This window comes from Abramis brama, assembly GCF_963993115.1.
Source record: "Abramis brama genome assembly, chromosome: 1".
NCBI lineage: Eukaryota > Metazoa > Chordata > Actinopteri > Cypriniformes > Leuciscidae > Abramis > Abramis brama.
In genome coordinates, this window is record NC_139963.1 from 3,775,849 (window position 1) to 3,839,382 (window position 63,534).

At 38.4% G+C, this 63,534-nt stretch overlaps 2 protein-coding genes and 1 long non-coding RNA gene across 4 annotated transcripts; 2 read left to right on the forward strand and 1 right to left on the reverse strand.

The window, feature by feature from the left end:
• The first annotated feature begins 1,937 nt into the window (after window positions 1-1,937).
• LOC311083600 lies at window positions 1,938-5,591 on the forward strand. Its single transcript, XR_014606329.1, has 3 exons — window positions 1,938-2,799; window positions 2,946-3,243; window positions 3,439-5,591. It is a non-coding gene; the product is annotated as an uncharacterized lncRNA (long non-coding RNA).
• An 862-nt stretch (window positions 5,592-6,453) lies between these two features.
• On the reverse strand, window positions 6,454-8,208 carry LOC311098366 (lecithin retinol acyltransferase-like). The gene is made up of 3 exons (XM_084138531.1): window positions 8,011-8,208; window positions 6,925-7,163; window positions 6,454-6,763 (listed from the first exon to the last, which is right to left on the reverse strand). The coding sequence occupies exons 1-3, from the start codon at window positions 8,114-8,116 to the stop codon at window positions 6,677-6,679; spliced, it is 432 nt and encodes a 143-aa protein (XP_083994657.1). The 5' UTR covers window positions 8,117-8,208; the 3' UTR covers window positions 6,454-6,676.
• Window positions 8,209-30,611: 22,403 nt separating this feature from the next.
• On the forward strand, window positions 30,612-53,687 carry proza (protein Z, vitamin K-dependent plasma glycoprotein a). 2 transcript variants are annotated; one of them, XM_084127432.1, is made up of 10 exons: window positions 30,612-30,795; window positions 30,986-31,076; window positions 37,650-37,819; window positions 38,866-38,890; window positions 39,054-39,167; window positions 40,604-40,732; window positions 44,129-44,244; window positions 46,194-46,308; window positions 47,705-48,030; window positions 51,370-53,687. In XM_084127432.1, the coding sequence occupies exons 2-10, from the start codon at window positions 31,001-31,003 to the stop codon at window positions 51,574-51,576; spliced, it is 1,278 nt and encodes a 425-aa protein (XP_083983558.1). In that variant the 5' UTR covers window positions 30,612-30,795; window positions 30,986-31,000; the 3' UTR covers window positions 51,577-53,687. The 2 variants fall into 2 exon arrangements, with proteins under 2 accessions (XP_083983558.1, XP_083983559.1); XM_084127433.1 differs by having other exon boundaries at window positions 30,612-30,735.
• The last annotated feature ends 9,847 nt before the right edge of the window (window positions 53,688-63,534 follow it).

Sequence of the window (63,534 nt, forward strand, 5' to 3'; positions counted from 1 at the left end):
TTTGTGTGCATTCTGGACAGCCTCTGGATTTCGCCTGTGACGCGCGTAAATTTCGATTCAAACTTTTGATTTTACAAAAGTGTAAAATCAAAAGTTTGAAGCGAAATTTACGCGCGTCACAGGCGAAATCCAGAGGCGAAAGTTTAGAAACCTGTTGGCGGCCATCTTTTATCGAGCATTAGCATTAGCATTAATCGAGAGAGTCACTGCTCGTATATATGCTCTGGAGAGCAGAAACAGCTGCGTAGGGGACATCGTCGCTGTACTCGGGTCCACCAAACCCTCCGGAGGTTTTCAGGAGTTTCCCAATTTGCTCCAGGAGCTAGGTTTGGTGGACCTAACGGCGAGGACGCTGACGAGGACAGCGTAGGCCGTATAAGCCTCGGCCTCGAGTGGTCGCTGCATGACGAGCCCGCGCTGTACAGCCCGGCGCGAGGTTCACCCTCGCCCGCACCCACCTAATCTGTCATTTATTTTTGTTTAGAATATATATATAATAAATGGAGGCAGCCTCCAAAAGTGAAATCTGTCCTGTGATTTTTTTAAAAGTTTTTATACACTTAATTGTGTTTGTTGTCTTTACATTAGATTAATAAAGTTTCATATAATCTAGAATAGATATGGAATAAATAGCATTAAATACAAAATGAGTATCTCTCATATTGAAATCGAGTTTTAATGTGAAAGATTTGCTTTATTGTGCATTTTAGTCATATTACAAAATAATGTATTGAGGCCAAACATAAAATAACATTATAAACTGTCAGTTCACCACGTGACAGCAGCAAGCAGGCTCCTGATTGGTTAACGCGGCGCGAATTGACGCAGAAGTTCAGATTTTTCAACTCGGGCGGCAGACGCGAATTCGCGTCAAACGCGTGAATGCACAAAAAGCACTAATAAAATAGCGCAGGAATTTTTTACGCGCGCAACGCGTCTTTGCATTGACTTAACATTGAAATCACTCGCGCCTGATGCGCTATTCGCGTCCGGTGTGAACGCACCATTAGCTTTTTTCTTCGCGCGAGAATGACGTCAAGCTACTTTCCGTCATACACCACGCCTATCAAGTGACGTTATCACTACTTTCCGGCATACACCACGCCTATCAAGTAAGGGTACTGTTGGCAGTGGAAACGCTAGCCAATTCATGGTTTTCCGACCCGACCCGACCCGTACCGTACTGTACCGTACCGTACCGTACCACTCAGTGGAAACGAGGCATTAGATGGTTTTACATATGAGAGTACCTTTCCACCTATAAAGCTATCAGCATATGCAGATGATGTTTTAGTTTCAGGATGATATTGACAAGCTGGTTGATATTGTTAACGTATGCAAAAATCTCATCTGCAAAAGTAAATTGGGCCAAAAGTTCAGCATATAGAGTTGGAAAATGGAATGAAGGAGAACTGGTATTACCAGGTGAAATGGTTTGGTCACAAAGAGGTCTGAAATATCTTGGAATATTTTTGGGTGATGAAATAATAACGCAAAGAAACTGGGAAAATATTCTTGAAAATCTAGAAGGACGATTTGAAAGGTGGAAATGGCTTTTACCTAAAATGTATTTTAAGGGGAGAGCATTGATTATTAATAGTTTAGTAGCCTCCTCATTATGGCACCAATTAACAGTTTTAGAGCCTCCTGAAGGGGTTCTTGGAAAAATACAGGTCAAGATGATCATTTTCTTTTGGGATAGATTACATTGGTTACCACAAAATGTTCTTTCTGTACCTTCCAAAGGAAGAAGGTGGTGAAGGGGTTGTTGACCTTGTAAGCCGGAAAGTAGCTTTTAGGCTACAGTTTGTTCAAAAGTTTTTATACAGTCCTAGTGTCAACCAGCCTGTTGCCTTTTAAGTAAGGTTGGAGGGTGGGGTTTTAGAAGAAATATCTTTTGGACAGATAGTAGGAGTTTTAATCAGGGGCCGTATTCACAAAGAATTTTAAGGCTAAAAGTAGCTCCTAACTGGCGAATTTAGGAGCAACTCCTAAAAATAATGGGCGTGTCACTCCTAACTTTAGGACTCCTAATTTTATTCACTAAGAGTAATTCACGAAGCATTTTAGCCCTAAAAGTAGCACCTAAGTCTGGGACAGCTTAAAAGAAGTCAAGAGGACTCCTAACTCACTAAGACCTATTCACAAAGGATCTTAAAATGGCCGCGCGACGCAGTGTGTTGGAGACACTCAATGACACAGCGTTATTACAAAGATACCGCCTTAACCGTGAGGGAATACTGATTGTTGGGGATGCAATAACAGCGCCAACTAATCGCAACAACCCAATCAGTGCCGAATTGAAATGTTTGACAACACACATTGTGTAATGCCGATGATCTAGCGATATCCCAGCCATCGGTAAGCAGACTAATCCACCAAACCATCAATGCACTCTGTAGACCCCATTTTATTCGACAGTTCATAAGTTTTCCTTTGGACATTCGCCAACTCCAAAGAAACAAAGCCAGCTTTATGGATATTGCCGGTGTGCCCGGAGTGGTCGGTGCTATAGACGGGACACACATTAAACTAATTGCACCACGTCAGGATGAGGACGTGTTTGTGAATAGAAAGAAAACCCACTCCATCAATACCCAGATTGTGTTCGATGCAAACTTCACAATTATCGATGTTGTTGCAAAGTGGCCCGGATCCACTCATGACTCGAGGATATTGATGGAGAGTGGTCTGAGGCAACTGTTTGAGAGACGTCATGTGCCAGCTGGATGTTTCTTACACCTGGCTCCTTACACCTTACCTCCGTCCACAAGTGGGACCACAGTTAAATTACAATAGGTAAGTGCACATGTTGGCTATATTATTTAGGTGCCATAATTCAATAGCATGACCACAATGTCAAAGCTTATTACAAATTATAGTGGTGGCTCTTGGTGTTGTTGGTTAAATCAATAATGTTTACTGTTCCTTGGTGTATGTTTCAGAGCACACAAGAAGACATGCAGTGTGGTGGAAAGAGGGATTGGACAGCTAAAGCGACGTTTCCACGTTTTACATAGTGAAATCCGCCTTAGTCCAGAGAAGACGAGTAAAGTGATCACTGTGTGATCTGTGCCGGCAAAGGAACATACCACAGACAGGAGATGGTGATGAGTTTGATGATGATGATGATGATGATGATGATGATGATGATGATGATGACAATGAACACAACCAATTTGTTGAAGAAGTGGAACAATGTGGACTGGCATTCAGGGATCACTTTGTCCATACACACTTTGGGTAAATAATCACATATGCACAAATGAGTAAAGACAAATTTTTGCTCAATTTTTAGTGTTTTTATTCCCTTTGCATTTTTGCAATCTTTAGAGTGTAATATTCAGACTTTAATTGTATTAGCCTCTCTTTTGCATCAAGGACCATTTTCTGCCTTTTTAACACACGCATTTCCATTCTCATCTTCTTTTCTTCCAGGGGTGATGGCCTTGCACCAGCAGCAGGACTGAGGGGAGAGGCTGGTGATGGGATTGTGGAAGAGGGAGAGGTGCAGTAACATGAAACAATAATGATATTATATATTTAATATTATAGGCCTACCTGTTGCCATGCTTGCCCATTTAAAGGCTGCAATCTCAACCCTCGACTGCGACTGTAGCGCATACCACCGCCTCTCGCAGTGGTCCGGGGTCCGCGGCACAAGCGGGAATGCTGCATTGTTCTGCAAACAAATCCTCTCCCATGTCTCACGCTTAGTTTTGCTTGATATCCCAGTGCCAAATTTCCATTTTATTATGTTTTGTTTTTTTTTCAGCATCAACTGGGCCAGCAGCAGTAAGTGATCCTGCGTCCAGTTGGGCTTTCTTTTCCGTTTTGGCGAGTTCATATCCTTGCTTTAAGTAGTCTATTTAGGCTAATAGGATGTCAGTTAACCAAGCAAGTGTTAATGCAAGTGTCGTTTTTCATTGTTAGGCAAGTGGCGGTTTTCATTAGGGTATTAGGCTACCTTGATTTAATTTAATTTAATTTAATTCATGACTTTTCTCTCTCTCTCTCTGCCTTTTTAGAATTACACTTGACTGGGGCCTGCACAAACATGTCATTATATATGCATTTCGATGACATTACTATTATTATTTTGTGTAGGACACAGATATTTAGATGTCGTAATTCCATGATTTGGTGCATCTGTGTTACATCTAACAACCAATCACTGTGATCATTGCGAGGAAGCTCGTGCATGAGTAATGATGTCATCCATAGCAACGAAGACTCACTCTTAGTTTAGGAGTTGTCATTTTTCCTTACTAAGAGTAGGTCTGAAAGGCGTTGTGAATAACTTTTAAGAGAAAACTCCTAGCTAAAATCTTTAAGTGCGATTTAGGAGTACTCCTAGTGGTAAGATACAATTATTTGTGAATACGGCCCTTGAAGTCTATTTCTTCCTTTTATGAAAGCTTAAGAAAAGCATGGTGTATGGTACAGGTCAAAAGATCATTGTCAGTCCATATCAGTTTCTGTATTGGTTTTTGGGAGAGCCATTGATTAATGGTGCTCGACTCGATTTAAGTGGAGATACAACTTTGTGGTTGATGCCAATTTTAACAAAAGCCAAAGTTGTTAAAATGAAAGTCTTAATATAAGTTTCTGGTATCGCGTTGGACAATGCTGATGCACTCGCACAGAGACTTGAAATCAAATCAACAAGGACAGTCTATTTTTTATTAAAGAATTGCCGAGAAAATTTGAGTGAAGAAGACTGGAACTTTTTGTCAAGTCAAGCTCTTCCTGATAAAACGGATCATTTCCCTTGTATGGTGATATCTAAAAGTGTAATAGAAAATGAAAATGTTTTAATGACCCCAGAGAATTTGAGAGACAGAATGTTTGATACAATGGGGGGAAAGAGTTTATATAAAGTTTGTGTGAAGGTGATAAATAAAGAGAAATGAAAACGTATGGATATATGGAGAGATCATTTAAATTTTGATTTTGATGTCAAACCCTGTTGGGGCTCTTGTTACAAACCACCATTGACTGAAAATGTGGGTGATCTTTAATGGAGAATTTTACATGGAATTGTTGCGATAAATTATTTTATCTCATTGTTGAATCCGAATGTGAAAGATAGTTGTCCTTTTTGTGGTGAAAGAGAAACCATATTTCATTGTTTTATGCATTGTGAGAGACTTAGACCTTTATTTGGTTTATTGGAGATTTTATTTACTAATGTTAATGAAATGTTTACAATTATTGTGTTTATTTTTGGTTTTAAATATTGTAAAGGAAAAATGAAGAAAGGACGGTTGTTAAATTTGATCTTGGGTCAAGCCAAAATGCCAGTTTATATTAGTAGGAAATATGAAATTGCTGGCAGTAGTAAAAATCTTGAATTGTTGTTTAAGGGGCTCATAAAAGCAAGAATAAAACATGATTTTATTTTTTATTCTCATATGACAAAATTGGAAAACTTTGAAGATGTTTGGAGTGTGCAAAGAATGTTGTGCTGGATTGAAAATGACACATTGCACTTTGTTGAAGAATTTGAGTAGGCCTAATTCAATGTGATTTCTAGTAAATGTAGTGTTTTTTGGTTTTGTTTGTTTGTTTGAGGTTGTGTAGTTAATAAATGTGTGTTAAAAATCTCTCACGCCCAGCAAAGAAATCCCGAAACTACTGAGCCCTGCTTTAATTTACATTAATCAGATGCGTGGATGAAAATTGCTGTTATTGGATTTTCAGGTGAGATTCTCAATTCATTCAGTTAACGGACGCGCTGAGGTAAAGTGTTCAGACATCAGTCTCAGCAACGATTGTATTCAATTGTACAGTACAATCATAACATAGTACAGACATGATCTTAATTTCATAATGTCCTTAAACATAACAATATTGCTAGTCATAAACTGAGAATGTGTGCGTCCGGTGTGCGATTCAAGACACGCCACTACGCTTCTCATTCGGTTTGCGACCTCCTTTAGGCCCACCCTAAATGCTCTTATATTTTGAGATGCACGATGACGCCCATCCCAAGCCAGTAGTGATCAACATCCCACCCCTCCTGTGACCCTGTTTGTCTGTATGTGTATTTAGAGCCAGTGAGCAACGAACTTTCAGTATAATAATAATAATATTAAACTGCGTTAATGCCAGATAAAATAATTGTCGGTGTTAATTAATTAATGCTAATATATATATATATACTATCTAAAAGTGATAACTATCGAAAGAGATTGTTGTGTTTGGCTTTAGGGCAATTTGAAGGATTGCATCTGTAAAACAAACAAAAAAAAAACATGGACATTTGTATTGTTATCCCTTGATTTGTAAATGAATATAACAACCTGTAATGGTGTACATGTACTGTAGGTTAGGCAAAGGGAAAGTAACTTGTTTATTCCGCTCTGGAGCGGCATATGTCCATGGCGAGAGGTTCACATCTGCCTGATGAGACGTGCACTGAGCCGGCGTGTAAGGAAGTAGCCAATCGGTAGTTTAAAAGAAGTACATTTTTTATTAAGCCACTGGCTGCTTTAAAACACCTCTCAAAGTCACATCAAAAACCTGTTCTGAAGGTTACATATTTCTTGTTAAATTGAAGATAGTTTTGTGCAATCAAGACAAATCAACTTTATTATGATTGAGAAAAAAAACATCCACAAGAAAATTAAAATAGCATGTGAGTGCAGTGGAGGGCTAATGCAGATTGAAGAAATTATTTCAATCTCGGAAAGAAAGATGCACCCATGTTTTCTGACATTTCGTTGTTAAAGTTTGGTTCGGTTTTGAGAACAGTATCTGCCTGCAAAAGAGAAAAGACCAATATAAGGCAATTAGAAGCTGATGTTCCATGTGCAGGGTCCCTTATTATACAGTATTGTGATAATGTCAGGCCTGCATCCGGTTCTACAAAGAAGGATCTGTTTGTAATCAGAGTTATATAGAATAAGATTTTAAATTTACCTGTAGTGATATGGGTTTCCCGTAGCGAACAAAAGTGGCTAGGTGCTCACAGTTGTTGTTGAGTACTCCGTATTTTCCACCACCATCACGCAAAATCTGGTCAACAGCTGCTTTCATCTCCTTTTCAGATTGTGGTTTTAATCCCGTAATCTTATCCAATGTAATGTCGACTTTGCCACCAGGCTTGAGCAGACCTTGCTTCACAGTGGCTCCTGCTTTACTGTTTAGTCCACTGTCACCTAAAGGAAATATTTAACTGTCAAAGCCAAACTGTTTCCCCCATACCTAGATTGATCCAGTAAAAACCCAACTGGATAATTGTATGTAAAAAATAATAATGTGATATAACTTACAATTAAAAGTCATCTGACCATGTCTGGATAATAAACAAAATATACAACAGACAAGCACACGCTGCACAGTATATTGTATATGGGTTGGTTATCTAGATACCAGAATGTTTAAGAACTATTACACAACAGCCTGTGAAACACATGTTGAATTGTTTAAATGCATTTTAAATCCTTAATAAAATGCATGTTACTGCAATACACACTTCAGAATATGTACTCATGTTCAAAATATGTTGCTAGGTACTATCGTTTAATTCTTTATTATGCAGCTTTATACAGTGCAGTGGTGCAGTGCATTTACATCGTGTCTTTGTCTTACCATGAGGACATGGGTGAAAGTGCTTTGAGACAGGAATGTTTCGGTGATAAAAGAATACTGATCACCGTTGCAGTTAAAATAACAAGTTGACATTCGATAATTAACATGAATACAATTATGCATGTGATTCACATGTAAAACAATGCTTTTGAAAGCTCTATAGTGGCTGAAAATAAGATAAATTACCCTTTCCCCCCCATTCCGGGTCTGTCAAATATCGACTATAACTGTGTTTTTTAACCCTTTACTGCATAAAGCAGTAGCTGAAACATAGACGTTAACAGAAGTGCAGAATGAGTGTATCAGTGTTCTTGTAAAGTTTTTAAAAAGTATTTAAAAAGCACTTTTAGTAAGACAGAGGCTAGTCAGAGATAGGAAACCATGAATTGAAGTTTCTACAGAGGATCACTGTACCTGTAAACTCGAGAGCCGTATGTTGTCCGTCTTTCTTCCCAGTGTACACTGCATAGTGTTTGTACACACCACCACGACTGTATGCAATGAGGTCTCCAAAATTCATGGCCTAGAAAAAAGAAAAAAAAAAAACTTTTGGCAAATATACAGCACTGAACGAAATTCTATCAACTTATACTTCCATGTAGGATAAACAGATAATAGCAGGTTTATTCCAAACTGAAAATAAAGTCTTACATTACCATAGTTTTCACTGTGCTTGTACGAAAAACATAACATACCTTAGTTTTAAGTTTAAAAACTGACTTACTGTAGCAAGAGTGATCAATTGACAGGACACCACAGGAGAATTCCTCTGCTGCAACGTCTACGATGGTGTTGGATTTCAACTAGTCCTGCTGCTCTTATACACACTAATATACATATTCATAAGGGTATGAGGAAGTGCTGTCCCCTTTCCCTAGAACTGTAAAATTGCACAATCAAATTCTAACACGTGTTTACATCAAGCATAATTGGCTGTAGTTATTATAATGAGCTGCTCCTTCGCTTCCATTGGTCATATTTTCTTGGCTGTGGTTCAGTAGTCGAGTCTCCTTCATTTAAATAGCACTTGGAGGTGGATGGATTATCTCGGCAAAGGAGAAGTGCTCACTAACACAGATTTAGACAGATTTGTGAACAATATTTGAGAGAAATAGGCCTTTTGTGTATATAGAAAAAGTCTTAGATCTTTGAGTTCAGCTCATGAAAAATGGGGGCAAAAACAAAAGTGTTGCTTTATAATTTTGTTCAGTGTATGTACTCTTAGAACCATCTACAATTTATTACAATGTAAACACCAATTAGTAAACTTTCTCATAAATAGTCCACAGTAGATCATAAGGAATCCCTTGTCATAAACGTGAAATACTCGTTGCCAATTACTCTGAAACCATGAGTCATGAGTTAGAAAGGATGGACAATACCACTTTTAAATTTTTTATATCCAATACTTTCAAAGCCAGTCCTCATCATGTTTAACATTGTTAAACATGGTTTAACAATCATGTTAGGCCATATGGCCGTTCTTTTGCAGCTAAATGTGCTCTTCAAGCACTCTTCGTTTACTTTCTAAATGTTCTCTGGATATTTCTTGATTACACATTTTTAGTTTTTACATGTAGGCCTGCTTGTTAGGAATTCTAAAACTAAAATGATTCACTTTAGCTGGTGTTTTGACCTTAAACCAGGGTTCACCAATCTCGGTCCTGGAGGGCCGCTGTCCTGCAGAGTTTAGCTCCAACCAGCTCCAACACACCTGTTTGAAAGTTTCTAGTATGCCTAGTGAGATCTTGATTAGCTGGTTCAGGTGTGTTTAATTGGGGTTGGAGCTAAACTCTGCAGGACAGCGGCCCTCCAGGACCGAGATTGGTGAACCCTGCCTTAAACACACCATAAAAGTCCTCTCATAGTTTTAAAGGGTGTGGAGTATGTGACAAAACAATCATTTTTACTAAGAATTGAGATGCAATTAACAGTTTTACTTTTCAGTTGCCTGTTTTTGAGGAATGCAAAACTACCCGACACACCAAGAGGGAGGGATATATCCAGTCACCCATTGAGCATGTTCAACTTCGCACAGCCATTGAAGAGGAGTGGACCAACATTCCAGTTCGTGCGAATGAGGCGAATTGAGCTTCTGGCGCGATAAGCGTGAGTGATTTTATTTGGTGCTTTTTGTGCATTTGCACGTTTGACGCAAATTCACGTCTGACGCCCGAGTTGAAAAATCTGAACTTTGGCGTCTATTCGCGCCGCGTTAACCAATCAGGAGCCTGCTTGCTGCTGCCTGTCATGTGGTGAAGTTACGTGATAAACGGGGGCAGGCCCACTTTTCAGTTTATAATGTTATTTTATATGTTTGGCCTCAATAACTTATTCTATATGTTTGGCCTCAGTAAATTATTTTGTAATATGACTAAATGCCTGGTGTGGTTCTAATGCACAACAAAGCAAATCTTTTATCACATAAAAACGATTTCAATTTGAGACCTAGCTATTCATTTTGTATTGAATGCTATTTATTCCATATCTAAATCTAGATTATGTGAAACATTATTATTCTAATGTAAAGACAACCAACATACTTTAGTGTATAAGAACATAGTTTGTGTCTGGACGGTGTTGTGTGAGAAAAGAAATTCACAAGATAGGTTAATTACTTTTAGAGGCTGGCAAAAATAAATTACAGATTAGGTGGGTGAGGGCGATCGGTGACTTTCTCGATGAATGCTCGATTAACATCAGCCATCTTGCAAACAGACAACTGTCTAGCACTTGCCCCTCCCACAAGAAGCGGATTTCGCCTTGGACGCGCGTCAATTTTGCTTCAAACGCTTGCTTTATACGCGCGTCCTATTCGCTCTGGACGCGCGAATGAATTCAAAATGTTCAAGCGTCCAACTAGAAACGATAGACGAGAATTTGACGCTCTATTCGCGTTTGGTGTGAACGCAGCATAAGGCACACCTGTGCAATAATCATGCTGTCTAATCAGCATCTTGATATGCTACACTTGGAGGTGGATGGATTATCTCGGCAAAGGAGAAGTGCTCACTAACACAGATTTAGACAGATTTGTGAACAATATTTGAGAGAAATAGGCCTTTTGTGTACATAGAAAAAGTCTTAGATCTTTGAGTTCAGCTCATGAAAAATGGGCAAAAACAAAAGTGTTACTTTATAATTTTGTTCAGTGTATGTACTCTTAGAACCATCTACAATTTATTACAATGTAAACACTAGGGCTGGGTAAAAAATATTGATTTCTCGATTTTAATCGATTCTCATTTTTACGAACCGATATCGATTAATTAAATCCCAAGAGTCGATTAGTCATCCTGTTTTCAGTTGATGAATGAATGCAACATTGTAGCGCGCATCCCATCCAATAAATCACAATAATCTTTGTGCTTTGTTACTACTGATATGAAACAAAGTCTCAGATTTCAAATTATGTCAATTTTCTTATGAAATTCAAAAGCATAAATACCGTTGTGTCGCTGTGGCGTGAGATCGCTCTGACTCAGCTCAGCTCAAAAGAAGCATATGATCTTCTCTTCCGCATTAATAACACCAGTTACAGTGCGAAATAAACATGAATGAGCATCTGAAAGTGTGTTAAAAGGTAGAGTACAACTTATCGAAGTCCGTATCATGTGACATGGAGTCGCTCAATCAGTGTTTCAACCGTGGAAAGACGTCAGTAAATCAGCTTGTAAACAATGTCATGTAACGTCACATTTACCTCAGAAAAACCATATCCAGTGACCATAAACTCGTCAGTCAGCGAGAAGAATTAACTCTAGAGAGGAGCATTTTGCTTAATATATGCACCATATTACATATTCATTATCATTTTTAATATTCTTCAATTTTGAATGCATGTTATGAAAGCCACCATTTAAATGTTTATATTTCATATAACTTTATTATTATAAAAATAAGTGTAATTTAAGTGTTTATATACAAATCAGTTAATTTTTACCTTCAATATTATAGTAGGCTAATAAAGCCTATAGGCTACAACTGACTCCCATAGTTTACAGCATTAGTGAAGAGATTTTTTTTCCTTGAGAAGATTTGCCATGTATTGTACCTGATATCCAAAATAATCAATACTGAATCAAATTGAATCGAATCGGAATCGAAATCGAAATTGAAATCGAATCAAATCGAATTGCAAGCTTGTGAATTGAAATCGAATCGTGAAATTTGTGCCAATACCCAGCCCTAGTAAACACCAATTAGTAAACTTTCTCATAAATAGTCCACATTAGATCATAAGGTATCCCTTGTCATAAATGTGAAATACTCGTTGCCAACTACTCTGAAACCATGAGTCATGAGCTTGAAAGGATAGACAATACCACTTTTAAGGCCAGTCCTCAACATGTTTAACATTGTTAAACATGGTTTAACAATCATGTTAGTCCATATGGCCGTTCTTTTGCAGCTAAATGTGCTCTTCAAGCACTCTTCGTTTACTTTCTAAATGTTCTCTGGATATTTCTTGATTACACATTTTTAGTTTTTACATGTAGGCCTGCTTGTTAGGAATTCTAAAACTAAAATGATTCACTTTAGCTGGTGTTTTGACCTTAAACACACCATAAAAGTCCTCTCATAGTTTTAAAGGGTGTGGAGTATGTGACAAAACAATCATTTTTACAAAGAATTGAGATGTAATTATGGTGTAATGAGCAGTAGCGGAGATAGCGTGGATGCTTGGGTGAGGCCGCACAAGGTGTTCTTCTTGATAGCATTCTTTAAGCGCAAAATGTGAGAGAACACGTCTGCTTGCCTGCTGTTTTCTGTGCTGTGCACTCACAAAGCACGAAAAGAGCTGCGCACTGTTAGAAATTTCTTGTAATTTTACAGGAAATTCCTGGCTAATAGTTGCCGTAAATTTACTGTAAACAGTATACAGGACTGTTATTGTAATACTTAATACAACATCCCTACTGTAATTAATTACAATAATCATGTAAATTTACTGGTATTTGCCAGGAATTTCCTGTAATTTCACAGGATAGAATACTGTAAATATTACAGCAAAATGTTATATTTACGGCAACTCAGTAGCCAGGAATTTCCTGTAATTTCACAGGACAAATCAATATACTGTAAAACATTACAAGTATAAATATTACAAGTAAAAAGCTGTCATTTTCCGTATTGGCCAATAAAAACACAACAATGGTATATATATATATTTTTTTTATTAACAAACTGTGCAAAAATACATATTACAAAAGTATCCACTTTATCACACATAAACAAAATTTTACTTTTAAAGGGATACTGAAATAGGCTCATTTTACAACTCCACCAGAGTTAAACAGTTGAGTTTTACCGTTTTCGAATTCATTCAGCCGATCTCCGGGTCTTTAGAAGAATGTCAGAGTTTTTGGTCCCATTGACTTCCATAGTATATATTTTTTCCTACTATGGAAGTCAATGGGACCAAAAACTGTCTGGTTACTGACATTCTTCTAAAGACCCGGAGATCGGCTGAATGAATTCGAAAACGGTAAAACTCAACTGTTTAACTCTGGGGGAGTTGTAAAATGAGCCTATTTCCAAAAAAAGTGGAGTATCCCTTTAATGAAGAAGCTCACTTCCAGACGTCCAGGCAGCCTATCATCAGGGGGAATACGATGATATGGAACAAAGGTGTCCAGCCAGACTTGAACTGCATAGGGGAAGTTGTTCATGTTACTATCCCATCAACTCAAAGTCCAGTTTTCTTAGGAGGGTGCAAACAGGTGCGTTGAGCCTGTGTCTCTTCTCGGCTTTACTGCCCGTCTGGGAGTGGATTCCACAAAAAGCTCTGAAAACCGAGAGAGAGGAAAAAAGTTAAAGTTTTCATATCTGTTAAATAATGACAAATACTGTATAAAAAACATAAGTAACCTACTTGCTCATAAAATAAAATGACTTTGATGTATTTATTTAACATTAACAACTTTAACCATACAATTTAATTTAATGAATTAATGAAAGTTGTAATGTTAAACTGTTGTCCATCAGTCTCTTCTGTTTACACAAATTATGTCCTGCAGGGGAAAACCAACTCTACTATAGAACAGACACTTAACAGCAATAGCTGGGTCTCCATCCAACTTTTTAATGCACATTTTAACCATTTGAAAAAGAAATCCTGACTGGAAACAGTTAAAATTCACATAAAATATTCTAATGTGAACAAAAACTTCTATGTGGATTGACAAATTTGCATTTTTTGCAATTATATCAGGTGTTTCAAGTTGCCCTGTCAACCTTACGTTTTGATCCCACAGCTGTTCACGACTCCTAGGTGCGTGACCATTTATAATTCGTATAACAGAGTTGATTGAAATGCTCTCCAATTAGAGTTTTTTTTTGCCAAATTTTTACGAATGCGTTTTGATTGGATGGAAACCTATCTATTGACATCATTGCATAGAATATATCATAGAACCTAACAATACTGGTAATAAGGTAATAATTCATGGGACGTTACATATGAGAATGATGGATTCACTTTACAGTAAGGGGACATGAATTATCATGAATTCATGTATAAATTCATGCATGAATTATGCATTCATATCTCATGAATCATCAGGAACTAACACGAGTTCAACGTTTTTCATTCATGACTTCATGAGTGAACAACACCTTAATTAAAACATTAACTAAGATGGGTAAATCATCATGAATTATGATTTATTACGCATGATCATGATGTTTTCTTTGTTTTTCACACAAGCATCAAAAGACATTAAGTTTTATTTAGCAAGCATTTAACAACTGCCATCATAGATGAAAAAGTCAATTTACAGCCTATACAGGCAGTTTACCATATGGAATATATGGTTTTAAAGCGTTTTTACAGTTATAGCACCTTTTGCCTGAGTCTTCTTATAGTCTTGCCTGATCTCCACCACTTTTATTAGTAGTACTCAAAGTGTGCCCATATATATGTGTCAGATTTGTTGTAAATATGTAATTTTGATAAGGAGTTTAGACAATTATATTCAGTGGCGTAACGAGCCAACACCGGGCCCTTAAGTAGGATTATCAAGGCGGGCCCATTGATGATGCAATGTTCGCGAGTAGGCTACCATGAATAGGGCAGGATATGATCATACACAGCATGTAAGAGATGAGATGACTAACAAAATCAGGAGTAGCCTACGCTCACCAAAAACAAAACAAAAAAACAATGGGGACAGCGCACTATAAAACATTGTTAGGCCTAGGTCCAAATACATAAAAAAGATGCTCTCTTACATTATTGTGGGATTTTCCGGGCTTTCCTTTGTGCAACTGCAAAGTTGTCGATTAGATCAGGATTGTGCGCACAGGCATTCTCAATTGACCCTTCGCAGGGAGTTTGATTGACAGGCGATCTGACTAATCATAATCCGCCATTTTGTCCAACAAAGCAGTCAGGAGAGTTAGTAGATTAACATAGGAGGATTTAAATTTGAAAAACAAAGTGTACTGACGTCTTAGCACTTTAAAACAACATTCCTTTTATGTTCATTCATGTTTATTTTAATGCTATAAATTAAATAGAAGGAAGAAATGATCGGTTCACAAGCAGCTTTAACTGAGCCTCGAGTCTACAGCGATCTGTCAGACACATTAAAGAGTCACAAAACGGTATCTATTGTTTAAATGTCTCTAAAAAATCACTACATTTGAAAGGTGAGACTTTGTTTCATATCAAAAGTACTTGTCTGTCAGACAATTGTCCGCAGTCTTTTCTCTGATCCGCAATGTATTTTTCACTGCGTGAGAACTTGGTGTGGTGTGAGGAGTGGCGTCGCTCGTCAGAGATAGCAACAGTAACTAAAGTGGGCGGGTCTTTGCGAATGGTCATTGACAGTATGGACGGGGATTCGCCAGTCCCAATTCAAAACAAATTTCATCACAATCCATCATTGTTCGTTTCAAACATGTGAGAGCATCAAAATGATCCATGGGTGAAATTGATTGGATTTAATTTATTTTTTTGTCAGTTCCTATCATAATTTTAACATTTTGGCGTTATTGTTTAGCTATTTACCTATGTTTTCAAATTTCCTTTGTTTTTTTGTTGTTGTCTCGATCAGACTAACGGCTTTGAAGATAACCACAATTTTTTAAAGCTCTAAATGACACTTACAAAAACCATAAGGCGAAACCTGGCATGTTTGGTATTGTTGGACTCGGCAAGGATTCTTAGGAGGTCACTCCTGTGAAAAAAACACGGGCTTGAAACTTCTAAGGCTCCTTCAAGGCATTGTGCCAATGATGTATACTGAGTTTTTTTAGATACACCAATGTTCTCATAGACTATCATGGCACCCTGGACATAGACACTGCGTGCCAATTTTCAGTAGACTAACGGTTGGGTGCGCTTATAGCTATTTTCATCGTTTTTTTCACTGTTATAGCGCCACCAAGTGGCCAATTATCACGATTTTTTTCATGTCAACTCAGATTGAGCTTATGAACATGTGTCCCAAGTTTAGCGAAAATATCTTTCCGTTCACAAGTTATAACCATTTTATAGCGCCACCAAGTGGCCAATTGTCATGATTTTTTTTCACGTGACCTCAGAATGAGCTCATGAACATGTGTCCCAAGTTTTGCGAAAATATATCTTTCTGTTCACAAGTTATAACCATTTTATAGTGCCACCTAGTGGCCAATTGTTGCGATTTTTTCCAAGTGATCTCAGATTGAGCTCAGGAAGATGTATCCCAAGTTTAGCAAAAAAATCTCTCTCCGTTCACAATTTATAACCGTTTTAGTAAAAGTGGCCCTGGTGCCATCAAAGATTTTGGTTCCCCCTATCGACCGTTAATTGAAATTTTGAATTTTTTGGATGATTATTGATTGTCAGACTCCAGAGAATATTCTTGCAGTGGTTTGGTTCCGATCGGGCCAAAAACCTAGGAGAAGTTCGCAAAAATAGGTTTTTCAAAAAAATGCAATTTACTCGAAATTGGCGCCTAAAGGGCAAGCAAATCGGAGATAGCCATTTTGTCTGCCTTGAGCCAAGGATTCCAACGGTATAAGACACTTGATCCCGGGACAAACGGTCTTATGCTGCGTTCACACCAAACGCGAATCTGCGTCAAAATTCGCGCCTGCCTAGTTATACGCGTGACCACTTTGTGTGCATTCGCGCGTCAAGAGCGAAATTGACGCGCGTAAAAACAAAAAGTTTGAAGCGAAATTTACGCGCGCCACGCGCGTCAGAGGCGAAAGTTTCAAAAGTTTCGAACCCTGTTGGCGGCCATCTTTTTACAAGATGTCTGTTGCTGATCGGTCATTTATCGAGAGAGTCACCGCTCTGTATTTGCTCTGGAGAGCAGAACAGCGGCGTAGGGATCATCGTCGCCGTATTTGGGTCCATCAGACCCTTCGGAGGCGAACCCAGTTCGGCGAGTTTCATCATTTGCTCCAGGAGCTGCGCCTGGATGACGGCCGCTTTCAGCGGTACTTCCGCCTGTCCCGCGCCCAGTTCGATGACCTGCTGTCCCGCATCGGAGCGAGGATCACCCTCCAGGACACCAACTACAGGCGCTCTATCCCGGCTGCGGAGCGCCTGTCCATCTGTCTTCGGTTAGTAAATGTATATGATATTTTACAGTATATTCAATATGCTAACATATGCTATCAATGTTTTTTTTTTAACTGTGGTAACGATACCACTGTTGGCGCTCTTTCTAGTGATACTGAGTTAGCTATAACCTAGACATTAACCTAGAAATTATTCTCTTGGCAGACGTGATACTGTCATGTTTCTCTGTATAAACACAGTGATCTTTCTAGTAGTACTGAGTTAGCTATAACCTAGAGATTAACCTAGAAATTATTCTCTTGGCAGACGTGATACTGTCATGTTTCTCTGTATAAACAACAGTGATCTTTCTAGTAGTACTGAGTTAACTGCCATAACCTAGAGATTAACCTAGAAATTAAAATCTCTATCTGTAAGCAATATGTAGTGCTTGATTATTGGCATTTTAATATACCATAAACCATTTACTAGTATACCTGTTGATTGTATAGTTGAATTTGTAACTACAAGTGTACTTGTAATAATATTTATAAAAATGTTTTCTAGGTTTCTTGCCACTGGGGACTCATTCAGGATGAGATGAGACGTTCCTTCGGATGAGACGTTAAACCGAGGTCCTGACTCTCTGTGGTCATTAAAAATCCCATGGCATTTCTCGTAAAGAGTAGGGGTGTAACCCCGGTGTCATGGCCACACACCATTGGCCCTTACCAATCATGGCCTCCTAATAATCCCCTTACATTGAATTGGCTCTATCACTCTCTCTCTCCTCTCCACCTATAGCTGGTGTGTGGTGAGCGCACTGGCGCCGTTGTACTGTGGCTGCCGTTGCATCATCCAAGTGGATGCTGCACACTGGTGGTGGTTGAGGAGAGATCCCCTGATATGATTGTAAAGCGCTTTGGGTGTACAGTAGTACATATGAAAGCGCTATATAAATGCCCGATTCTATTCTATTCTATTCAGGACGATAGCGTGCAGCTACCGGGTTGGTGTCTCCACAGTGTGCCAGATCGTCGCCCAGGTAGTGACTGCCATCTGGGACTGCCTTGTGGAGGACTACATGGCTGTGCCCACCACCGAAGACTGGAGGTCCATCGCAGAGGGATTTCAGGAGCGGTGGAACTTCCCTCTGTGCGTTGGAGCGGTGGATGGGAAGCATGTGGTGCTGAAGGCACCCCCAAACTCAGGATCCCAGTTCCACAACTACAAGGGAACGTTCTCCATCGTTCTACTTGCAGTTGTGGATGCGAAGTATCGCTTCCGGGTGATCGATGTTGGGGGGTACGGCAGGACCAGTGATGGTGGGATTCTGGCGCACTCCGCCTTTGGACAGGCTCTCCAGGCTGGCACACTTCATCTGCCTCCTGACCAGCCTCTATCTGGTGCTGAAGACAGAGGACCCCAGCCCCATGTCTTCGTGGCTGATGAGGCGTTCCCGCTGCGGAGGAACCTCATGCGACCCTTCCCTGGACGCACGCTTCCTCCAGAGAGGCGTGTCTTCAATTACCGTCTCTCCAGAGCCAGGCTGGTGGTGGAGAACGCCTTTGGCATCCTCTCCTCACAGTGGAGGATGTACCGGCGGCTCATCGAGGTCCACCCTGAAGTTGCGGAGAAGTGTGTGAAGGCGACGTGTGTTCTCCACAATTTCATGAGGTGTTCGGAGGGGAGAGAGGCACCTGCTGTGAGGGTCGTGGGACAAGCTGGAGAGGAGCCACTGCCAGGTCTGGGTCGGGTTGCAGCAAACAACTCCTCCAGAGAGGCAGTCCGAGTGAGGGATGTCTTCATGGAACACTTCTCGGCGGAGGGAGCAGTAGCATGGCAGCCGACGGAGTAGTGTTTGAAGTCCTCCTCACGACTTCCCCACAACGGTTCTTTTAAGAGCCACCCACAAACCTATAAAGAGCATGCCTATCTTAAAAGAGTTTTACCTCCATTATTTATATATATATATATATATATATATATATATAAAATTTTATTTTTTTTAATTAAATGCAATATGTTGATTGTTGGTTTGTATGTTGTTTTGTTCTGCCTCCTCTCTGTTTGCAGGTCATGTCTGGTCTATCTGTCTCCTCTACTCCTGCTGGCCCAGTTCCAGGCTGTCAGGTCCCCCACAACATGCACATTTAATAATTTTAGACCCCGAGTCATTAACTTTTTCAAATGGTAGGTTTTCCATGTTAGTTTATAAGGTAAAGTGATAAAAACATATATTATTTGTAGTCCTATTAGTAATATAACATGATAAACAATCCCATATTTGGAGTTTTTGTTCATCTAATTCAGAAATGTATGACTGCAAGTGTTCAGTGTCACATTCATAGTTAACAATGTCATTCCTCCTTTGATGCATAATAATTCTATAGGTCTGTGCCATTTCTTTGTTCAGGTTATTACTGTAAAATCTGTTATTTATTTTTGTTTTGATGATAAATGGAGCCAGCCTCCAAAAGTATTTAACCTGTCCTGTGATTTCTTTGTTTTCCTCACACAACACTGTCCAGACACACTAAAGTATACACACTATTATAGTTATTATTGTTCTGTTATTGTTATTATTGTTCTGTTATTATAGTGTAGTAGACACACTACACTATAATATTATTTCATATAATTAAGATTTAGATATGGAATAAATAGCATTCAATACAAAATGAATATGTGTCATATATGTGATAAAACACTTGCTTTGTTGTGCATTAGAACCACACTAGGCATTTAGTCATATTTCAAAATAATTTATTCAGGCCAAACATAAAATAATTTGATTATAAATTTAAAATAACTAAATAACAAAATAAACTTTAAAAAATACAATATTGTACAAACTATTTACATACAGAGACAGAAATAAAAAGGACCTCGCTTGGAAGATGCAAGAGTGGAAAAGCCTCAGGGAACAAAGGAGAAGAGGAAGGAGGGCATTCTGCGTTTCCTGCAGAGCCTGCTGCCTCATTTTTGCATTTTTTTAAAGCCTACTATGGGCTGTGGGGGTCTAATTGTTCCAAATTTAGCACAACGGTGCTGTTTTCCATCGCCAATTTATACATTTGAAATTTGATCAGTTCTTTTGTTTGAGGCGGCATGCTCTGCAGAAAAGGCAGAAGGCTGAGGAGGAAGTGTTCATCCGCAGACAGCGGTGGTGGTGGTGGTGGTGGTGGCGGCGGTGGTGGTGGAGGTGGAGCTGGAGGACGCCTCAGGAGCTCGAGCAGCGTCTGCTCCACCTCCGACGTACCATCACGGGGCCGCCGGGTGCCTCTCCTCCTCTGTTGGCCTGTGAAATCAAAAATACAACACACAGTGCAATGAGAAGACAGAAAGATGATAAATTAAATAACAAAATTGTCTAGATATTGGGAGAATAATATCTGTGCCTGTGTGAGTGACATAGCCAGTGCTTAAATACAAGTGTGAAATTATTTTGAACTTGCTTTAACATATTTTACATAAAGTTATACTTCAGACATATAAACATCAGGAACATAAACATGCAAATGAACAGTAATTAAAAAGTATGTATGCAGATGATTGGTGGCATACATTGCAATAGAATTTAGTCTGCATTTACAAATACAATGATTATTAGTGAATGTTAAAGCTATGAGTGGATACTGTACTGATGTTTTCTGCACGTAACATGTTCACACACCTGTGGGTGCAGCAGCAGGGGGTGAAGCACCAGGGACTGGGGAGACAGGAGAAGCAGCAGGGGATCTCGGATCAGCCTCTTCATTATCAGTAGGCTCTGTCAAGACAATATTAAATGTTAATAGTCATAGAGAGATTACATTATACTATTCATCTGTAAACAATGACAGCATATGCCTTGTAAATTGGCTTAATTGGAAAACTCACCTGTTTCCGTATCCCCTACTTCCGCCTCTCCCTCTCCCTGGTCCCTGGGGTGGTTGTACTCCATGACCTGGGCCTCGACCCCCCCCATGTTACTGGTGGTCTCCCGTGGGGTGACGAAGGGGTCGAGGAATCCCAGGATCTGTGAGTAGTTCCACTTCTTCACCGACCCTGCTGCTGACCCACTCCTCTTATTATCCATCTCCTTCCTCTTCTCCTTCAGGTATGTGTCCCTGAGGCTCTTCCATTTTTTCCTGCACATGTCCTCTGAATAAACACATTATCTTGTTAGCGAAAAGTAGCTGTATATTGGGGAAAATAGTTGTAAAAAAACGACGGGAAGGCCGCAGGTCTGTATGTGACTCAAAAGTGAAATGTGTAACTTATTTACAACTTACCAGGTTGCCCAATCTCTTCACCGACACTCTTCCAAGCGAGGTCCTTTTTATTCCTGTCTCTATAGAAATAAGAAGTTGTGTCGTACAACTCTGGCCGACTGCTCACTGCCAAAATTAAACGCTCCTCCATTTTGAATGAATGACTCCGGGCGGGCCTGCCGCCACAGCATCAAGCAGGCTCCTGATTGGTTAACGCGGCGCGAATTGACGCAGAAGTTCAGATTTTTCAACTCGGGCGGCAGACGCGAATTCGCGTCAAACGCGTGAATGCACAAAAGCACAATTCGCGCTTAACGCGCGTTACGCGCCAAACGGTCAATTCGCGTCATTCGCGCGAACTAGACGCGCGAATGAGGCGAATTCGCGTCTACCGCGGCGCGCTAAACGCCTCATTCGCGCCGCATGATCTCCAGACGCGCGTAAACGCGTCTTACCATTGACTTAACATTGAAATCACTCGCGCCAAACGCAGATTCGCGTTTGGTGTGAACGCAGCATTAGAGTTATGAGCAATTTTGAACTTTTGGTTGCTGTAGCGCCACCTATGGGCCATTCGGGGTCATACTCTGATAGGTTGTCCACAAATTGAGGCCTACCACCTGGCCAGGTTTCATGTCTCTAGGCCTTACGGTTTGTCCTGCACGATGCGTTTTACGAATCCTTACAATTACAATAGGGTTTCAGCATTTCATGCTTGAACCCCTAATAAGAATGAAGGCTTTTTGCCAGTTATAGCGCCACCAATGGTCCGATCTCCATGAAACTCTGCATGCTTCCTCACCATGTTCTGACACATATGCTCATCAATTTTGGTGAAGTTCTGAGTTTTCATTTGGGATTTATAGGCTTTTTAGTGTATTTTGCCACGCCCCTTTTTTAAATGACCCTGTTACAGCCACCCAAATGCAAAAGTTCAACTTTTTTTCGATAATTATTGATCTAGAGAGTCCAGAGAATTGTCCTAGACTGGTTTGGTTCCGATCAGGCGAAAAACCAGGGACTAGTTCGCAAAAGTAGGTTTCAAGATTTCATGCTTGAACCCCTAATAATCAAATAGTCTATAGCCTAGGGCAATGGCCGTTTCTAGGCATAGGCAAACTAGGCGGTCGCCTAGGGCGCAAACAGCTGGGGGGCGCCAGTGAGAGCCCCCACCACACCAAGACATTTTTTTTCTCACCCAAGCGAGTGGAAGAAAAATCCTTCTTTTTTTACATTTCCGATAATGGAGCGTATATTTGCACTAAGTGCCTGTCTTTGTGGCAAAAAGACGCCCATCTCTAAATATCTACAGTGGCATAGGTCGTAGGGTGTGAGGTGCTTGAAAGTAGCTTTTGATGCATTCGACCCGAGTTCGAATCCGCCTTTTGCCGAACTCGCTCTTCTCCCTTTTCCCAACACATGAGATGTAAAATTTATAGCCTAACATAAAGGTCTCTAGCATTATATTTTGTCAACAAACTAAAATCGAAATTGTGATATGCCTTTGTGCCTTTATAAAACAGCACAAGACTTTAATTAAGTAGCCTATATAGGCATTCTGTTTGTGCTGCGTGATTTAAAGAAAAGTGCGCACTTTGCTCACGCGATCAGCATGGAGATCTGGTGTTTTTCTCCAAAATAAAAGCTCAAGGGTTTATTTCTTGCAAGTGAAGAAATTAGGACAAAAGTATTGTAATTTTCCTATACTATAGTGCAGTGGTCGGGAACCTATGGCTCGCGAGCCACATCTGGCTCTTTGGCAAAAATCATGTGGCTCGCGAGGTCTCTCACCCTTTACCAACAAACCATCGATGAAACAATTAAAACACATCAACAGAGATCGGCTCTCTGCAGAAAAAGCAGCCAATTACAATTCCCTTGTTGTAGTACAGCCTACTTAAGTTAATGAAAAGTTTATGATAATAATAATATTAAAGTTGTACCGGCAAAAGTGCGTGTTCAGTGCTGTTCGCGAGTGTCACGAGTCACCACAGCAATCAACTAACCGCTTACGTTTCTGTGGTAACCTACAGCTCCTGCACTGGATTCAAGCAGGCGAAAACCATTCTAGAACAGCAGCGGAAATGTAAAAGTAGGCTTTATAAACTTTAATATATCAATTTATTGAAACGGGTGCTTTGCTGTCCAAAGAGACATTTCACCCGCTGGTACTTTCACTTTTGCGCAGAGACCCTTTATGTCCTATGAATGTGTCTTATTTTTGATAATCCGCGCAGATTTCAGTTGAGGATTCTGTTTAAAGTTATTAATAACAAAACATGAATGGATGAGAAAGAAAAGAACAGGATGTGCTTTATATTGAAAATAAACATTAAAAGCGCGATAAGTCGCGAAAGAGAACTGACAGGATGCTGTGCGCGCGCTCCGAGCGCAACACGGACAAGCATAGTAGCCTTTGTCTTCGGTTGCGCGCCTAAACCTCCTCCCGTGTAGTTCTGGGCTGATTTCTCACCTTTCTTAGGATCATTGAGACCCCACGAGGTGAGATCTTGCATGGAGCCCCAGTCCGAGGGAGATTGACAGTCATGTTTAGCTTCTTCCATTTTCTAATGATTGCTCCAACAGTGGACCTTTTTTCACCAAGCTGCTTGGCAATTTCCCCGTAGCCCTTTCCAGCCTTGTGGAGGTGTACAATTTTGTCTCTAGTGTCTTTGGACAGCTCTTTGGTCTTGGCCATGTTAGTAGTTGGATTCTTACTGATTGTATGGGGTGGACAGGTGTCTTTATGCAGCTAACGACCTCAAACAGGTGCATCTAATTTAGGATAATAAATGGAGTGGAGGTGGACATTTTAAAGGCAGACTAACAGGTCTTTGAGGGTCAGAATTCTAGCTGATAGACAGGTGTTCAAATACTTATTTGCAGCTGTATCATACAAATAAATAGTTAAAAAATCATATATTGTGATTTCTGGATTTTTTTTTTTAGATTATGTCTCTCACAGTGGACATGCACCTTCGATGACAATTTCAGACCCCTCCATGATTTCCAAGTGGGAGAACTTGCAAAATAGCAGGGTGTTCAAATACTTATTTTCCTCACTGTATGTAACTGTCATGTCGGAGTCTACTTCGCAGTTTCATCACGCAGAAGCCAAGCTGTGTTGTTCAAAGATCACCGCCTCCATTTCTGCAATAACTTCAGGTGAGTTTGAACTGTGACTAAGATATGGCAGACAGATTAAGTAAACTGAACAGTCCTGGAACAAACAGTGAGACAGAAGAGAGCAAACGCTGTAAGCAGCAGAAATTATTAAGTAAATGGTAGTCAGGGTTTTGATTTTGTTTGGGAATTTAAACATAACTTGACTGGCTACAAACAAAGAAAGAAACTGAAAAATTCTAAATTTTAGCCTTGCATTGCTTACAATGATTACAAAAAGCAAGTAAATGAAATTATGGGTTGGGGATCATTTCCTTGGAAAGGTGTGACTAAAGTTAAACAGAAACTCTGTGAAAACAAAGAATATGTTGAGTGATTTTCTGTGCAGCTTATGAAAATGAATGTGCTGCCAATAATAATAATGAAGATTATGATTCAGCTATTGTGATTGAATCCGCCTCTGGTGGACTGTAAGAGAATACAGGGAACTGCTTAACAGTGGCTCTGTAAACATTCCTGAACGGGACACACTGCTTCAAGGGTGTGCAGTAAGTTGGAGCCGTTTGCAAGCTCAGTGATCAAACTATAGGCAAGGTGTGTGTTGCTGTAGTTGAGGCTGACACACGAACCCACCAGATGACAGAGAGGGTTTTAATTATGGTCAGCAGGGCCATTTAGCCCATAATATGTAAATGCCCACTCAGAAGGTGTAAAAAAAAGTGACAGAAATTTCTGGTGTTAATGTGGGTTTGAAAGTAGGTCAGTGTTTAATATGACGATATTAAAGTTTCCATCTGAGAAAGAACAAGAGATTAAAAAAAAAAAAAAAAAAAAAAACGTCAAAAGAGTGAAGTCTTAAAGTGAATCCTTAATAATATTTTTTTTATAATATTAATTTGTATAAGTGAATTGATAAATACAGAATATAAAATGAATGACTCCAACAAATGTGAGTTGCAAAAATATATAAAATTATGTTTATTTGAAAATGCATGTAATTTCTGGCAAAGATGCCTTACGCTGGGCCAGAGTTAAGATGGTAGATAAAGTTTGATGTTACACGTTTATGCGAGTGCAGTGTACCAGTCCTGAATGCCTCAGAGTCTCTCTCATTCAGTGTCAGCTAAAAGCTGTTATCTGAGCCTGTGTCATGAGTGATAACAAGCTATTTATAGTAAAGCACAGTGTTTCAATTGAAAACCATAGACATGGAGATGTTAAAAGAAATCATGTTACAGGCAGTTCAGATTTCATACATTTAAAGAGAAATTTGTAAATGTTTTAAAAGTAAAACTGAATGACTTTAAAGAAGTCTTAAACGATAGAAGTGATGTTTTTGACTAGTTTAATTCAGGGCCAGTAACTTCTTTGTCTGATCTTAGTCTCCACCATACAGGTCCGATGGCTCCGGCTACAGATGCAACTGTACACTGAATAGACGGTTGTGATAACTACATTCACTGAGTATAATCTCAGTATTGCGATTTGAAGATGTTTAAAAGATTTAAGTGATTAAATACTGCTGTTATTAACCTGTCTCCCTGTGTTAACACTATTACGCAACCTGATGGCTCTGGTGACTCTTCAACGCACCTTCCTTAAGCTCCAGAAAACAACTGAGTCTGTTGAAGAAAACGGCCAAAGATTCTGTCATGGGGAAGAGCGGTTACCAGTGCGCACGAGGTTGTGTCATTAACCTCTGGAATGAGTGTTTTATCATTACAGATGGGTTAAGTGAAACGGCTGATAATTCTGAGTCGATCTGATAAAAAGACGACACAGAACATGGGACGAGCTTTAATTAGATTGGTTTTCCAGCTCTGTCTGCTACTGGTAATTATGATTAATTTAGTCAGTTATGATGTTGATCTGAATTACTCTCTGGAAATACTGAATTATTTATGTAAATTGGAATTGTGAAGTTGGAGATTGACGTCCATTATGGGGTAAAAACTCTTGTCTAAATTCAACTGAGGGTCTACATTTAAATAGACAACTAGGTGGGATCATAATGGTAAACGTAAAAATTATAGACTTGAGACAAAGTGACACATTGGCTGAGTCACTATCCAAATTATCCAGAGAGGGCTCCCTCATTTCTATGAAAGGCCGGTGGGCGAACAGAGGAGGAGTGGATATAACTTCTAAAAAAGTTTTTTGTCTCAATCCATTAAATGGATGTATGACATTAGATGTCTAAGAAAACTACAATCTGGGTAATAAAGGTTAAAGGAGAAAGCAGCTATATGGCATGTAGAGGAATACTGTGAGAAATAGTTATAATGAAAAATAAAGTTAAAATTTTATAAAAACAAGGGTATTGAAGAATTAATAAAATACCATGATTTCCCTAACGGTGGAAGAGGGGAGTGAAAAACAAAAAGGGTTTTGTGTGTGTGTGTGTGTGTGTGTGTGTGTAAACAATAATGTACTGGTTAGATGAGGCAGAGCGAAAAGAAAGGAAAAGGATGCAGAAGGAACTATGGAGGACCATTATTTAATTGATAAATTGATTCTTCATTTTATTTTTAATAGAAAAATGTATGTTATGAAAATAAAATTTCTGATAGAATGTATGGAACTATTTAAGGACGCCTGTTAAGGCAAATTAAGTTGAAATTGTATGAAAGTGAGTTTCAGATAAAATGGTGCATGCTATGTGACTGTAAACTGAAGGATGATTTCAGTAGAGACTTAAAGTGCTTGGATGGATTATTATGGGTCTTAATTATTATTATTATTATTATTATTTATTTTTTTTGTTGTTGTTGTTGTTTATTCTCAGTTTGACAGCCATTGTGTTTTGAACCTGGGTCTATAATGGGGGTAGTGAAAATAATGGATTAACTATCTTTCTTAGTTTATTATAAAAGGAATTGGAATTTATAGTTTTATAAAAACTACTGCATGTATCCTGGTATCCCGATTATAGACAATGTCTGTATTTAGGGATTCTAGGAATACAGCAACACTGCTTGCTTATTTAGTCCGGCTTCCAGAGAATAAATATGTACTTGTTTTGTATCAGTTAGTGGATGATAATACCAAATTCGCCAAGATGAATAACAGCTGTGTAAGACAAGACAGCTGTGTCAGCAGGTTCTGGAGATCAGTAGTATACTATGTGCTATTAAGTTCATGTTAAGTCCTTGAAGGAAAAAAAGATATTGTCTGTTTTATAAAAATGTTTACCTGACAGAGGAGCATGGGTCAGAAACCAAACATTTTGAAGCAGGCAGCCTTCATGGAAAGACCAGATATGGTGGTTTAGGACCCCACATTGGTCTAAAACGGGGGACTGAAGGGGGGGATTGGAATCCACTGCTGCTTCAATGGATATGTAATGAGTGATTATAATCAAGGTATTAATCAATATTTTTCCTTTTAAATATCACATGAGTTGAATGACTTCTCTGGAGATTATATTTTGTTATAGAAGTTACCAGTGTGATTACTGAAATGTTCTTTTCATGTATTCTTTAATGTCAGTATTTGATATTTGAATGCAGTAACAGTGCTTGCTTATTTAGCCCGGCTTCCAGAAATGAAATAGGGACTGGTTTTGTGTTTGAGAAAGGTCTTCAACATGTTAAAACACATAGGGGTCATTGAAGTCTATAGTTTAAGGGAGCATTTCTCAGTTAAATCCTTACTTTCCAGTCAGACTAAAGTGTTGCTCTCCTTGAGAGAAAGAACGCATTATCTTGATGTTTTGAGAGGACTGTTATAGTTAGAGCCTGGCCAAATCCAACCTTGGAAAAGCTGTGTGTGTGTGTGTGTGTGTGTGTGTGTGTGTGTGTGTGTGTGTGTGTGTGTGTGTGTGTGTGTGTGTGTGTGTGTGTGTGTTAGTCTTCTTGCTTACAGGTTAAGGAACCACTGGCATTATTGGAGATTGATGGAGTTGTTGTTCGGGACAGGCTGGCACCCAGCAACCCAAATCTGCAACCTGGAAGGTCACGATGTGCCTAACTTCAGGGTCTGAGTGTCAGCTACATAATCTATGGAGATATGCTTCAGTCTATCTGTATATGTGTGGAAAATTACTGTTTATCTATTTCTTAGCCAATCAGAATCATTCAGCCTGTAAGCAATGACGTAGCTTAGACCTTGGAAATGGTATTACTGCTGTGATCTTTGTAACTGTAAGCGGGGCGGCCTACGAACTCCAGTGTGAGTCTTGAAGCTGACTTCTGCTGATGAAACTGCAAACTATCTTCAGTAAAACTTTTCTTCAATTTATTATAATTCTGATTTCGGGTCTTCTTTCAAACATCTGGTCCTTGGGTCCTAAACTGCAACCCCCTAACAACATGAACTAAGGATGAACAATACTTCTTCAGCATTTATTAATCTTCGTTAATATTAATTTCAACATTTACTAATACGTTATTAAAATCAAAGGCTGTTTTTGTCAACATTAGTTAATGCACTGTGAACTAACTAACATTAACAAAGATTAATAAATACTGTAACAAATGTATTGCTCATAGTTAGTTCATGTTAGTAAATACATTAAAGGGTAACTAAACCCCTGGTCAGAGCCTGACTCCACCCACTGGCAATATTTGAAAAATGCTAGAGCCCAGCGGCGATACAGGGGACGAACCGAGGGCGGGGCTGAGCGGGGGGGGGCGTGCACCTGAGACCCACAGTGACGGATTGATTGACAGCTGCTGTCAGACTCTAAAATGGAGAGTGACTCACAGGGTCGCAAGACGACATAAAGTACATGCATCTGATGAGTTTTGTCGAGTTGATGTCAATAGCGCGCGCTCTCTGTAGGCATATTCATATTTTGCCGCTATGTGAAAAAATCCAGCAAAATGCGCCGGCGTGTTTGTCGACCCCAGAGGATTAACTTTAGCCTAACCATAAATTGTGATTAAAATATATATGATCACTCACATCAAGACGCCGCTACAGTGGTGGAGTCCATGCAGGAGGAGCAGCGTTTGGCACTGCGTCGCTTTTCAGCGCGAGCTGTGTGGAGAAACCCATTTCCACCTCTATTGCGTTGCAGAAGCAATCCCGCGTAAAATTGATGCAACCAGCAACACTACACCTACGTACCCTCCTGACCACTGTACTAAATACAGATAAATCTACGCTAACTTGAAGCTATCCTAACTGATGCAATACTATGCTTGGTAGCTCGTACCAAGGGAGGGCGTGGTGAGCTCGTACCAAGCGGCAACCTCCCTGTGTCTCTCTTGAAACCAACACATAATTAAGGGTGTCCACTTTTGAGTGACAGGTGGATTCCCGCTGCTGTGGTCATTAGTCATCATTAGCTGTTTGTTAGCCGTCACGTTACCTCAGCTAATTGTCTGACTGTAAAAATAAATCAATTCGGGAGTGACGTGCTACCAAGATGGCGACGGTCGGCCACGCCCACTTTAGGCTTCAATAACGGTCTTCAGAAACCTACGGGTGACGTCACGGACACTACGTCCATATTTTTTTACAGTCTATGTGGCTTGTACCAAGGGAGGGCGTGGTGAGCTCGTACCAAGGGAGGGCGTGGTGAGCTGGAACCTGCTTACGTCACGCAGCACCGCAAACATCCAATAGGAAAATTCAACTGCAGTAGCCACCGTTCAACCTGAAGAGGGCAGCACTCAGATGTTTTTACACCATATATTGTAGAATTAAAACACTTCATACCCAAATGTCAAAAAAGTTGAATCAATGAACAGCACTAATAAAGCCCCATTCTTACAGATCATTAACTAAAAAAAGTTGGTTTAGGGTTTAGTTACCCTTTAACTAATGTTAACTAATGAACTTTTTTGTAAAGTTTTACTATTTATTTTAACATTTAAATTTTACACTAAGTAGGCTACAATTTGGTATATTTCTTTTACACTACTGAGTAGGGAGGGACATTACATATTACTTTATCTTTCATTTTAATTCATTTGTTTACGTTTTATATTGCTATTAAAATATATTATTTGTTACATTTCTATTCTTTGTCTTGTCTTCCCTTTTTGGTCATAATAGTTTTAATGTTGGTCTGTAAATCTCAGATTAAAATTGCGCTGACGGTGAAACCGATGAAAGATGAAAGCACCAAATTATAGATGAAAATTAACTTTTCATTTATTATAGTCAAGCAACTCTGACGGAAAACGACCATTGCTAGTGCATTTGCACCCTCGTGTGGTTACACACACAAACGCAGGAGTGGTCTCGCTTGTGCAAAACAACAGTAGATGATGTTCTGATGTCGATCTGATATCAGTGGACAGGACAGCAAAGGTCAGAGGTCACGCGGACAGTAACTGATATACGTTTATATCTGCGTCACCAGCTGAGCGGGTATATTATAAATAAAAGCTAAATGAAAATTTTGAGGATAAAGCTAACCACTGTTTATTAATGTAACGTTTATGCCAATTGTAAACGGAGCGTTTAGGACAGTGTTGGGAATAACGGTTCTGTCCGTTAGTAAACAAACGGCCACTGCTGGATTTAGCGCTGTTTAATCATTAATCCTGCTTTCCCACAGGCGTCCACCAGCATCATGGCTCATCTCGGGAGATTTCTGTCATTCGCAGTTTTATTTGGCTTCGTGGCGGCAGGGTTGCATACAAGAACAGGTAAAAAGGACATTTTACTACATTTAAAGCTGTTGGAGTCTGTAAAACACTTAACGTTAAAACATTGGTCTTCGTGTCTAACGTTACATGGGCCGCATTCCTGTTGTGTTTTTCTCAGACATTTTGGTCACTTCAGCGTATAAATTGATAAGCAAAGACTAAATCCTAACATACCAGTGAAAATCTTCCCTAGAGCCCGTATAAAATGTTTACATCTAACGCCTCGTCGTGAAAGGCGATTGGCTCACCGTGAAGAGCGATGAGAAAAGTAACAGGGGGCACGTGATCATCTCGCCGCTCGGGTTGCCAACGCCGTGTTTATCCCGCTAAATGTCGCTACTGTACATTGTTTTTTGTTGTTGTTTTGATATATTGTATTGATACATTTGAACAAAAGGAGTGCCTTATATATTTAGCTATACAACTAGCCAAAAGTGATACTGTCTGCTAATTTGGCGGTGTTTGGGATAGAGATTTGAGGGTAACTCTTAAATCACTGCTGCGTCATTGGGTTTTCATGAAAGTGCTGCTTCTCTGCAGAGCCAAAACACGAGATCAGAGGATGTTTTTTATATTAATATCAATGTAAAGGCTTCACTGGGCTCATATTTATGCATTTTTTGTAATGATATATGAATTTCGCAGCAGCTAAAAAGTAAAGAAAGCTCTTTTTATAATGAAGCTGCAGATATATTTGTGCAACAGTGTTCAGTTTACTCGTTCATTTCTTTGGTAATGGCTGTCAAAAAACTCAGTGTGATTGAAGGCTGTGATGAGATTGGGTTATGAAGCTCATGTAATACTGTTACACTTTCTCCATGTAGAGCCACAGAGTTTGTTATCTTACATAATATAGTACATACATAATACAGTTCTCTACATTACACACATCATTCAAAACTAACAGCGTTTGTGAAACACTGATATTTAAATGTCACACACTCATTGATGACCTACACCCAATGATCATGTGGAAATCACTTACACATAATGCGCTCACTCAGGTAAATATACCTAATTTGATCACTTAGAAATCAATGAATATGCATACAAGTCAAGTCAGTTTTATTTCTGATTCACAATAGTAACAAGCCAATAGTGTCATTATTCAGCTCAAGTCACCAGTGTTGATTCATTTCAATAACTCTAACATTTTGTACACACATACTGTATATACAGTGTATTTGTACACATACGTGTGTGTGTGTGTGTGTGTGTGTGTGTGACGAACTCCTGTAACTCCACTGCACACTGAACAAGCAGAAGACACAAGATGTTTTACATGTTTCACATCTGTGTGTAGTTAGGCGTGTATGTGACTAATGGATGGTTTGTGTGTAGAGTTACTATACAAAAACACAATTTTTAGAAGAGTTTTGAATGAAGTGTTTGCTTTTGCAAGAGATGTGTGACGTTTTGCATCTTGTGTGCGTGTGTGTTGTGGTTTTGTATGTAGAGTTTTGAGAAAATGTAAGCAATTTTTAAAAAACAGTAAAATATAGCGGGCATTTCTGGATTTGGGAATCGACTGAAGCAAATAATTTCAATTAACTCTATAATATAATAATGCACATAATTCTGATCCGTCAGTGTGGATTGAATGAGCTGTGAATTGCTCTATTTTTATCTGTTGGAAAAATAATGTAAGGTTTGGTATTTTAATGTGACATTGGTATCAAAAGAATATGTGGCCAAAGTTGTCTTTATTCTGTTGTCCCTGATTATTTTTCAGCTGTAACAATATGAAAAAGACCCAGAAACTGTGCTTTTGTGGTCTGACTTCCCGCTTTAATGAACGATATCCCATCACTGAAATCCACTAAGAATCTTGTTTTTCCACCCAAATCCTCATTCACGTCTCTTTCCCGGTCAGTTTTCACACGAGGGCTTTAAAGTGTAATTTAATCTCCTCTTTCACTTCTAAACTCTGTCAGCATTGTTTACTGGAATGCAGGAAAATACAATATTTGCTGTCAAAATGACTGAAAGCACTTTGAATAATGTTCCAGTTAATGTAGGGACATTTATGGCCAAAGCAACATTACACAAATATTACTGTAGTACGTCCGTAATATGCAGTGGAAAACTCATCTGAGCTTTCTAAAAGTAAATTGTTACTACTTTAATGCTTCTAGGTGACATTTTGATGGTTATGGGGTAGCCAGTTCATGCATTCATAGAGCTAACAAGCTAACATCGACAGGCGCTGCTTATTTACAGGGAAAAGACCACAGTCTTTAAGTTAAACTCTAACATCAGTGAAAAAAACATGATAGTTCTCGCTCAAACTTCAATGAAGGACAAGAACTGATACTGATCATTAATCACTGTAACCCTAATAAGTGGAAACTCTTTCTTTCATCGAGTAAAACTGGTTTCATCAAGTTCACCAAATGTGGTCCCATCTAATTAACTTAAATATTGAAGTATGAGCAACTTAAAAGACAAGTAGACTAAACATTCCCAATTTATATATTGATGCATTTACTTGAACAAGCAATAAATCATTAAAAACAAGTTATTGCTTCACATCAGAAGCTTTACTAAGGTTTGATCTCCTATATGCCATAGCTGAACTTCAATAATGTACTGATTTATGATTTTAATAAATATACTGCAATCAAATATACTGAATATCTTGTTTTTTTATATAATATACTAATACACTAGGAGCTGAACGACTTCAGGTCTCCATTTATGTGATGAAAGTCGAGTTGACGTCGACTAGTCGCTGATGCCGTCATTAATGAACTAATAAGCCTTTGGGTCATTATTTCTCGTTGTAAATCAGATACAGATAAAGTAGTACAGTAATGAATGTGAATGCATTAGTGAGCAAGTGATTCTTCCTGGCATCTCTCTACTAATAGTGAAGATGTGGGTTTTAGTCACTAAGAAACATATGCTAGAAATGTTTAAGCTGTGTTATTGATAAATTACACAAGTGTTGACAACACATTTCTGCACTACTGAATTATACTTGTGTGTAAATAAGCTGTGTAAAACGTGCATTCTCCCAGTTTTGAGCATCCAGATGGAATAATCAAACATATCTTGTGGATCGCTCTTGAAATGTGTATTTATTTGTCACTTTAACTGATGGAAACGAGCGTAAAAAGTTTTCTTCTCCTGTTGCGCCCCCTATAGGCCATGACCAGCGACTAGTCGACGTCAAGCCTAAAGTCAACCTACAATACACTGAGTTACACATATTATCTGCCACGATTTGCACTGAATAGCATCTAAAAACTATTTGCACTTAGTGCAAAATTTGAGACCAGTGAAATTTTACAATTCTCAATACCAGCAAAAAAAATAATCATGGGTTAAAGGCACAATATGTAACTTTTTTGCTTTAAAATTAGCAAAAATCACTATATCTACGTTATATATTTTTTTTAGTTGTGTACTTACATTATCCCGACTGTTTCCAACAACTTTCAAACCAGGATAAATTTTAATTTATTTCTTAGACACGGCACGTTTCTTTATTTCCGGTTTGTCGCCGTCAATGGCGTCATATCCGCGTTGTCCCTGGTTTCCGCCTATGGTTTCCGCTCGTGCTGCCATGGTAACCAGAGCTATGAGCAGAGCCCTCTGATTAACCAAAGCGACAGACGCAGACAACTGTGGAGTTCGCAATGTCTATTTGCACGCTGTTGTTGTTTCGTTCAAACATTATGGACCATGGCAAGCAGACTTTGGATAAAAAAGGAGAACTAAAACGAGAATCAATATCAGCGGTGTTTTCGAGATGCCGAGAGCTCCCATAGACAGTATATAAACGAGAGCTCCACGTCCGAGACTTCGACCGCTCCTGGGCAATTCCGCGCAAAAATGTCACATCCATAACGCCAACTAAATACAATGGCATTGTGTTGGCGTTATGGATGTGACAGTTTTGCGTGGAATTGCCCTCCTACATGTACTTTATTAAACAGGTGAGCACATCTACATAAAACTAATCAATGTTATATAGTTCAACAATGATAAAATGTCAGAATATGATCTGTGTGTTATTCTAATGTTGATCTAGTTTACTGCTAGTCTCAGACAGACAAACTAACACATACATTTCAACACATTCAAATGCAGTTTAGTGTGCTAGTGTAATGTTAGACCAGGTGAAACAGCGCTGCGTTACCTCACAAGTTTAATTTGTCTAATAAACTGACCTGTGAGTAGTAATTCTGCGTGTAGTTCGGTAGAATGAAATGTCCATATTCCTTTTATATCCGCGGGACTCGCGTCGTGTGTGGAGCTGATAGCTGTCTCTTAGCAATCCCGAACTGCTTCATATCACAGTCATGATAAAAACATCGATGTATTCAGTCATCCATAAACATTATTAGATCGGTCGGCTTGACGTTGACGACAACATCCATAATTCTTAGCAAATGTTGCGTCATCAAACTACGACTTTGTTATTGTAAAGAGGTTAGCGACCCCTAGTGGCGAAAAATTCCATACTGTACGTAAGGAATAATTGACGACAGGCCGTTGAATTATTAGAAAAATAATGCACACCCGAGGTGGTAATGCGGTCACGACGCGAAGCGGAGTGGTTCGTTACACCTCGGGTGTGCATTATTTTTCTAATAATTCAACGGCCTGAAGTCAATTATTCCGCTTATACTACAGTTACCACACCTCGAAACATTGTTCAGATTATGTATTTCAAGACGTTTGTAAAGTTTTTGTCATTAAAATGCTCTTGTATGTAGGACTAATTTCTTACGCATCTAATGCATGCCTCCGTTGCTAATTCCAAAACGTCATTTTAGAGTTAGTAACGGAGGTTTGAGCCACTGATAGCAGACTAATGCTGGGACACACGACTAGCTGACACACTCTCTGACTGTTTTCATCGACTGCAGCAGATTTTAAACACCGACTTTGAACACAGACTGAACGCGCTGAACACGCGTTTGGGCATGATCAGTCATAAGTATCAAATTACATTCATTATGCAGTTATTAATGCAGTTATTAGAGAGAGATGTTGCAATAATGAGACAGAAAAGCATGTTCGTCAATATTATTATTTATTTATTAATTCAATTCATTTTAATTAATTCGTTCATTTTTATTTTATTATTGACAGATGACAGTAGACTATAGCCAAATAAATGAAACACAAAGCCCTTTTAACAAGTAGGCCAATCAATAATTATTTATTTGTTATATTATCTGCAATAAAAATCCGTGCTGCAGGACTATCCATTTATTTAGCCTATATTCAGTTTAATTTTCTATTGATTATAGATGGGACTGTATACTTTATTTATTAAAATTAAACTGCATGTTTCTATTGATTGTGAAGTTAGACATTGAAAATTGCAGATCAAGTGCATGGGGCTAAATGCTTTTTCTTGTTATGAATTGTATCCTATTTTCCGTTATTACAGTTGACTACGCGAAGTGATATGGAACTGTAATGCGGTCAAGACCTGCCTGGAACTACTTTAGCCGTGCGTTTTCCTGAAAATAATGCACACCTTAGAACGTTCGTCAACCAATCAGATTCAAGCATTCAACGGCCCTGTAGTATAAATTTAACTAATCTAAGAAAAAGACCTCACGCAATTATTGAAGACATGTAAACAGTCAGAGAAGAAATAGGGATAGTTCATTTCAAAGTCAGTTCTTTTATCATTATCATTATTCTGTCATTGTGGAGCAGCTTTATAACGATGGCCCGTGTTTTCTGTGCTCTGCTGGTCATTGCTGACGTGTGTGATAAACAGCATCAAATGTTGGCCAATAGAGTATATCAGTATTTCACTTTTAAAGGTATTCTGTGTAACTGCTGGTGCTCTAGCGGTTAATAACCCGAACTGCATGTGTTTTGCAGAAGAACATTATAGCCAGCGCTCCTTCTCTGTGTTTATAGTCACACTGGCACTGAGACTCTGACCCGAACCGGTCCAAAATAATCCCAGTATAAACACTTGTTATTATTATAGGCGTACCGTAGTGATTCAGGATACAAACACGGGTTGAAATATTCAAGACGCACTCGCTCAGTATATATTTAGTTGTTTTATGATCCATAAACAGCGTTTTCTCTTTTATTGTCTTTCTCTCGGGTGATCCTGCATAAACCAGACACCATGGTTGAATATTTCAGCTGAAATATCATGAAGTCGACCGATAATGATTTATGTATTTAATTTGTTTTGCTATAGCTAATATCTTAGACAGAGGGGTGTCTGTATATCACGTATATAATCTAAAGATGCTAAAAGCAGATGCATAAAATCTGCTGGAATTAAGTTTATATTTACTTTACGTAATATTTACTGAATTTTTGAAATAAAAACATTTGCACACACACAAAAAAAAAACATTACAACTTCTTGATTCTGTAATCCTAATAAATCTGACAAAATAAAAGTCCTGCTTCAGACACATCGGCCACATATATTGGCCCTGATGATATATCAGTTGACCACTATAAACATAATTTGTATCTATTTCTCAGCGTCTACCATTCATACTGTATGAAATCATTTTCATATGTGTTTGCAAATTGGCAAATGTAATTTTCCCGGCTGTCCTGTATGTATTTCAGCACCTCTGTTCTTGGAGAAGTGGGATGCGCTGAGTGTGATCTCCCGCCAGAAGAGGAGCAACGCGGGTGACGAAGAGACCAGACTCCCAGCCAGCCTGGAGAGGGAGTGTCTGGAGGAGGTCTGCGATTACGAGGAGGCCAGGGAAGTCTTCCAGGACAACTATCGCACAGTGAGTCCGAGTCCGGCAAACAATCACTTGTCTACAGTGGGGGTGTGCGCTAGCATCTGCCTTAATACTGATAGCTATTGTGTTCACTCGCTTCTGAAAAAACAAACAGAAACGCACCTTCCAATATCAAATTACATAAAACCATAATTTATTCAGACATTTCTCACATTATCATAGTTTATTCGCTATAGTTTAGAAAATGGTAATAAAATATGAGCAGAAACTCAGATGATATTTGACTGGTTTTGTCCGTCCTTCTGTTAGACTGTCTCACACATGAATTATGTTGAATATCTGTCAGCTGTTAAATTTAACTACACAATTAGATAATACCAGTTTAGCTCAACCAATCACCAAGCAATGCTTCATTGTGTTCAGTCTGTGTGTAAAAAGAGCATTAGCAATTAAAGACAAAACACTTCAACAAAACATGATCAGCTCAAAGTGTCTGGATCATTTGTATAAATGTCACTGGTAGTCACTGTATGAAGAACATTTGGGTATAATATGTCAGTTTACTTTATTTTGCTCTCCTCACTTACATAAATGAACTATAGTGTCCTGAAAATATAGAAAATTATATCTGGTGTCTGGATAATTTTTGGTTTGACTGTATATTGTCAAGCAACATCACACCAATATCAGCACGATTGTGATGTACAATAAACAATAATTGATCGTTTTGAGTTACTGTTTTTAGATCCAATATTGTCAATATGTTCTGCTTTTGCTTTATTCTGTCAAACAAAAGCTGTAGTCAAGCACAGCAGAGCTTTATCACTGAACGAATCCGTGTTTTAAACAGATCAGTGATTCAGTGACCCAGTAAATCAGTATAAGAATATGAGAAGCTTCAGGAATCAGCTGTTCAAACCAAGGCACCAGAACAACACGGTTTAATTATTGTTACAGGCAAAATCCCAGAAAATAGCTGTTATGTGAAAATCGCACACCCCTATTCTTCATGTTTAGCGTTATTGCTAATATTCACAGTTCCACTGGTAATTATATACAGACTGAAATGGATTGTGTTTGTTTCTTTAAAGGATATCTTCTGGTCTGTCTACATCGGTAAGTTGTGAACGCTGCAGAAACAAGCTTGTGTAAAGATGAATGATGGTCATGTGAGGAAGTCTGGTGTCAGTATGCAAAAATCAGTATCCGTTTGTACACATTAAAGGATATATTTTCTGTGTATCTTTTGTGTTATCCCTCATGATGTCTTGCACACTAGATGGTGACCAGTGTGCGCCCAAACCGTGCAAAAATGGAGCCATGTGTGCCGATAGTGTGGGCGGTTATGACTGCATCTGCAAATCAGGCTTTTCAGGAGTCCACTGCGAGACCGGTAACTCAACCCGTGATGTCTTACGAAGACTTCTTTCATGTTTCTGACTGCTTTCCATAAAAATCTAATTAACAAACAATGCATCTCTGCATCAACCTAAATAATTGTTCACTGCACTGCATATTTTCAAGAGATGCTTTTGAGCACATTGAGCTCTTTTTACAAGTACACATTAAAGGGGTCATGAAAAGTACGCCACGTATGCCAGAACCTGCACACAACTGCCTTTAGAAATCCTAATCAGCGGAAGATTGTGCATACATACATCCCTCTCAACAAAGTGATGTCTAAAAGACGTCTTTGTCACAAAAGCGTACGTTGAAAAGACGTCCACTGAGGAGCCAGAATGAAAGTTTTTATGACGTCTTTATTTTTTGACGTGTTCTGCACGTCTGATATAGACGTTCATGGATCCTCCTTTCAAGGTTATAAACTAGGTCAAATGTGGACATATTTTCAACATCATTTAAGGTCTCATTTAGATATAATTTATAGTGTTTCTGGACCAAATAAACACTCTCAGGATGCATTAAATTAAAACTCATGTTTTTCCAATGTAATTTCCTATTTGCCTATATGCATGTTTCATATGGATTACATGATCTGAGAATATAAATTTTTCATTTGAGTTGGTTCATTTAAAGGTAGACATGTCAAGCTTTCTATAGATATATTTCTCATGTCTGTGAGGCGAGTATACGCTGAGTTTCAGTTCATTATTGTGACGCGCTCCAGTTCACAGAAACAGAGACGGCAGAAAGCACATCCTGATTGTTTTCATTATTTTACAAAAGCACAACATTTCGTTGTAATAGTGAGTTTACAGAAATAAAAGTAGACCCTTTACAGTTTGCATTACTCTTATCTGTATTCAGAAAAGTACATATAAAAAATCACAGTTAGATAAAAATGTAGTAATTTAAACAATGTTGTAATTTAATGCAGACGCAATGAGCCCATTGAAGTAATGAATACTTGTTTGTTAACAAATGATTGACATTTAAAAAAAACAAACAAAAAAAAACACGTGAATATGTCTGTTTACTTGTCTTTAATAAAGTTTGAAATTTATATTTTATGTTATATTTATATAGAATTTTTATTTTTACATTCCATGTAAAAATTCTGGTGAAATATCTGTTGAATATCTGGTGATCTTTATATCTGGTGAAATAAGAAGTGCACTGGCGACTCGAGCCTCTCAGCGAGTCCGTAGAGGTTATGAACAGTTATAATAAGATAACATCCAGAAACAATACAGAGATCTGAAAATGCATTTCATGACCTCTTTAACAACATGCTGCACACAACAGTTTTACCAAGATTTGACTACTTTATTTCTGTAATATTTCTGAATTGTCTTTATTAAATGATGCTAAATCTCGCTGTTATGACTGGATCCTCTCGTAACTCATGGAGTGTTGTCTCATCTACAGATCAGACGGTGTGTGTGATCGATAAGAGCAAAGGCTGCAGTCAGTTCTGTAAGCCGGGCTATCAGTCGTACGAGTGCTCGTGTGCGTACGGCTGGAAACTCAAGCAGAAGGAGAAGTGCGAGCCGGCGGGTGAGTCTCAATCACAGTTCATACCTCACAAACACACACAAGCAGCTTACAAAACTGATGATACGTGACTCCTGATAATGCCATATATATATATATATATATATATATAGCCAGAGAATGTTGTTAAAGTAAACATCTTTATATAGTTTCAATATAGCATGTTTTATTAGCATTGTGTATTTATTTTTCATTTAATACATGATGATATTACATACATGGTATTATTTTAAAAACACTGAAATAACTGGGTCCACATTAGACATTCTACTAACTATAAGTAACTTTGCAACTACATGTCAACTAACTCTCATTAGAGTATTAGTAGAAATAGTGAACTCTTGACTCAGAAGCGCTCCTGCCCACAGCATCTAACACATGAGTATCCTGTCTCACACATGAGTATCCCGTCTCACACGAGTAGGGGTGTCCCCGACTATGGATTTTCATAGTCGAATCAGAATCGTCATGTCTTGCTTATAGTCGACTAATAGTCGAATCATGTGTATGGGGGCGGGGCTTTAACATTTCAAAGCCGCGATGTACAGAAAAATCACACAAAGATATAGAAGAAAATGTATAAAAACATTTTGGATCAATAAAACTAAGAAATAACATAAATAACTCCAGAAAGGCCACAGACAGGATTTGCATTTCACATACAAATCAAATTAAATCGGCTCTATACACCACAACATCGATAAACCGAAAAAATAAACAATTAATTTACTAAATTAAATTAGAACAGAATATACCTTTCTAATAAATAAAAATACAAAACGAAATAAATCAGAATCAAGTCACAAGATGAGCAAATGTGTGCAAAATGCCTAAAGTGAAGGGGAACATGTATTCAAAACACAAGCCACAAATAGTTAGATTAGATAACCCTGACAGATCAATAAATAAATACAAAATAAATAAATTATTAAAATAATGATAGTAGCCAATTTTCAACTTTGTCTTTTTAACTGCAGTAACAACAATAAATGCTAAACTGGAGTGGCAGTCTTTTTAGCTAAAAATGTTCACAGGATCCAAAAATCAAATTAGAACCGGCTGAAAAGTTTTGAAATCACTTGTACTCTATACCTGATCGAGAGAACAAACCCAGTCTTTCACTCTGTCTGTGTCCGTTGGAGTCTTTTCAAATTGTGCGCGCGGATAAAATACATTCTAACGTGAAACTTGTTAGCGTTGGCCGGCAGAAGTGCGATCATGGTTTTCCTGATGCTAAATCCAGCCTTGGAGAATATCCTTTCTGACGGTGTACATCCACACTTTATATTTTCTTATCCCAGACATTGTTATTTTAAAGATTTAAATCCTTGCCGCCAAGACGCTCCTCTGTCGTTTACGGATTGAAAGTGAAACTTAAATCTGTCACGCGGACGCGGGGGGTTTGGATTTATTCACGCACGTTAAAAAATATTTATTAAAAGCTTATTTCTTTGCACATTTTTATATACAGCATTATCATAATAGGCTGAATATTAACATATTGACAGAAAACCGGTAGTTCTATGTGAAGTCAGACATTGAGCGCCCTCATAAAGCCAAAGTGGCATGATCATCGTTTCATAACACCTCTGCGAAGATTCGACCATGAGATCGGTAGTCGAATCAGGCTCCTCCAATCGAAGCATCGAATCTTTGACTATTTGAGGTCACCCCTACACACGAGTATCCTGTCTCACACACGAGTATCCTCTCACACACGAGTATCCTGTCTCACACACGAGTATCCTGTCTCACACACGAGTATCCTCTCACACACGAGTATCCTGTCTCACACACGAGTATCCTCTCACACACGAGTATCCTCTCACACACGAGTATCCTGTCTCACACATGAGTATCCTGTCTCACACATGAGTATCCTGTCTCACACATGATTATCCTGTCTCACACATGAGTATCCTGTCTCACACACGAGTATCCTGTCTCACACATGAGTATCCTGTCTCACACATGAGTATCCTGTCTCACACATGAGTATCCTGTCTCACACATGATTATCCTGTCTCACACACGAGTATCCTGTCTCACACACGAGTATCCTGTCTCACACATGAGTATCCTGTCTCACACATGATTATCCTGTCTCACACATGAGTATCCTGTCTCACACATGAGTATCCTGTCTCACACACGAGTATCCTGTCTCACACATGATTATCCTGTCTCACACATGAGTATCCTGTCTCACACACGAGTATCCTGTCTCACACATGAGTATCCTGTCTCACACATGATTATCCTGTCTCACACATGAGTATCCTGTCTCACACACGAGTATCCTGTCTCACACACGAGTATCCTGTCTCACACATGAGTATCCTGTCTCACACATGATTATCCTGTCTCACACATGAGTATCCTGTCTCACACACGAGTATCCTGTCTCACACACGAGTATCCTCTCACACACGAGTATCCTGTCTCACACACGAGTATCCTCTCACACACGAGTATCCTCTCACACACGAGTATCCTGTCTCACACATGAGTATCCTGTCTCACACATGAGTATCCTGTCTCACACATGATTATCCTGTCTCACACACGAGTATCCTGTCTCACACACGAGTATCCTGTCTCACACACGAGTATCCTCTCACACACGAGTATCCTCTCACACACGAGTATCCTGTCCCAAACACGAGTATCCTGTCTCACACACGAGTATCCTCTCACACACGAGTATCCTGTCTCACACACGAGTATCCTGTCTCACACACAAGTATCCTCTCACACACGAGTATCCTGTCTCACACATGAGTATCCTGTCTCACACATGAGTATCCTGTCTCACACATGATTATCCTGTCTCACACATGAGTATCCTGTCTCACACACGAGTATCCTGTCTCACACATGAGTATCCTGTCTCACACACGAGTATCCTCTCACACACGAGTATCCTCTCACACACGAGTATCCTGTCTCACACACGAGTATCCTGTCTCACACATGAGTATCCTGTCTCACACATGAGTATCCTGTCTCACACATGATTATCCTGTCTCACACACGAGTATCCTGTCTCACACACGAGTATCCTGTCTCACACACGAGTATCCTGTCTCACACACGAGTATCCTGTCTCACACATGAGTATCCTGTCTCACACATGAGTATCCTGTCTCACACATGATTATCCTGTCTCACACATGAGTATCCTGTCTCACACACGAGTATCCTGTCTCACACATGTGAAGAGACCATGTGCTTTTATTCCTTTTCATCTGGAAGTAATTTCAGTAATTCCACTCCATGTTTACTCCAACAAAGCCATGTACTAAGAATGACCTGCAACACCAGATGGTCTGAGTGAATGTGTACTTCTGTCCTCAGTGTCATTCCCATCTCTGAGTGAATGTTTACTTCTGTCCTCAGTGTCATTCCCGTGTGGAAAGTTGAGCAGCTTGAGCCAGTGGGACAGACGTCAGTCCGCCAACATACAGTCAGAATATGAAGGAATCGCCTGTGGCCCAGAGGAGTGTCCCTGGCAGGTGAACACTCTACTCTTCATCACACTCTACTCTTCATCACACACTACTCTTCATCACACTCTACTCTTCATCACACACTACTCTTCATCACACACTACTCTTCATCACTACTCTTCATCACACACTACTCTTCATCACTACTCTTCATCACACACTACTCTTCATCACACTCTACTCTTCATCACACACTACTCTTCATCACACACTACTCTTCATCACTACTCTTCATCGCACACTACTCTTCATCACTACTCTTCATCACACACTACTCTTCATCACACTCTACTCTTCATCACACTCTACTCTTCATCACACTCTACTCTTCATCACACACTATTCTTCATCACACACTACTCTTCATCACTACTCTTCATCACACACTACTCTTCATCACTACTCTTCATCACACTCTACTCTTCATCACTACTCTTCATCACACTCTACTCTTCATCCTCCCCTAAGTAGTGAAACTACTTTTCATCCTGCACTACTCTTCATCCTCAGTGTTTTAGTCATGTGTTTCCCTCAACACTGCCCATGAAATATTACAATCCTCTGCTCAGATTTCTACACTACAGCAAAAACACCCTAACCTAACTAATATTGATTTAAAACATTATTAAAAACAAATAGTCAGTAATAAAATAAGAACAAATAGTAAAATTACAAGCAATAGCACAAATAAATACAATAAATCAAATATAGCCCTAAGCTGCACATGTGGAGGATTAGAGACCCAACTGAAATGTAGATTATGATGTGGTTTTTACAGAAAAATCCATCTTGAATCTTCACTGAAAATAAGGGTTTGATTATAATATGCATGGACTCATATTCAACATTTAAACTGAGATGAATCGCATGTCATAGGATGTCACAGGACAGTTTCAAATGAATGTGAAGATAATTTGCAGCTCAACTTTTATTTATCTGAAGCATTTATCGTAAGGCCCTTTTCATTTTTATAATTTATTTCTAAATATGCCTGCAGTTTAACGCATAAGTGTTTGTTTTATTAGTCATACCACAACAGTAAATGTCTTTTATAGAAATTTTATAATATATTACAGTTAAAAATAAATAAAATTAAAAAAAAAAAAAAAAGGTTAATTAGAATTAACCCTCTGGTGCTCTTCATGTGTCGGGAATTTTGTATTTATTTCAATGAAATAAATGACTATATTTTAGTTTGATAATGTTTTTTTATTCAATATTTTGTATTTTTAGGGGATTTATGGTACTACATTATATTTGTGCTGTATTTATAAACCATTTATTCATGTTTTGAGCATAGACCTGAAAATTTTATTTCCAACTTAAACTGTGGTAAATCTTGAATGCTTTAAAGCACAGACTTAAGTTGGATCTCTTTTCAAAGACGACACTTGGCAGATTATTGCTGACGTGAAAAAAGTGAACTTAAAAAAAGTTACAGAATTTTACGTGTATTGTTATGTAAAAATGCACAAAAATACTATTTTAAATTTTTATATGAAATCTATATTTTCAAAATCACGTTTTACTCTAAAACTGAGAAAATCAAAGCCATAAATCTAAACAAGTTGTGCTCCAAATTTGAGCTTGATATCTCAAAAAATGAGCTTTCAGTGAGATGTTGTTTGGCCGCAGTACCAAACGCTTCCACTAGAGGAAATTAGTCTCCCATTCATTTCTAATACGCTCATTTTTGACCGCGAGGAGCACAAGTTTTTTATTCAGGACCATTTAACCTGTTCGAATCATGACCATGATTTATTTGTGTGTGTGTGTGTGTGTGTGTGTGTGTGTGTGTGTTCACACAGCAAGTGCTAAAACCTTTACCAAGTTTTGTACTCTATACAGAAAAGACTCTTTATCACTATATTATTCATCCATTTTCTGTGCACACACAAAACAATACTCACATTTACATGCGGTTGTCACTCATAAGATGTTGTGTGTTTGTGAAGGCGATGCTGCGTCAGGGGTCGAGTGGTTTCTGCAGTGGGGTCGTGTTCAGGGAGAACCTGGTCCTCACCTCAGCCCAGTGTGTGAGGAAGTACAGCGACTTCCAGGTGGCCGTGGGTGAGTTTCCATTCAAACACACTACATTAATCCGGATACATTTGAAAACGGCGTTTTCGTTTAAATACGTCCACACTGGCGTTTTCAGGCATTTTAGTGTGGATGAGAAACTTTTGGAAAACGCCTGAAAACACTAAATTCTCCATACAGAAAATACTGAGATGATACAGACAGAAAAATAAATAGTTATCGTGCAATTCTTGAAAATGTATATTTTCAGCAAAAAAAAAAAAGTTCCAATACCAAACGCTTCCACTAGATGAAATTCGTCTCACATTAATTTCCACTGCGCTCATTTTGGCCGCGAGGAGCACAAGTGCGACTATTTTATTCAGAACCTGTTTGAAACATGTCCATTATTTTTTTGTTGTGTGTTCACACAGCAAGTGCCAAAACCTTTACCAAGTTTAGTACCATTCCAATGAAGTAAAAAAAAAAAATTATTCTTATCTGTGTGTGATTCTTACAAGGCCTTAAAGGGGTGGTATAATGCCCTTTTCACAAGATGTACAATAAGTCTCTGATGTCCCCAGAGTGTGTGTGTGAAGTTTTAGCTCAAAATACCTCACAGATATTTTTATATAGCATGTTAAAGTTGTCAGTTTTTGAGGGTGAGCAAAAACGCACAGTTTTGTGTCTGTTCCTTTAAATGCAAATGAGCTGCTGCTCCCGGCACAGGGGGCGGAGCTTCAACAGCTTACACTCAAACAGACATGCACTGAAAATTTCAAGAACTTTTAGCCTTTTATATTCAAACTGGAGTCAGAAAGATGGAGAGACTCAAGAAGAAGTGACGACATGTAGAAGCAACAGGACATTTCTGAATGGTTAGTTGATTATTTTATGTAGCTGATGTGTAGTTATCTTCTAGTCATTGATTAGCATATTCTGTCTTGCTAATCTATAAATCGTGTTCCGGAGGCGGGGTTTATGTAAATTCTAGGGTTGGTGATGTCACTAACCCGTGAGGAAGCTTGTGTAGTCTCTACCAGCCGTTTGTTGTAGTCCTTAAAAAGCAATTTCTTTAAAAGCAAATATCTCCCTCTGCTTTGAACTTTGAGGGTTGTAACTTTGCAGATGTTGTTTATGCTCAAACAGCAACATTACAAACTAACTAAAGTTAGAAAAGTCAAATCATAATCAACCACCCCTTTAAAGGTGCTGTATGTAACTTTTTCACTCTACTAAAGCATAAAAATGCCATAATATGTTTGCATATATTGAGGAAACATGCTAAGTTCACACACTTGTGTCTCAGAAAAACACTTCTTGTCAGTTATTTTACTTAAAAATGTGCGGAGAAACAACGATCTCCCATATTTTGAATTAGACTGCAGTACCTATTCTGTCATTCTTACAGATTGCAGGTTTAATGTGAGTTTTGTAATCTCCGCAGGGAAGAGGCTGAGCTCGTTTGAGGCCGGAGAGCAGACTCTGCACGTGAAGGACGTGCACATCCACCCGCTGTACGCCGAGGGCCGGCCGGACAACGACCTGGCCGTGGTGGAGCTGAGGGAGAGGATCGTCTTCAAGAAGCTGGTTCTCCCGGCGTGTCTCCCAGAGCGGGACTTCTCCGACAGCGTGCTCATGGCCGGAGACTTCATGGGGGTCGTCACCGGCTGGAGGGAAGTCCCCGAGGAAACCGGGTTTCAGGGGAACCTCATACTAAACCACCTGTCCTACGACAAGCTGCCGGTTTGTTCCCAGCGCCACTCCGGACAGGTTTGTGTGTGGATACATCAGGGTTTTATGGAGTTGCAGGGTTTCCCATTTCACAAATTGTTCTCTTATAATCATACATTAGTACAATTGACCTGTTGTTAAGCCCCGCCCCTTAGTTACTGTTGCTATCTCGGACAAACAAACAGTGTCGCTAACTGTCTTACAATGACAGCTGTCAGTGTGAACCTTGTCCCAAGGTTTGTGGTAAATTTTGGATACAGAAGGACCACCTCTCGTCAAGGAGCATTCAAGTGGGACTTATGGAGGGATATATAAAATATTTTAAAACAAATATGGTACGTAAAACGATTAGTTTGGAAGCAAGGGTTTTCAGATCACAATGCAAGCGGGAAGAGCCTCATGTTACGGTCGTCACGATATCAATATGGTCAGATATTTATGATGAAGAAGAACCAGATCGAGTACTTGAATTATTTCTCAAAAAATTCCTACTAAAATTGATAATCACGCCCCCATTAAGAAATTGATGATTAGGAATTGTAGAGCATTCTAGATTGATAATGAATTAAAAGATTATATGACTAAGAGAGATGAGGCTAAGAAAACTGATAGACAGAAATATTGTAAACTGAGGAATTATGTGACAAAACTTAATCAAAAGAAAAAGAAACAATATTATGTGCTACAGTTAAATAGGAAAATGAAGGATGGGAAAAAGCTTTGGCGCACAGTAAATAGTATAATGGGAAGACATACTTCTACACAACCTACTTCGATGGACTGTGATGGTATTTTTATTACAAAACCCAAAGAAATTGCTAATTATTTGAATAATTATTCTGGTACCAAGGTATATAAATTGAGGAAAGAATTATCATATGGAACAGACAATAACTTGACCATTTCTAACATAAAAAATTATATGAGGGGTTAAACATTGTCATTTTAAGTTCAGAGAGTTAGAAGTAGAAACGGATACTAAGTTAATAAAGTCTATATGAAAAGATAAACAATCAGGGATAGATAATATAGATGATAAATTGATTTGAATTGCCAGAGATTATGTTGGGGCTCCAATCTGTCATATATTAAATGCAAAGCCTTACACGACTAACATTTCCACAGGCTTGGAAAGAAGCAAAAATCATTGCATTTTACAGCAGCATTTGATCTTATTGATCACAAGCTTCTTCTGGAAACGTTGAAGTGTTATTTAGACCTTCAGCAGTTGCTTTGATGGAAAGTTATTTAGTAAGTAGATCGCGAATAGTATATTTTAATGGAAGCTATTCAGAGAGAATACAAGTGTAATGTGGAGTTCCTCAAGGGAGCTGTCTAGGACCACTCATGTTTCCAGTTTTGCTAATGATTTGCCTCTCGTTTTAGTGCTAAATTAACAGTGTTTGCAGATGATATTACAGTATGTGCGTCTGCACCAACATCTGCCATCTTGAAAGAGGAGTTTGATACTATAGGAAAGTGGATTTTAGAAAACAAACTGATACTTAATACTTCTAAAACAAAGAGTATAGTATTTGGTTCAAATCATGCTTTAAGGTTTGAACCAGAGCTTAGACTATACATAAATAAAACACTTATTCAGCAAGTTATTGGGTATCACCCTTGTCTTGGTCAAAACATATTGACAACATGGTTAATAAAATGGGTACTGTGTTAGCTGTAGTAAGGTGATGCAGAAAATATTTTACATCAGATATAATGAAAATGGTATTAAGTACTCTTTTCATTCACAGCTGGACTATTGCCAGAACATTTGGGCTAATGCCACCAAAAAAGATTAAAGTAAACTCCAACTAGTACAGAACAAGATAAGATAATAATGTGTGTTTGTATGTGTTGTGTGGACCCCAGGAAGACTAGCTGTGCTCTTGGACATAGCTAATGGGGATCCAAATACATAAACAAATAAACAAACAATATATACAACAATAGTGGATTTAACATTCTATTTAAATTTACCTTCTAATGTTAAAACGTATGTTTTTAATGCAACTTTCTCCCTTTAAATACTTTGGTCAGTTCAAGAACAATTTATGCAATTTTATATTATTTATTTAAAGAATTAAAAGAGCGGTTTCATGTCTATGTTTTGTTCAACTGGTCGAGGTTGATATGGGATTTAAGAAGTAATTAATAATAAGTGAATACTTTTTAGAGAGAGAACCTAATTACACAGTTGAAGATGTAATTAATAGCTAGTAATTAATATTTTTTTCAGAGTAACTTACCCAACACTGGTTCTCACCCACTTTCGCTGTACATTCGATAGAAAAATACAATGAGAAAGAAAATATATTCTATTCTTTGTTATCAACAACATGAGGTGCATTAAATATCACATTACGTCAGGGTATCCCCGACTGGGGTTCGTGAGTTTAATGAAAAGCTATTAATCAAATCATAAAAAAAAAAAAAAAAAACACTTACTAAAGAAGATTAAAAATATATACTATTTGTTTACCTGCATGTCATGTGACCATTAACTGAAATCAGAGAACAGTGAAATTAATTTTATTTATTATTGTTATTGACTTAATTTTATTATTAACCTAACTATAAAATATTGGGGAGCCCCTGCATTGCATGTAAATATGAAATTATGTGAATTTGTGCATTTTAAAGTGTTTGAAACTAAGACAAAAGCCTCTCAGAGACAGTAATTCACTGTTAAACGACTCGAAACAAACCCCACAGACCTGGAAGAGCCCCTGAACGGATAGACAGGACCGTATAAGCAGGAAGCTCTTTTAGAAAGGAACATCTGAAAGATAAAAATGTAGTAGTAGGGAGAAACAATGAATTATAATTAATTTACTGATTCAACACCAGTGAGAGCATTACAACCATGCAACAAAGGAGAATTAATCTGGGTTGAAATAACGCCATCTAGTGGTGAAGTCAAGGGGCTTCAGACAAAACATTACAACATGTAATCAATAATAAAAAAGTAACTCTAGTCTGATTACGAGTATTTTAAAACTTAATATAATCTTAGTACTTAAAATCCAGATAACAGGATGTAATCAGTTACTACAGTAGATAAAGAGTTTACCCTGAATCGCTTTTCAGCTCTCCTTGTCTGATATCAATACAGCCGGTGCAAATCTGTCAAAGAGAGAATTATAATGAATATCTCAGAGATTAAACCTTTAGAACAAAGATCAACAGCAAGCAGAAAGAAAGGGCTGGATTGTGAGGGACGTTTGGGAAAAGAATTATGAACAAAGTCTTGTATTTGTAAGGGCTAACTGTGTAAGAGAGGACTGAAATGTACAGTACGGGGGGATGACGGGGTGGAGCAAACTTATTTAAAGTTGTTATAGTGTAAATGACTGACTTGTTTTATTTTGTCTATAGGTCACCAATAAGATGGCCTGTACGCTGCCTCGATCTAAAGCGGACTGTGTGTTTGGGTCCGGCAGTCCAGTGCTCACCCGGTACCGAGAGGTGCTGTTCCTCACCGGCATCATCAGCCGGCCCCCGGGAGCCGACTGCCGGAGCGGATACGTCCTACAGAAGGTGTCCCGCTTCCTGCCATGGCTGAACTCCTTCATGACGCCCTAGCCAGAGAGAAAACCATACGCTTCACCCGTGTTATTTAAGTTCATATCACCCTGGTTTCCACTTACAGACGTAATGGCAGCACTTTATTTTACAGTGTCCTTGTTACATATGTAATGTACTTATCATAGTAATAACAGTAAATTATGCATAATTACATGCAACTAACCCTCAACCAAATCCCAATGTTGTTAATTAATATTACTCAGTTTCTTAATCCTCATCCTTCCCTCGCATCCTGTAAAAAATCTTTCACTCGCGGGTCAAAATGACCCGAAGCCCTTAAATTATACTTTTCTTTTTTTCTTTTCTTTTTTTTTTTTTGTCCAGAAAGCTTATTTTATTTAATTTTGATAATATTTTTTCTATTTTCTAATGCAATTTTTTGGGGAGATTTATTATTTTATTTACCCTTAAAATACTAAATTACTTTGTATGTATTATTTACTGATCAAATCTAGTAATTTAAAGGTAAATAAAATAAATCTCCCAAAAAAAGTGCATAAAAAATAGAAAAAATATTATCAAAATTAAATAAAATAAGCTTTCTGGACAAAAAATAAATAAAGTATAATTTAAGGGCTTTGGGTCATTTTGACCCACGAATAAAATATTAAATTACAAGATTTGATCAATAAATAATAAATACAAAGTAATTTAAGCACATTCCTCACATTCTTTCAACTTATATTCAAAATAACTCACAATTTAATGCATAAACCTTTTAATTCAGCTCAAAATATCTTACATTGTGTGTCTTTGCCGACCTCTTGTGGGAAAAAAATGATATAACATGATATGTTATGCCTCTTGCCACTAGATGTCCTTATAGCTCTATATGGAGCAAATGAGCTGTTCCTCTGGGTCCTAAAGACAGTGCATTCAGTGTGCATTCAGACATTTTAAAATCATTTTTTGGTAAAGTTTTAGCATTTTTAGTTAAAATATTTAGCATTTTTAGGTTTCTCTATGTGTACTGAAGCATTCCTCGAATTCCATTCCTAAGGGAGTCAAATTGACCCTCGGAAACCCACAAAACCTCAAATCCATTACAATAACATTCTATGTATTCGTGGTTCAAGTGCGACAAATGTCATGGGGTCTTGGACCCCTCTGATGAACACAATACAAAAATTAAAATTCCTTGTCAAAATGACCCGAGGGAAGGATGAGTTAAATATATAATTACACTGTAACAATGACACCTTGAAAAAAATTGCAACCCTATATGCTTATTATACCTATATATTTATGTAGTAATTACAATAACTGGGTAAAAACAAGGTACTAACCCTGAACCAATCCCTAAACCCAATCTAAACCCATGTAGTTATAGCTTATATTATTCAGCGCTTTCTTAGTAAGTACACTGTAAGTACACATACTGTAACATAAAGTGCAACCCATTTCATCCATTCAACAAATTATAGAGTACAGCAGAACGGGTCAGATTTGTGATGCAGACTCTTCGTTTTCTCTGAAATAACATGCACTGATTAATATTTCTCAATAACACAATGAATGTGTATGAATGAATGGGTCATGACATTCTTCTTTTTTAACTGTTTAATTTTCCCTCTCTTATGTTAGTTAGTTTTTTGTACCAAAACACTCAGTTAGTAATATACGGCCATTGCATAACTAATGAGCATGAAAAGTGCAGATGGAATAAATGAGGAACTAAAACATGTACCTTTTGTTTTTTCTAAGCTTGACTTTGGGACAGCTGTTCAGAAATATGTAAACGAGTGATGTTGTGGAACCTCGACTATGCATTTTATCATATAGATACTGCTGTGATTCTTTGGATAAGTGACTCTTTGCCATAAATATAATAATAATAACAAAGAGAGAGAGAGATAAATTTATAATCAGGATTTTCCCATGATTCTGAACAGACTGATCAAAATGAGTGATTTACTAGAGGTTCTGACAAAGTGTTGCTGCACTTATTTAAAGAGGTTTAGTTAAAAATGTCTTTTTAAAAATGAATTTGAATGAATTATTTTCCTTTAATTGTCTAGCGCCTGTAAACTGTTCGTGTCTTAAGGATTGTCCCAAAAGGTGCATATTGAAGCATGATAAACCTTTCCAATAAAGATCTGTAAAGCTTATCTGGAATTTACTCAAATGTCTTTGAAATACACTATTTTTTTTGCTGAGTTACTGTATTAGGTGATGTTAAAGCATTAAAAAACCCCGAATTTTCCAAACACTGATTTACAGTATATGTTATAATTATTTATTTGCTATGATTATCGGAGCCAGTAGCCTATATATATATATATATATCAGGGCTCGAAATTAACTTTTTTACTTGGTAGTAAAAAACTTTTACTTTTTACTTCAAAAAGTTAGGAGCACCCACCAAAAATTAAAGAGCACCACAACTACAAATTATATATTAACAGATTTATTTTATTTAAAAACAACACCAACAATCAGTGGGGCTTTAGACATCCTGTGGCCAGGATTTGAAATTTGGTTTTCTGGTTCTCTGTCCCTCCTGCATCCATCTCTTCACTGAGGCCGAGGCATCGAACGCCTCCAAAGGAGGACCCTCAACGCTGCTTCGTATCAGATCTTCTACTGTTTTAGGGTGTAATGAAGATCTAATGTCTGACTTGATCCGCTTCTGTACAGAGATCCCTCTCTCACACTGTGCCGAAGACACAGGAAGGATCAGCATGATGAAGGATATTCTGAAACAAAAATCATTTAAACTTCATTGTCAGGGTAGAAGCATTCAGCGACAGCATAAAATAATGCAATAATGATAACGATCTAAAATATATTGATCATCAAACTACTTAGACATTATATTACATAGCCTACTTGTAAATCTGAACAATAGGGTTCCTTGGTCAGAAGGACTTCCCCTAACCTGTAGTAGCTCTTGTCTATGAAGGACATGAACGCCAGAGTTTTCGAGGCCTGAAACTCCTCCTCAGCAAGGGCAAAGTCACAGCCATTCCTTACTTGGATACAATCCAACTGTAACTGGTTGGGCTCTTAAATGATTAAAGCTTTTAACAAAAAGCGATCAAAAGTCTATATTTTCATTATTACCCATGAATTACCTTTCCAGTACAACTTTAAAATGGTCCAACAAGAAGTGGACCTCCTCATTTCCATAATCAACCAACTCCTCGACTGTCTCTGGCCAAACCTCATGGCTGAACAGCTGAAAGCATCGGACCGCTGTGGTTGCTGCATGTCCCTCCTGACCTAAAGTAGACGTAAAAAGATGTTTCTATAATAATTCTATTTTGTTTTTTATTACTAAAGTGCAAACTGAGTGGAATAAAGTTGGTAAATGACCTTTAGTTTTTTAAAGATAGTGATTTATTTTAGTGCAGGTCATCAAAAGTATGTAATTTACATATAATGTTAACCATCCTGATCTTAATAACATACAAAGTAGTCTGCTGAACCGGAGACGGAGCTGTCTAACGATTGCAGCGACAGTGGTCTCTATCTGCTTCTGCAGTCTGGGAGCAATCCGACTGATTGGCCCATCCGTAGCCATATTCCCTGCCTCTCCTCTCCTCAAAGGGACTCCCTTGACAATTGAGAATGAACTCTGCCTTTTCATGGCTGCGTGGAAGGAAGCTAGCCTGCCTCTATACAGGTCCACCAAAGGAGGGAGAGCATTTTCACATTTAGCTCCAAAACTCTGGAATAGTCTTCCTGATACTGTCCGTTGCTCAGACTCGCTCTCCCAGTTTAAAACTAGATTAAAGATGCATCTCTTCAGCCAGGCATTCATATAATACTTTTAATCTTACAGTTAAATCCGACCTCTAGTTCATAAACGCCAGAGGAGAACTGGACCCCGACTGAGCCTGGGTTTTTTCCTCCATTAGGTCACCTGATGGAGTTTTTCAGTTCCTTGCCACTGTTGCCTTTGGCTTGCTCAGTTGGGGATATTTAATTTAATTAATCAATCAACAATACTATTGATCAGCATTACCAAACGTGGACGTTTTCCACTAGAAACAAACATTGATGTATTATTTTAATTTAATACTGTGAAGCTGCTTTGATACAATCTGTATTGTGAAAAGCGCTATATAAATAAACTTGACTTGACTCTTGGACATGGCCTCAGAGCCATTGCCTCAGTGTTGAGGATCAGGTTCCTCAAGCTGCTGACTGCCTGTTAATGTGATTCCATCTAGACATAACTTTGTTGTTCTCTTAACATGGCAAAGTATGTCAAAATAATGATGATTTATTATGTGACCACTAGTTAAAGCTTACCTAGGGGAGGATCACATCATTTCTTTGCAGTAATAGGCTTTATTTACTGATGGCAGAAAACAAATCTGCCAAGAAATGGCAGAATGCCAGGAATGAGCCATCCTCCATGGTCTCTTTGACCTGCATAGAAGAACACAGCACATTTATACCCTCCCCTCCCTTTAACTCACTGTACAGGGGCGATATCCACATTTCCACCTATAGTTTACACTGACATGCTTTGCTCGGCCAGCTATATCCGCATTGGTTGATGATGCAGCCAGGTGGTCCGTATGAGCGTATACAGCTGTGTACTGCCCAGCATCTTCCAGGGTCCCCTCCTTCCCTTGCTTCAGAAGCACATCCAATGCCCTGGATACATGTGGCAACCATCTTGTCCCCTTGACTCCACTTCAACCCACCGACACATCCAGTTCAACTCCAAGGCGTTTTAACTCCCTTCTGGATTTTGAACTGAAGTGGTTAGTCTTCCAAATTAAGTGGAGCAGGTTGTACACATTGCCTACCCAAGGTGAATCCTTCTGGGCAACAGTAGGGCAAGCTCCAGTCTATAATAGTGATACTGAACAAATCTGACATTTCAGTTTGCAATCAAGACAGAGAGCCTTAGTTTTTTTTAGTTTTTTAGTTAATGACCATTATCAGCTCACCTATGAGGCATGCAGTGAAATGGGATGATGTGCTTTCCCATCTCCTCTTGGAGTTTTGTTGATACTCCTCCCTTCCTCCCAAGATTCACGGCTGCACCATCAGCTCCCATGGCCACTGTCTTCTGGAGCCAGTCCTGGCATGACTCTCCAAGACCAGCGAATGCTGACTTAGATTCCTAAAATAATTCCCATTAGTTTAAATACTGTTTATACAGTTCTTTACACAGCGCTAATAATTTATCAATTACATTTAATGAATAAATCCAATTACTAGAGCTAAGACTGCAATATAATTCCTAAACAACAACGTTTCGCCTATTAAACATGTCTATTAAAACTTTGACAAAAATCACAGAGTATATTCAACTACACAGTATTGTTTCTGTGTTACAAATATTATTATTATCACAGGAGAACTTGAATTGGAACTAGAATTAAAGATTATAATTTGGATATAAACACTGACGTCTACAGAAGCTATCAAAATAGAGAATAGCACCTTTTAAAAGTAACATGGAGCTTTTAAATAACTATTGCATCGATTACATTGTTACACCACTAGGTGGCGACAAGTGACTTCAATGTATTTGTTATTGAATCATTCATTCAAGAGATTCGTTCAAAAAACGCTGATTCATCCATTAATGAAACAAGCAAAGTATTTATTATGATATTACTCCTATATTGCTATATAATACTAAATAAGCTATGTATTAATAAAAACATCCTCACCATCAGCATTGGCGTGTTCCACCTCAACATGTCCGACAAGGATGTTTGTCAGCTGTCCATCAAGCAGGACGCGGACATACACGATCTCACACTCCTTGACAGACAGGTCGGTGTCTCCATCGATAATGAAAGAGATGTACTGAGCTGACGATACTTTAACTACGGTGTTCTCGCAGATAGAATCTGCTATCACCCCGATGATATTGGCGCGTGATTTGTCATTTGCATACGTCATGTTAATTGCGATCTTTTTCATGAGCTGCAACATAGGCTTAAATTTAGTGAAGGCGTTCCAGCATTCCAGTGTTCCAGCAATTTAGCGGAACGACCAGCATCACCCTGGCGATTAAAAGCCTGAATAATCGAACCTGATGAGGCTGATTTGTTTGGCAAACACTTGTCTCTGCATTTTGTGTGCTTGGCACTCTCTCCATGTTTAACCAAGCTCTCACGCTTAAAATGTGTTGATTCAGTTGCGAACGCTGTGTTACCTGCAAACTCTGTCCCACAGGCTTTACAGTGAACGCAATGCATTGAACCATCAGCATAGCGGAGCCACTCGAAATCTTTTAGCCACTCGCTCCGAAAGCTGTACGATTTCTTTTCAGCTGGTGGATCCACATTAACTACATCACCAACTCCAGGATTTTTTGTGACTTTAGGAGATGTTTTACAAAAGAAATCTGTCAGAGTTCGTTTCATCTTCTCTCTTATTCAGCCTTTTAAATTTCGGGCGGTAGTCGGCTCCCTGTCACGTGACAACGGAGCGCAGTGAAAGAGAGTAGGAGTGATTGACAGCTAATATTAACCAATCTAAAATCTGCTTTAAAGTTAAGAACGTTAGAATGAAGTTTGATTGGTTATGTAACGTTGGATAGAATGATGGTCCGGCCACCGCGTATCAGCGCACATAAGGTACACCAGGGGTGCCCAATCCTGCTCCTGCCGATCGACTGTCCTGCACAGTTTATCTCCAACCCTAATCAAACACACCTGAAGCAACCAATTAAGGTCTTCAGGATCGCTTGAAAATTAAAGGCAGGTGTGTTTGATTAGGGTTGGAGATGAACTGTGCAGGACAGTCGATCGGCAGGAGCAGGATTGGGCACCCCTGAGGTACACACTGTGCAGTAATTTGCGAACATTTTGTAGAGAAATGAAAATTGGGGAACCGTGAACCGGTGTCTGAAAAACTATCCAATCACGCCAAGCGAATTTGACCGGCAACAGCCTATGACGTCACAACTAGTGCGACAAAGGGGCGCCTAGAAAACATGTCATTCTCTTTTTGTCTGAAGTGACTGTTTTGTCTTGATTTGCAATCACCTGAAAAAGGTAAGAATTATGGCAAGTGACAAGCGTTTCAAGTGTGTGGGTCAAGTGTGTACGTTTCAAGTGTGTACAACTTGTGCGTTTATTGTTTGGACGAAGAGCACGCACAATCAGCTATTGAGAGACCTGATTGTGCAGAATGTGAGAGTTTTCCTCTTAGATTTCTCGTGGGAAGAGGGACAGGCATCTGGGCCCAGTGGTTCGGGTCCGGCTCGTGCTGAGGCGCTGCGGAGACTCGGATCATGGGGTTCCCAGATGGAGGCGTTTCTCTCTCACACCCGTCAGAAGCTTGCGAGGGATGTGTTATCCTTACATCCTCTGATCCAGCAGCGAGTGCTCTGCCCGAGAGAGCAGGAGAGGGCTAATGAGGATGAAGAAGAGGTACAACCTAAACCCTCACAGCCTCCCTGCCCCCACGTATGATGAGTTGTTGGGTGTTATGGAGCGCACTTCAGCGAGGCTTCAGCTGGCGTGGGAGCGCGTGAAGGAGTACATTTCTGCATTGATAAAGCAGATCAACAAGTTTGTTTTAATAACAAAGGACTGCAATTAAAGTGGTTGAGCAATTAAACAACTGCATTTACTGTATTTTTTAGTAAATGTAGTAGAAGAAAGTAATAAACTCAAAAGATGTGATAAAAATCATTTGTAACACTGAAGAAAGTTGTGCAAGATTGTCCAAATTTATTGAAAAGTTCAAAACGACACACTTAGACATCAGCAACAAAAACCCCAACATGGTGACAATCAAAAAATAATTAATATGCATAATTTATTCATGCCGCAATGCATGCTGGGAGCAATGAATGTGCTTTGTATGCTGGCATGAAGAATGTCTCCATTGTTGTGTTTCATATGCTGATTTTTGATGTCCGTGAGTGTATAAGTGACACAAAACATGTTTCATACAGAAAGTTAACAATGACAGTGGTAACAAGGTGGGGATCAACTTATGAGATGATCTCCAGGTTCCTGGAGCAACAACGGGCTGTCTGTGCAGTCCTGGCTAATGACAGGAACACATGGCATCTCATGCCAAAAGATAATGACATTGCCACACTTGAGAATGTCAACCAGCTCCTTCAACCCCTCTATGACCTCACTGTTGCCCTGGCATCTGAGAAACGGGTCGCACTGTCCTCACTCACACCGGTACTGGAGCACATTGGCAGTGAAATCCTCTCTGAGCAAGCTGAAGACAGTCTACTCATCAGACAGATGAAGCAAGTAATGAGAGAAGACATGCAAGGGAGATACACAAAGATGGTGGAACGAGTGCTACAGATCTCCAGCTTTGTGGATGCCTGATTTCAGGGAAGCTTCTGTAAAATCCTGGATGACACAGTTGAGGGATGTGTGGAAGAAGCTGTGAATCTTGCAACAGCAGTTCCTCTTGATAGAGAACATCCTCAAGCAGAAAGAGAAGAAAAGTGTGCAGGAGAGGGAAGCAGCAGTAACACACCACCACCACTAAAAATAAAGAAGAAAGTCTGTCTGGTTTGCTACAGCGAATCACTTCATCTAGGCAGAACAAGGCAACCTCAGGAAATGAAACTGTCAGTGATTAGGTGCAGTCTGAAATGAAGATGTTCAAGTCTCCTCCAACCATCAGCTCTGACACTGACCCACTGGCATGGCCATCAGCAGTCAAGAATGATCCCTGAAAATCTCAACATACTTACATTTCTTCATCATTACCTGGCCTGAAAAAAGCACAGAAATGCTGCTGTGAAAATATTAACAAACATGGCCTGCACTTTTTGCTCTCCCATGTATGCTGTTCAAGAGGAAGGACAGTGTGGTTTATTCTTGTCTAATCTAAAGAGAAATAACTCTTAAGAAATAACTTGTCTTATTTTTTCAAAAGGTAGACTCATACTTCCATAAACATTTTATATATATATATATATATATATATATATATATATATATATATAAAAAGTTTGTTATAATAAACCATATGTTCAACTAAAAAAAACAACAGTCTGTTTCATTTATTTTATTCATTTATTTATCCTAATTTTTTATTGGGAATTCGAGCCGTAAGCTCTGCATTTCTTCTAAGAAGCATTTAGTTACTGTACTTGTTTCTGATAGGTGTATCACTCAGAGTTTGAGCTCTGATTTTATGTTTAGGTCACATTTCTTTTTGAATGTTCGGGGCACTTAAACAAGCGAAAAGCTTTATTTTTGTTTTGTAAATCCATGAAAAGGGACATATATTTTTTGCAAGAAACACGCTCTTGTGTAAACGATGAAAAATGCTGGCGTAACCAGTGGGGTAGCACTATTGCCTACTTTCATAACTCCACTTCGTCAGGTGGGGTCGCTATATTACTGAATAGTGGATTTCAAGGAAATGTTATAGAAAGGCTTTCTTCAGGGATTGGATGGTGGATTATCTCATTGTTCACTTGGATAGCAATTCTTTTATAATTATTAACATATATGGGTTCAACAGTTCTGCAAACAACAAAACTACTTGATAGTATAGTCATTTATATAAGTAATTTAAAACTTAAATATCCCTCTGCCTTTATATTATTTGGTGGCGATTTCAATGAGGCTCCAGATTTAGTTGCTGATAGATTTCCGCATAGAAATGTGTCTAATAGCAAATCTCAGTCAATGTCTGAACCTGATCGATGCACATAGATATTTAAACCCTGATATACACTTGGTTTAAATCCGATTTTTATCAAAAATCACGTATAGACCTGTGGCTGATATCGGACTCTTTCATTTCATTTTTGGTATCAGCAGAAATTTCACCCTCACCTCTAACAGATCATGCAGTAATTGACATTATCTGACGATTAGTCCAAGCGGAGAAGAAAAGTAAACCCTGGGTACTGGAAGTTAAATTGTCAGGAGATTGAGGAAATAGCAGAGAGTGTTAAATCTCAGGCTAATATGGGAGCTATTTAAATATGAATGTAGGAAATTCTCTGTTAAATTTGGGAAAAAATAGAATGTCTGTTAAAAATAAGGAAATTACAGATTTATTTTAAAAAAATTAATGAAATGTTAAAGAACCATAATCCGGGTGAGGATGACAAGGAATCTCTTTATACTCCACAAGCCAGTCTGGATGATCTCTTTCTAGAAAAAGCAAGGGACGCATTTATTAGATCAAGATCAAAATGGCTTGAGATTGGGGGAAAAAAAATCTGCCTACATAGAGAAGAAATGTGGCAGTAATAATAAAAAAAAACCTTCTCTATATATTAATAATACGTTATCTAATATACCCTCAGTGATTTCTTCCCATGTTTTTAAATTTGATCAAATTCAAATTCAATTGCAAATTTGCTTCATCTTTGTTTTTTCATAAGATTCAATCAGTTATTCCTAAAATTAATGACCAAAACAGAAAAATTTGTGAGGATCCCTTTAATATAGATTATCTTTATTATATAGTAAAAATAATGGCAAGTAATAAATCCCCAGGGCCAGATGGGTTACCTTCTTTACGAAGCCCTTATTAAGTGTTCAATGAAAGGTGAATTGGCAAAACCAATGAAAGAAGGTCTCATCTCTCTTCTACCCAAGCCTAATGACCATGTTTAGATAACTGGCGCCCGATCACCCTTTTGAACTCTGATTATAAGTTATTGGCTTCTATATATGATGAAAAGCTCAAGCCTTGTTTGGCAGACATAATTTCTAACACTCAATCTGGTTTTCTAAAAGGTAGACATATCTCTAATAATATTAGATTCATTATCGATATTCTAGATTATTCTGAATTTATAAACGAAGAGGCTTTCATTTTGTTTATCGACTTCTATAAAGCATTGAGCATTCCTTTATTTGTGAAGCCCTTTCTAAGTTTGGTTTTGGTAGTTCCTTTATCAACATGATTTTTACTCTTTATAATGGGATTAACAGTTGTGTCTCCTCAGCTTCCGGCACTTCTCCCCGATTTCCCGTGGGTCGAGGTATTCGCCAGGGATGCCCCATCTCTCCTTTTCTTTTTCTATTGGCCCCTGAGCTTCTAAGTGTCTATATAAAACACTCAAATATTGAGGGTATAAATATTGGAGAGAATATTTTAATAATTAGTCAGTTAGCTGACGATACTTGGCTCTTTCTTAAAAATGATTCACAAGTCTCTGGTGCCCTAACCAGTTTTAATCTTTTCTCCAAAGCTTCTGGATTGGTGGTAAATCCTACGAAAAGTTAAATTTTGAATGATTCAGATAAAGTTTATGTTGATGGTATCAAAGTTAAACATCAGGTAAAATATCCTGGGGTCGATATTTGCAGATCAGGTTCAGAACGTCTTCATTAGCAATGTTCAACCATGGTTTGATAAAACCCAAAAAATACTGTTGCTGGCTGGGTTAGGGCATTTCACGCCTAGTTTACCCGGCTCTTTCCCTATATGTTGATTAAAAAACGATTAAATCTATTGACTCTCTGCTATTCCATTTTATTTGGAAAAATAAAACAGAATGTGTTCAAAGGAAATCTTTGATAAAAAGTTACAAGGAGTTAAACTTAATCTTTAAACACTGTGGTGACCTTTAATTTTTATTATCTTGTAATTTTAAGTGCAGCAAATTACCTATTAAACTCTAAAATTTTCATAAACAAGCTCTACAATTCTGGAAGATTGCTTTCAGACATAACTTCTCCCTACACACGTGTATTATTTGAAATAATGAAAATGTACTGTGTGGAAACAAATCACTTTTTTTTCAAAGAAGGGGTGGATCAAAATATTATTTTTGTTTCTGATTTGTTCAGTGCTCAAGGAGACCTTCTTTCTTTTTCTTAAAAAATAAAAATAAACTCTTTCTTTTTCTGAGTTTGTCTCTGAAAGTCGCTGTGATTTCAGTAAGAGATTTTAAAAAGGTGACTAAAAGTATTCCTGTCAGTTTGAGAACCTTGATTAAAACGTATTTAAGATACGACGGTTTAAACAACTATATTCCTACTTTTGCAATCAATGGTGTTAATGCATTAGATAAAAATGCAA

What these genes read in the sequence shown, in the direction of transcription:
- LOC311098366 (XM_084138531.1), bottom strand. Translation starts at nt 8,116, where the DNA reads ATGAATTTTGGAGACCTCATTGCATACAGTCGTGGTGGTGTGTACAAA. An exon ending in TACGGCTCTCGAGTTTACAG is followed by an intron (nt 7,164 to 8,010) that starts GTACAGTGATCC and finishes TATTTCCTTTAG; the next exon opens with GTGACAGTGGACTAAACAGT. An exon ending in GGAAACCCATATCACTACAG is followed by an intron (nt 6,764 to 6,924) that starts GTAAATTTAAAA and finishes TCTCTTTTGCAG; the next exon opens with GCAGATACTGTTCTCAAAAC.
- proza (XM_084127432.1), top strand. Translation starts at nt 31,001, where the DNA reads ATGGCTCATCTCGGGAGATTTCTGTCATTCGCAGTTTTATTTGGCTTC. An exon ending in CTTCTGGTCTGTCTACATCG is followed by an intron (nt 38,891 to 39,053) that starts GTAAGTTGTGAA and finishes CTTGCACACTAG; the next exon opens with ATGGTGACCAGTGTGCGCCC. An exon ending in GGAGAAGTGCGAGCCGGCGG is followed by an intron (nt 40,733 to 44,128) that starts GTGAGTCTCAAT and finishes TTCTGTCCTCAG; the next exon opens with TGTCATTCCCGTGTGGAAAG.